We start from the raw sequence: 72089 nt of genomic DNA on the forward strand, positions 1-72089 counted from the left end.
ACCACCACCCACAGATGGTCCTAGAAGACATTTGTGATCGTGACGTCATCAGGTGTCAGGTTACGTCACATTAAAGATGCATTTTTCCCCATATGTTTTGTACACGTTTTAAAACACTCCAGTTTGGCATCTTCGTCAATCCGATCGACTTTAAACTTTATTCTTACTTAGACCACCATCCACAGATGGTCCTAGACGAAATTCGTGATCGTGACGTCATCAAGAGTCAGCTTACGTCACATTAAAGATGCATTTTTCCCCATAGGGTTTGTACATGTTTTAAAACGCTCCATTTCGGCACTTTCGTAACTCTGATCGACGTTACACTTGGTACACAGTTAGACGATCACCCACAAATTGTCCTTGAAGAAATTCGTGATCGTGACGTCATCAGGTGTCACGTTACATCACATTAAAGATGCACATTTTCCCATAGGTTTTGTACACGTTTAAAAACATTCCACTTTGGGTACTTTCGTAAATCTCATCAACTTCAGACTTGGTACATACTTAGATCACCACCCACAGATGGTCCTATGAGAAATTCGTGATCGTGACGTCATCAGATCAAGTTTCATTAGTCACATTAAATATGCATATTTTCCCATAGGATTTGTAAACGTTTTTTTCAAACCACACACTTAGACACCTTCATACGCTTGATTGACTTAAGACTTGGCACATACTTAGACCAGCTGTCAAAGATGGTTACCGATGATTTTCGTAACGTTGATTTCATCAGGTGTCAAGTTACGTAATATGATGGTCACATTTCAAAGCTGCTTATATTGATCTTTTGATCTTTTGATCGAAGCACAAGATCGATTTGGTTGAAAATGGCGAGTACATTGAGACTGGGACGTATACATGAAAATTGAATTTACGTCATGATGACATCATCACATTACTCACAAGTCATGTGACGTCACATTAAAGAGGCACTTTTCTAAGCTCAATATGTGGTCCGATTTGGTCTTAACTTGATATGTAGCTAATATGTTTAGTACATGTAGTTTAATTTTGAACCACTATAATTGTGGACAGAGATAGTGTTTTGTTTATGTTGAGATTTGAAAAGATTTCAAATAAATTCCAATATTCTTGGAAGTCTTGACATAAATCCTGCTACTAAAGTTGTTTGCTGCCCTAGTGTTGCAAGTGATTCACCAGTCACGAAAACCCGGCCCAATAAAGTGTTCGTGAAACATTGCTCTGGTCAAGGGCGTTGCCAGGATTAGCCGAGGGGCTACATTCACAGGCAGATGAATTCAGAGGCAGGCAGGCAGGCATAATCACACGTCGTAGTAGAAATGTCATGACAGGCCATAGTCCGTGCTGGAGGTTAACCATGCAAGAATAACCCATTTGAAATTAATGTGGAATAAAATCTGGAATGCTGAATACTTAATCCAGTGCAGTGCTTTGCACGTTTTAATCCTTTTGTTTTTTAGCTCCATGTTTAACTTCCCCATTCTCCTGACCAAAGAGACCGTTACTATATCACGTGATTCGGGACAAGCCTTATATGCTAGCATGTGATCCCCAGCTCCGAAATGGTCTGGCGTCTTTGTGCCATTCTCACCCATTGTGAACAATGTATTGATGCCAAGCGTTTCTACGTTATATGCAAGAGCTAGCCCGAGTCATGTGATTAGCAACTGCATCTTTCGTGTGGAGAAATTGAAATGTGCTAAGTACATATACATTTTGTATTCTGAGCAAGTCAGAGTACCAGATGTTTTTACATTCCAAAGGGTATACATGTAGGTCACTTGCAAATGGCGGCTTATTGGATATCAACTGAGGATTATTAAAAGTGTGCAGCTAACACTGAGAGGATGCCCTAGACAACGAGCGAGGAAGAAAGATTGGATATGACAATTAGGGAAAAGATATGAAGAGAAAGGCAAAGCTAGATACCAATTAAGCATTTGGGCTGTCGTAATAGTAATGTACATGTATATGCATAGACAACGGAAGTGCAACTCATTTCAATTGATTAAAATTTATTTCCCTTTCACTTTCACAGAAAAATACAAACGAAATGTATATACTAAATAGATAAACATTAACAAATAAAACAATATTCCAATGTTGGATGTACACAGCTTTGGTTGAACAAATTTCTGACAGTGAAGTAAGCAAAATGGATTGTAACATGACACTTTGACCTATATTTGTTTGTACAATGTACTTTAAGGTGTACAACACTACAACTGTTATCAATTAAATAACATTAACCTATACCTTTTTTATGAAAAGTTTTGATTAAACTTAGTTGCATTTACAAAACATGAATACAAGGTATAAGCTGCTTCTTTTCCCGAATATTTCCCTCAAAGGAAATGTACTGCTTAGTTTACAAATTAATGTCCTTATTCAAAGAGACTTTCAATTTGTATTAACCTAGAAGCTTTCATCCAACAGTATCTGTATGATGATAAATGAACACAGCACAAATATGTCACTTTGCAGTGTAACCGACAGATTCCACGGATAAGCCTCACAGTCTTAAGGTTAAACTCTACAAGTGTAAAATGATTTTCAACACATACATAATTTGGACTAAATGTAAGGACATACTCCAAACTGGATTACAAATTAATAGCCTTTAACATCACGCCGATACAAGAGGTGGCTGACAGAAATTAGGCCTGTTAGACAAATGATAAAAGCCTTTATCATCACATGTTTATACAAGAGTTTGACGACAGGACAAAGGCTCACACAACAAATATAGTCTTGAGATCACAGAACGAACACTTGTTTGACAGGTCATCCAGGTCTTCATCAGAAACTTTGAGGCTTTGTCATTTCCCAGGTGACATACAGGAGTCTGGCTTGCACGACAGGTGATAAGTAGCCTTTGACATCACGGTGATGAACGAGGTGACTCACAGCAGTTGGACTTGGATGGGGGGTAATAACAGCCTTTGACATCACAGTGATGCACAAGGTAACTCATAGAACTCTGCCTTCAATGGCGGGTGATGCAAGAGATGGCTCACAATATTCATAAAGGGGTAAAAGGTGATAAGCAGGCATTAAATAAATACAGTGATGCAAGAGGTGGCTGACAGAACTCGGGCATGGTTGACAGGTGATTAATAGCCTCAGACATAGTGGTACAAGAGATGACTCACGGTACTTGGGCTTGGATGACAGACTGTGATTAGTAGCTGTGACATCAGAGTGATGCAAGAGGTGGCTGACAGAACTCGGGCATGGTTGACAGGTGATTAGTAGCCTCATACATAGTGGTACAAGAGATGACTCACGGTACTTGGACTTGGATGACAGACTGTGATTAGTAGCCTGTGACGTCACAGTGATGCAAGAGGTGGCTGACAGAACTCGGGCATGGATGACAGGTGATTAGTTGTCCTTCACATCATAGTAATGCTATAGGTGGGCTGAAAAACAAAATAAATTGAATTAAATATATTTAACTAGTTGAATGAAAACCTCCATAGATATTAATTTCCTACTAACATTATGCCTAAGACAGTCTATGCATTCATATTGGTTGAGAGGCAATTACCAGTCCATGGGTGAACTGAACTGGCAAATTAAGCATCAGTCGTTTATGATAAAGAGTTGTCTTTAAACTGCACTCTGTGGCACATGCGGACAATCCAACCATATGAACCATGTGCCACAGTATGTTTGAGAACAACTGAAGTAATCTATATGAGGTAGAATACTGAACACACCGAGGACATAATGCACACGCACACCCTATCATGTGGTCTGAACTGAAGACGCAGTAAACACATCACTGATAGTACTGTGTGCAAAATGCATAGAGGTGTGTATTGCGCGTATTGTTTCCACCACCTATCTTTTGGAGTTTGCAAGAATGATATACCCGTGTCAAGAAGAAGACCTTCCGGAAATCGGCCTATGAGTGCTTGCTAGATGATACTTCTTTCATAAAATATTATGTGGATAATACTGTCACAAATTTGCAGTTATGAATTTGGTGTTTGCTTTGAGTAAGCACCCGGTTGCTGTTAGAGGGTCTCCTTCTGATGACGTCATTATCAACAACCACGCTCTACCTAATTTTAACCATATTATTTAGAATTGCTTTATCACACTTTCACCAATTTGACACAGAAGATCATTGCTGAAAAAAAACGGAGAATATCAGTTGCTACAAGTTGCATTCGCTGTTTACTACATGGTCAATAAAACTATGTAGACAGATTTAATTTACACAGCTACAGCTAATTGTATCTTACCTTGAAAAATATAAACTGTGCAAATATTTTCAATAGTCAGTTTCCAACAAAGGGGTAGCCTTCTCTTCAATGACGTCCACGTCACACATGCACAAATTCTGCACACAGAACACACGAAACAAAAACTGAAATCAGTTTTGAGACTTCATATTTTCCATACAAAATTGTTGTCAGTAAAATAAAACAATGAAGTGAACAAACATACCAGTTGATTCTTCTGGAAGTAAGGACTCTGTTTACAAAGAGTGACAAAGACAGAGCTGCACAAGTTTATAACAAGGTCCCTCGGTCTATACGAATTATCTTGTTATACATGTAACAGGTACCTTGTATTAACAGTAATGGAAAACACAGGAACACACAGAACAATAAACGAGTGCCAACCTGCAAGGCAGGAGTTGTGAATGTGAGTGTGGCATCAGTGCGCCACAGTTATTGTCATCATCCATAAACAGAAGGATTGGTAAAATGCTACACTGAGCTGTGAAATGTGACAACGATGCTCCACAGTCACGAGTAATCGTCAACAACCACCGATGAACAGGACGGACTAGTGAAATGCCACACTCAGCTGTGGATGTGACAACAATGCTCTTCAGTCATAGTGAGTAATCCTCAACATCCATCGATGAATAGAAGGACTGGTGAAATGCCACACTCGGCTGTGAATGTGACAACGATGCTCCACAGTCACGAGTAATCGTCAACAACCAACAATGAACAGAAGGACTGGTAAAATGCCACAATCAGCTGTGAATGTGACAACAATGCTCCACAGTCATAGTGAGTAATCCTCATCATTCACCGATGAACAGATGGACTCCGTCAGATGCCACACTCAGCTGTGAATGTGACAACAATGCTCCACAGTCATAGTGAGTGATCCTCATCATCCACTGATCAGCAGACGGACTCCATGAGATGCCACACTCAGCTGTGAATGTGACAACAATGCTCCACAGTCATAGTGAGTAATCCTCATCACCACCGATGAACAGACGGACTCGGTGAGATGCCACACTCAGCTGTGAATGTGACAACGATGCTCCACAGTCATAGTGAGTAATATTATCACCACCGATGAACAGACGGACTCTGTCAGATGCCACACTCAGCTGTGAATGTGACAACAATGCTCCACAGTCATAGTGAGTAATCTTCATCACCACCGATGAACAGACGGACTCTGTCAGATGCCACACTCAGCTGTGAATGTGACAACAATGCTCCACAGTCATAGTGAGTAATATTATCACCACCGATGAACAGACGGACTCTGTCAGATGCCACACTCAGCTGTGAATGTGACAACAATGCTCCACAGTCATAGTGAGTAATCCTCATCACCACCGATGAACAGACGGACTCGGTGAGATGCCACACTCAGCTGTGACAACGATGAATAACAAAGTCATAGTGAGTAATCATCATCATCCACCGATAAACAAAATGATTGGTGAAATGCCACACTCAGCTGTGAATTTGACAACGATGCTCTACAGTTATAGCGAGTAATCATCATCATCCACCGATGAACAAAATGATTGGTGAAATGCCACACTCAGCTATATGTAGATGCGACAACGATGCTCCACAATTATTGCTAGTGATTGTCATCATCCATTGATCAACAGAAGGACTGGTTTACACTACATTGTATTATTCTGGTTTACACGACAATTGATTTGTCTGCTTTACACGACTATCTGACTGGTTTACACAACTATTGATCTAACTGGTTTAAACGACTATTGATCTAACTGGTTTACACGACTATTGATCTTACTGGTTTACACGACTATTGATCTGTCTGGTTTACACAACTATTGATCCGTCTGGTTTACACGACTATTGATCCGTCTGGTTTACACGACTATTGATCTGTCTGGTTTACACGACTATTGATCTCTCTAGTTTACATGACTATTGATCCGTCTGGTTTACACGACTATTTGCAAATTGTATTTTCCTCTTACAATTTCATTTCAATTCACAGCTGAAAATATTTATTTTCTTGTCTGTTTGCAAATTCACAATGTTCAATATTACTGAAAACACTCAAAATACAACCAAACCATGTTTGAAACTTGAGCAATACAAACCAATTCATTTATGAAGTCACAACCGAATAATAACTGCTTCGTGGTAGCTGTAGTAAGTTGGACTAATTTGAACATCAATACAATCTATATTTCTCACATAAACATGGTCAAGTAAAGTGCCTTTTTCAGTTGTTGCATCACTTACACACTGATTATATCCATGATCTTGCATCGATTTCTTTACACAAGATTCTTTGTTCATGATATCTTCATTAAAATCGCCCATCACAATGCACTCGTTTGAAATCTTGTGTATCTCATTCAACAACATATCCAGCACCTCTACAAATTCCTTTAATGTATATGACGGTGGTCGGTAAAGTATAACAACAACTATTGGTAATGACTCGTTTGAAATTAGATGTAAGTCAAATGCAATGTATTCAAGATTGTTGACTGGCAAATGTATCCTACTGAACAGTCTGTCCTTTTTGCCACACACAGCTACACCGCCATGACACTGTTCTTTCAACATACATGCCACATGACTGGAGTTATCATAAGACATACTTCTTGGCTGATGATACCATTTATAGTTACTCATATCCATATCACAATCAAAGTTTCTGTCAGTCCATGTTTCTGTAAGGCAAATGAAATCACACGACAACATTTCATTGTTAGTTTTTAAATCCATTACGTGTGCCTGAAGTCCTTGAATATTATGCATAGCAATGCTTGTGCTAAAACATACATCAACCTTGATTTCATTTTCATCACCTACATGTACATTAGTGCTTCCCTTTTCATCAGACTCCTCAATGTACGATGCCATTTTAGTCATTGCTTCAGCTACTGCCTCATTACAATAAATGTACTTCTCATCAAACCCTTCTATCACAAGACCATTCAGTGAAACAACTCTACTCAAACTAACATAAGCTTGTCCTGCTGAAAATGTATGGTTCAAACTTACAACTGCCTTTTCCAAACTCATACCTTGAACCTTATGAGCTGTACATGCCCAAGCTAACTTCAGTGGAAACTGATGTCGGACACACTGTTTGTTCAAGTTTTCTTCTACCATTTCAATACCGACAACATCTCTATCATTATTACAGGAAGTTTGTTTCAATTTTGATCCAATATTCTCATTGTCAAATTTTACTTTAATCAACTTAGGTGACTGCTCCCGATCATTAGCTAATACAACAATTTCATTTACAATTCCAAATACTCCATTAACAAGTCCATCAGATACATCAAGGTTTCTTGTAAGCATGACTCTAGCACCGACACCAAGCCACAAAGAATCAGGTAAATTAGTCATTGAGGATTTCTTGAGTGATTTCACTACTGATATCATTTTCCCACTTTTTGCATCTTTCTGGAAATCTTTAGCAAGAACACATACACAATCTGAACATTTAGCAAAGAGGGTGTGTGTATTGTACTCATCCACTTGTTTATTGCAAGGATAGATATGCACAGCATCAGTCCAATCTTCTCCAGTCTCACGTAATTGTAACAGTCTCTTATCATCAGCTCCTAAGCTTTCCTTTCTCTTTCTGATTCGTAACCTATTCAATACTTCAGCAAACTGTGCATCATCCTTTTGTCTCATTATCTCATTCAGTTCTACTTTGACAAAATTATCATTCCACAAGTCAGATGTAACATCAGTCTGGTACAAAGATTTTGCTTTTACTGGGGGTAACTGATAAAAATCACCAACAGCTAATACACTGACATTTCCAAAAGAACTATGATTCCTTGACTGTTTTATCTGTCGCAGACGACCATGAACATAGCACAAGAGTTTATGACCCACCATCGAAATCTCATCAACAATCAGAATTTGTAGTTGCCTCAATTTGTGTCGTAGTGTACTGATTTTTTCCTCACTCAGTGGTTGATATGGCAATCTGACATTTGTTGTTATTGACAAAGCACTGTGAATTGTGGCACCATGTATATTATATGCAGCAACACCTGTAGGCGCTGTAAGCAAAACTGAGATGTCGTCTGGATTTTCTACCATTCTTCCAAAAAGTCTTGTTGCCTCGTAATAAATACATTTAATCAAATGGCTTTTCCCTGTGCCTGCTCCGCCAGTGACAAATACATGAAACGGTTCAGGATTTTTACCATTCACCTTGTCCAAACACCATTGTCTGACTTTGTAAAACACCTGTTTTTGTTTAGCATTGAGACACCTCAACAAATTCATTGCTTCTTGTTTAGATACATTTAATCTGTGTGGTTCTATAGTATATTTCATATCATCATCTTTCTTGGATTTCAAATCGGGAATATCTGACTCATTGTCACTCTCTTCCACTTGTCCTTGTTGCTGCCCTTCACATTCAAGTCTGTCCTTTTCAGTTTCTGGAGCTATCAATGCCCAAGCATCTTCTTGTGGACCAAACTTCTCCAGCATTTCCTCAGCTTCATCTACTGCCTTAGCATTAGCTTCATACAATGACTGGTTACTTTCAACAATAATTCTCACAGGTTTCAACATTCCACCGAACTTAATACTGCCATTTCTATAAAATTCCTCGTATGATTCAAACTGTTGCGGTTTAAACTGGGCATCAACACGATATGGAAGGTACAACTGCAGTATGCCCCTGTAGTACTTTTCAGGACATTTTGCTGATGAAAATCTAGGAAATCGTATAACAGCTGGATCAGTTCGACTTCGTTTCTGTATGTGGCCTAAACCATTCTTCAATTCATATACTGGTGAACGAGTTGTTTTAGCCATGTTTGTATATATAACTCTATAATCTGAGCAAAATGTTGCCAAGCACATTGTTTCAAATTTGTCAGTATTTGGTCTTGCTAGGTACCTATCAATTCTACTAGTCATCCAAATATTATCATCTTCATCACATGTACTTTGAATAACACTCAGAGGCTTACTCATTCTAATTGGATTTTCACCGACAGGTATAAATTCCACTTTCCTTGATCCTTCTTTCAATCTGAGATTACAGACACGGTAAACTGCTTCTTGTGCTGATACTTCACGGTTATGCAAATACACACAGCCAATTTCCCGCATGCTCTGTCTTGCATCTAAATTTCCTTTCTGAGCCTTTGCCTGAGCATGTGACAACAACATACCCATTTCACGTTCAGCTTTGGACATATACGATACCACGTAAGCAACACAAGCATAAGCATCACAAATGTACTGAATATCCATGTTTGCATTCCAACATCTTATCAAATCTGGATTGTACAAATTAACCCATACATCTTGTGGCTGTCTCTTATGAACTAAACTTGTTTTGTGACTTAATACATCATTAGCTTTTTCAAAATCACTTTGTGTCACATTTATACTTGCAAATAATTCATTGGTTGTCATGTGTTCATTCTCAGTTTTCTGTATTGCAGTCCATATTGATTGCAGCAATTCCTTGGCCTTATTTCTTTCACTGCTTTCACCATTGGCTTCATCGTCATTGTCTGTTGGCATGGGCTCAGTAATGAATGTTCGTTCAGATGGAGGTCTCGAGAAATTGAACCTACACTCAGTACCCTTCTTTTTACACGACTTGGAGTGTTTTCTGCTGTGCAACTGTACGTGACTAATAATTTCATGTAATGCTTCATCCTTGTCCTTTGATGGTAATTTACAACTTATATTTGTCAACAAACTGAACAACCTCTCTTTTACTGTCATCTCCCAACTTGGGTGCATTTTCAATCCAGAAAAGACAATGTGTATGTGGCGACCCTCTTTGTTGAAATTCTACTCTGTAAAAATAGTCTATGACTTTTCCTATTGGTTCAGCTCTGGACAGTATAACATCTCTCAGAAAGGTATGGAATCGCTGATCAAACATTCTCGCAGCAGTTACAGGATTACTTCGCAATATGGTACATTTCTCATTCCAGTCCAAATCTTCTACATCTCTAGAATCACCTTGCTGTCTTAAAATTGTATTGATTACCTCAGGCCACCGCATATCTGCTGCAGAAAACGAACAAAACCATGTTGGTATTCCTAACTGTCTGATCATAGCCAAAACATCATTCTGTGCTGCTTGCCAGTATGGGGGTGTACCACGAATGGGCTTGAGAAATTTGTATCCACTATCTGACTTCAACATATCTTGTAATTGGTCCCTGTCATTGATCATGGAGGCATTCACACTGTCACCATTGTACTTTTTATCAGATCCTTTTCGCAGTGCAATTGAAACACTAGACATAACTCTCTGAATCTCTGACAAATACTGAGCATAAAAGATATATTGAGTACACATTGCAAATCTATTATCAACATTCATCAATCGGTTATGCAAATATCGGCAAAGTGTCAATTTCACTACATGATCATCATCAAAAATAGGTTGACCTGATGGAAATAATGCTGGAAAGCATTTGGCTTCATTACCCTTTTCCATTAACACTCTAATTGGACTATTGCCTTCACAAGGAGCCACACACAGCACTTCCTCAAAATACTGATCAAGTATTTCCTGTCCTACGTTAGTTGGCTGAAGACAAGTGTTTAATGGCATGCCTCGTAAACGATCATCATCAGTTTCCTCATCACTGTTACCGCTTTCATCATTGGCTTCTTCTTTCACATCAGGTACAGACTGATCCATTTCATTATCATTTTCACACATTGGATTTTCCCAATCAGCATTTATTTCAATGTCACTGAACCATTTATTATTAAGTTGAAAATATCGTAATGCATTCTCCACATTTTCTTTACTCACAAACTGATATTGATAATATCCTTTATAAGTCAATTTCCTCTTCAACTTGACTCGGATCATCTGATCATCGTTTTGGGACCTTGGCAATGCTTTCACTGTATCCGTAATATTTGATGGCACACATACAACTGGACCTCGTACACCATGTTGTCCTCCTTTAGGCAATGCGATCATTTTCATGAACGGTACATTTATTGCAATTAGATGCTCTTCTAACGTATTCAAACAAGCTAATTCCTCAGGGATGTCCATCAGGTTTAAATTATTCACATTAGCTTCAGCAGGGACTTTATTAACAAGTAATTTTCTGTGACAGGTATAACATATCCATAAACATGATCTGCTTGATTCTGCAATCATACACTTGGATTCACAATGATCACTACAAGAATGAAGATGTCTGATCTTTGTATTTGTACAGGTTACACTGTATAACTTGCTTTTGAAACAGCAGTTTAGCACAGACATACTCAGGACCTTTAGCTATGCTTTCTTTGAATTTCTTTGTAACAAAACAAATTTTACGTCTTTTCTCTTTGTTAATCACAGCACGTCTGTAATTCATCTTTGCCATACTTTTACGATATTCACTATTTATTTTATACTTCCTTTTTCCATACTTTATTAACTTTGCCCTGTAAGATGTCACACATCGGTATTTCTTTTTGATACTTGCGATGAGCTTTCTTCTATATGAAGCATTGCCATGATATTTACATTTAGCACTATTAATTTTCTTCTGTCTATAAGCAAGATCTTTATGGTACTTTGCTTTACACTTGCTTTTTTCGTAATTTATTAGCTTATCTCTATATCCTGCATCATCACGGTACTTTCTTTTCCCCTTATTGATTTTATTTTCTCTGTATTCAGGATTATTGTAATACTTTGTTTTTCTCTCATTGATTACCTTGATTCTGTATTCAGCATCATCACAATATTTGGCGATCAACTTCTCTCTGTACTGAGGATTCTGGCTATACTTTGTTTTCCCCTTAGTGATCAACTTCTCTCTGTACTCAGGATTCTGGCAATACTTGGTTTTCCCCTTTGTGATCAACCTCTCTCTGTATTCAGGATTCTGGCAATACTTGGTTTTGCCCTTTGTGATCAACCTTTCTCTGTACTCAGGATTCTGGCAATACTTGGTTTTCCCCTTAGTGATTAGCTTCTCTCTGTACTCAGGATTCTGGCAATACTTGGCTTTCCCTTTGTTGATTTTCTTTTCTCTATATTCAGGATTATCATGGTCATTTCTTTTCCCACTGTTTTTTTTTCTTTTCTTTGCATTCTTGATTGTTACAATATTTCTTTTTTTTATGCTTTAAAATACTTTTTTTATGCGTTTCATCGTTATAATTTCTTTTTTCAGCCTTTAATCGCTCTGTTTTAAAGTCCATATCACTATTGTACTTTATTTGAAGCAATTCCTTCTTCTTGTCTGCATTCTTTTGGTAGTTCTTCTTGTTATACATCTTTTTACTTTGCTTTTGCTCATCACTCCTATTCTTTTCACCTTTCACCTTGTCTGCATACCTTTCCTTAGCTTTCTCTCTTTTCCTTTTTTGTTGTAATTTTCTATTTCCTCGCTTACGCCTTTTACACTTCAAATTCTTTTCTGATTTACTGGAGGTACGGTCTTTTCCACACTCTGCTTTTTTTATTAGTTGTTGCTTTTTGTTGTCTATTATCAGATTGCCTTCTTGATTGAGTTGATTCATGAACTGACAACACAACATCATAATGAATTCTATGCCTATGGTACAAATAAATTGCCTCATGTAATGTTACAGCCTCTCTCTCAAAGGTGCTTGCAGAGAAAACATACCACTTATTCACATCTTCAAAAGTATATATGTCTGTACCCAACATTTTGTGCCATCGCCATGATTTCAACCTCTGTAGACCACACTCCAGAGTCAAACATTCTTTGCCTTATGACATATTCTTCCACATTAACAAACCCTTGTCGCAGAAAACCATTGAATTTATCTCCATTTTTTAACAAGTGATTGACAGTAGCCATTCTTAACTGCACATGATTTTCTTCAGTTCCTGACACAGCAAATGATATCGCCCGGAAAAAGCAGTTTCCATCACCTTTAATTTTCTTCACTAAATCAGGTTTTCCCATCTCTTCACATTTATCTGACACCTCATTACAATCCAGAGATATTTGGCCTATTCCATGCTTTCTGCACAGTCCATTCTTGCTAGCATATGTCAGAGGAACAAACTTAAAACCTTGACCTTGTCTCACTTCCTTGATTTCAACATCACTACCATTATCAACTTTATTACAACTCATTTCATTGAAACTAGGTTTCTGACCTTCCTTCTTCTTATTTGGCAGATCACTACATGTACTTGGCAAACTGCTACAAGAACCAGGAACTTCTCTAGAACCACTACTTCCTTCATTGCCTTCTCCATTACTGTGATCACTACTTCCCAATAACAATTGCTCCGTCTCCTCTTTACAATCATCAGGATCTTGCCTTACCTCATCATCCAGCCATACAGATACACCTGTAATTTCAAACTGCTCATTATTAGACAAAGACATTGATCTTGCCAAATCAGTACAATACCTGTGTACATCTTGCCATGTAGCCACACGCTTCAACAAACTCCGTCCTTCACTGACCTGGCAACCTTGCTGATTTCTAGAGTGCGAATCAAAGACATGGAACATTCGATCTTGAGCAATTGCAACAAATGTATTTCCATGGAAGGTTATGAAACATGCAAAGTACTGCTGAAGAGTCTGTTCTAAGGCACGATTTATGGGCACCATGTGAAATTCAGCTAAATTACACTCCTCTCCTAATGTACCACATACAGGATCATAAAACCTCATACTGAAATGATGATTGAGCAAATCCAATTCATTTGGCAATTCATTTATCAACAAGTATTCATTATTCATTGTAGAACTCCGAGATAAATGTCTGTATAACTCATTTCCAGTATTCAGTGCAGTATCAACATCACTACGACACCAGTCTTTCAACTGCTTGACTTTATTGTACAAGACACAACACAGACTGTTCGGAATGCATTGTTTCCCTGAACTCCATCCAAATCTATGATGACCTTGATGAAAGCTTCCCTGTATAGTCTTTGTTGCCAATCTATTATGGTTCCCAACTCCTGCAATATCACTGCAACTCCTTTGTCTACTACCATCTGTACTTATACCCTCATGACTTATTTCTTTCTGTTTGCTACTCACTGACTTGCACATTGCATGTAGCATTTTACTTTTGACATCATGCTCCTCTAACATTTCATGTACCACCTTCTTTTCTTTACATTTCATTTCACAGCTTTCAGTGATAGGTGACAGCTGCCGTTTCCTGTTTCTAACTACATAGGATCTTTTCTGTCTGGTTTCAGATCTCATATCATCATCTCCTTGAATATTCTGCAATTTACAACCTTGCTTATCAGTATTACTGTCTAGGCCAACACCTTCTTCAAACTTTTCATTTCTTCTACATTTTCTACTTCCTCTTCCAACAGTTTTGGAGGTCTTTGTTTTATTTTCACCTGCATCATCTACTTTTGGAGACTGGCCTTTCTTGCTCCTTAGTGAGTAACCACCTGTCTGCTTTGGCAACATCACTTCTATCATACAACCTGTACTTTGTTCCTTTCGTTTTGTATCACTTACGATTTTTGTTTCATTGTCCTGGATGCTGTCCTTTGTGCACATTCCTCTCACAGGGCTCTCATTGACCACATCATCATTGGTGCATGTCTCCTGAACTGTCAAATCAAACATATTGTCATCTGTTGGAATACCAAGATCATACAAAAGAGACTGAGAGTAAGTGCTCTTACCACATTTTAGACACACCCATGTCACTGATTTGTTTGCCAACAACTGTTCCATCTTCAAGAAATTCATACACTTGACATGATACCAAAGGCTACAGCCATCACATTGCACTTTATTGTCAGCTGAATCAATCTTCTCATCACACAACCAGCACTGTTTATCATGATCAATGTGTGTAATCTGCATTGTCCTTCTTTTACATACCCTCTCCTTATTTCCATCATGTACTTCTGAGTTCATTACTTTTGCCTTCTTTGACATGCTTACATTCATTTCCTTTTGTCTGAAGGTATCACTGTGATTGACACACCCCTTTACATTTGTCATACAAATTCCACTTGTCTTCCTTTGCGTACTTTTTGTTTCTCCATTTCTCACAACCTGCATCTTCTTTATGATTAGCGAAACACTTCGTTTTGTTTTGCAGAATATTTTCTTCTGAACCTTTTCATGGACTTGCCTTTCTTCCTTGCTCAACCACAATTCAATCACTTTCCCATTTCTCCTTCTATTGTACGATTCTTTGCAGATTTCTCTTCTAACTTTCTTTCTACTGACTTTTACCTGCTTCTTTCTTGATCCCTTGCCAGACCCATCACATACATCTTTTCCAGTGTTACCTCTAGCACAGGGCTTCTTCTTTAGCAAACTACTCAGCCATTTCATAGCTCGCTGATTACACACCCTCTTCCTGGTCAGCTTGTGAATTCTTCTTCGTCTCAGTTCACATACCTTTGCTCTTGTACCACGGTTCAGGTTCTTCAAATGTCCAACTGGTATCACCAGACTCTGTTCATAGTCTCCAGCCAAGCTGTTAACAGGCACGCTGGCCATATAACTCATATATCTCTCAAGACACTGCTTGATTCCTTTAGACTGTTTTGCCATGCTCTGTTCATACTCTTTATCCTGACTGTTTTCTGACTGTTTATCCGCCTGTTTGCACCTTTTCTCAGAATCCACTCAATTGATGGGTACGCTGGCCCTTGTACCTGAACAGAGAGGACGCTGCCTCATCTGTTCTGATGACACTGCATCTAGTACAATCACGTCACTGTGAATCAACTGGTTTGCGCACTGTCCAGCAGTTATGGACAGACGACGTCCCCGAAGAGGTACCAACCTCGGAACTATTTGCGAAGAGGAGATGGAAATGGGAGATGGTGACAAGTGACGAATGGACCATGACTCGGGAGGGGAATGACAAACGTCCTGCAAACAAAACACAGACAATGATGGAAAAGGATCTCCATCTTGCAGACGGCATCGTGGCAGAGGGCTCTCGGCTTTCGTGAACTTCACCATTTTCTGAAGAAAAAAGAAAGCATATAATAACCTAACTAAGTTGTTGTTTTTTCAATGAGAAATACTCTTTTGTTTCAAACATGTCTTTCTCTATATTTGCAAGTCCCGTTCCCCACCCTTAAATTAGAACTTTAAACATCAATGACCAAGCAAGACTCCATACTGTGTATTATGTACATGTACATGTATGTAACCATTTACACCATCGGGGGCGTAAATGGGGGATCCCCCCCCCCCCTTTTTTTTACCAGGGGGCTGGGCCATTGAATCATCTGCTCTCCCCCCCCCCCCAACACACTTTTCCATTATGATAAAAAAGCGCACTTCAAAGTACAGTGACATCCCCATAAGTCAAACTCCGATAACTCAAAACGACTGTTTACTCAAACAAATTTGAGTCCATTGCCCCCGGGAGTATAATAATGATACGCAACCCTGCTTAACTCTAAGTTCTAACTCAAAATTCTGCTTCTGTCAAATTTTGAGCCTGTTCCCTTGAGGTTTGACTGTGAAGGTGTACACCTACTTACACGTAAATGCATTTACATGTACATGTACATGTACTGACCATGTACATGTATGTGTACATAATACACATTATACATGATACACATGATTGACCCCATCAACATGACAAGCCGTAGAAGTACAATATTTCAGGCCGGGCAAAGGGACTTTATTTTCCCAATTTTCCAACACTACTATGTAAATTAACAAGAATTGACTGTTTATAATTAAAGCTTTATCATGTCATTGTGCCTCAAGTTTATTATTTTCTCCATGCATAGGCATAACTAGAGTTAAACTGCTGAGGAGTACATTTTTTTAAATGGGAGAGGGTACACTGGAAGGCACTTAACATGTTCTTTTATTTAATACAAGATGTTCAATGGGATGGCGGATACGCCCACAGGGCATAGTAATCAAATAGAACTTAAAAGGCATTCCCCCTCCCACCACCCCTTAGTTATTCCTTTGACTCTGTCTTCCATTAACTAGTCAACCCTCACTCCAAAGTATTACTATTAGTAAACAATATATCAAACAATTTCTGCGTAATTGCAATAAAAGGCGTTTTTTCCCCAGTTCTTTAAAACACAGTATTATTTCCAAGCTGCACATCTTGGGGAAGGGAAATTCTCTTGCTTTATATTACATGCAAGTACGCAACATTTCCCAGTTTCCATGTTCACTCAAACAAAATATCATTTAATGCACTTTGTACTATTTGGGGGTAGCACCACTTTTTTTTTTTAAATTAATCCAGAACAAAATACAATTGTACCCAAATACAATATTTATCCAAGTGTAGTGTGCATTTTACACTCGATCTCTTTACCGTTGCACACTCATTCGTTCACACACGGTTGGGCTGGAATATGGCTTTTCCAAGTAATCTAGTCCCAACTATGTCAGTTTTCTAAACACAGAAAGATTCCCATATCTGCCCATCACTAATTCTTGGTAAAGGCCTATCCCAAATTCTTCCCTTCAATGACCTATCAGCCATCAGAAAGTGATAATATGTCCTAAAAACTAAAAAGTCAAATTTGGAACTAGAACTTAGAAGTACATGTACAAGCTGGTAAAATATTGAACTTTACTGAGAAAACACAAATTTACCAATTTTAAGACCGGTCTCACACAACTGGTTTGTGCACAGACAAGCATGACAAGTGACGTCCAGACATGGGAATCTTTCCCTAAATACTGCTAAACATATAGAAGTAGGCCTATGTCTATTCACAGTAGAGCGCTAGAGTACAGAGGGTACCGCAGTTGCAGTGCTCCACTGCACTCAGCATGCTCACACTCAGTACACCATGTGATGATGTACATGTACATGTACATTGGCCTAATCAGTAGCCACACTAGCCAGCCATGCTAGCCGGCAGTAGCACGTCTCGCGACTCGAGCTCCCCCCACTTCGGTTCACCCATTCATCGAAATTCGCCACCATATCACACCTGATATGTTGACTTATAAAATCACCCTTATCAATTCCAAATATTAAAAAACAAACCTACGCGCAAATGTACATATTCGAATAAAAATACACAAAAAGTTGTCTCTATTCTATTAAGTACCGTGCAGCATTCTTACCGTGTAGCTAATAGTCTGGAGCACCTTCTTGATACAGCACGGCCAAACGCTTTCTAGAGCCGCGATACCATTCCATCCAACAGGCTCCATTCTGAGATCGGGGTCAATGCACCTTCTGTCTTGATAGAGGGCGCCAGCCATACTACGGGCTAGGAATTCAGACAAAATAAACACCAAGGCAGTCATCAGCGCCCAGCTCCCCTCGTTACGGTCATGCTCGTGCCTGACGCTTTTTGAGGGAAATAAAATATTTTCCCGAAAAATATGCCTACTGGCACTTTCATATGTCTGATTGACTTTAGACTCGTCAGACACTAATTACTAGACCACTATAGCGCAACCGCATGCAGATGATGACGTCGAACGCATATGGGGAGGGGCACTGCCGCTGGAACAAACTTGTCAGGGGGTGCTGGAATTTATAAAGGACGGACAGAATAAATACGGAAGCGGACCGCAAAGCCCTTACGTTTTGGGTCAATTTGGAATATGGATGATTTAATTCTGGACAAAATTGTTTATATGTATGATTACGAATGACATCGCATGTAAATTTTATTGTTGCAAGACTGCTTTCTTACATTTAGTGAATGCCGTCATGAATGTTTTGTTTTATTTTCTGAGCCCTTACGGCGTGAGGCCACAGGGCCAGGAGCCCGCTTTAAGGCCCCGGAAAAAGTTGGATTCTGGATGCACTGTGATGAAATATACTGGTAGTATACTGAAACATATAAAACCCGAAAGTTGGTTTTTTTTGGTTTAAGTAAAAACAAATAGTTCCCCTGGAAGCGGACGAATTTCTGGAAGCGGACAAATATTCATATAGTTTTAACTCACCAAACGATGTGGCTCTCGATTTGCAGTGTATTTTGTTAGTTACAAGGAATGGCAAATATAAAACACTAAAAGACCAAATGTTTCTTTATGGTTATGATCGGATGGCAAGTTTGGGGCAATAATAGGCAATAATTTATCGGTCTACAAAGTTTTTATCAGGAAAATCATGCACAGCCGGTGTAAAGCATGAATAGTTTTTCTTTTCAATTAACACGAAACTACACCGGAATTGGCGTAAAGCATGACTGGTTTGCTAATTGTTAATATTGAGTACAGAATGCTTGCAACGTCAATGCAACTTTTAAAAGTAAAGACAAACCTTCAGGGGACTGTGAGAAAGGTTTGAACATTTTTCCCCTATTGAAAGATCAAATGAAAAAAAATCCTGGCAAGCATAATCAACTTTGCCACCATCGTCATGGCGGAGGTTATTGCTTTCGGGTCAAAGCGTCCGTCATGGCGGAAATATCACTTCTGAAGTACAAGTCCGATTGGGTGGATAATGCACATATACAGGGATGTATTACAGATGAAAGTTGAAGTGACGTCACCACATGTCATGTGACGCCCATTAAAGGGGCATATTTTTTTCTATTAAAGGTCTATATGTTCGATTTTGCTGTACGTAACTTGATATGTACGTATAATGTGCTGTGTTATAGATAACATTTAAAGTGACGTCATCAAGTGTTTATCATATGCACAGAATATTTCAAATATCCGAAACAGCTTGTGTTTGTCCACAAACACATTTCTAGTTATTAGGTGTTGGGCCTGAGCCCAACACCTATTGTTAGGTGTTGGGCCTGAGCCCAACACCTATTGTTATTGTAAGAATTTACTATTTTTTTTTTTTTTTTTTTTTGATTTCTCCAAGACACATTCGTTTCCAGAACCGTTTGTCAAAATGAAAACACATATGAACTTCAATTGTCAATACATGAATGCACAACCCACTGAAGATGTGCTTTTTTGCAATTACGTCATTATGACGTCATCATGGGTCACGTGACGTCACTTCAAAAAATAATACATTTAATCTTTGAAATTCAATATAAAATCAACCGTGAGAGACCGGAACTTGAATTTTGCGGGAATCGACATGATTATACATGCTCTTCAATTTATCTTGTGCGCGTAAAATCACATGACCCTTCCTTCCGGTCGAAACCGGAAGTGCCTAATAATTCAAAAGTGGAAAAAGATATGAACTTGCTTTCAACGATGTTAGCCTGTGGGTGGATTGATCTTTCCAAAATAATGATCGGTGACGCCATCAAGTGTTCGAGCGCCCTCTAGCGGCAGGTTAAAAAATGTCCAAAACGCATTTTCAGTTGATGTCTGTGGCCAACTTTGCTGTAATCGCTTCAAAATTAATACACATGATCATCTTAATGCTGACAAGACCTGTGCGCGAAAAAAAAATTGATTACGTAATCAGACCGGAAGGTACAAAGAAAAGACCTCTTTTCCTTTGAAAATTGCTGAAAAATCAACCTTCAGAGATATAATCAAGTTTTGTGCTTTAAATGGCACTTTAGTAATGGGTCTAAAACTTCCCAAGGTTTCGTTACAATACGTTAACTAAAAGATGCCCTGCAGCCCCCTTGAAATTTGAAGTTGAACACGCCTACGTCTTGAAACGCTCAATTAATGCCACGTACATTGTGTGTACAGCAAACTGGGGATCATTGCGTACAAAAGGGAAAGTCCCGAAAAACAGTGCGCTATGATTGCGTACAAAAGGGAATATCCCGTGCTCGCTTCTTGAGTGTCTGGTTTTACGACTGTTGTATGTTAAGTATTGAGCTACATGTAACGGCTATTTGATGCACCAATGTATTTTAAGTGTTTATCAGTGTTTTGTACACGTTTATATGACAACTTCTTAACGCAAGCACATTTTTGACTCCTGATGACGTCATATGATACTAAAAAATTGGGCTGGCAAAAGCGCCGAATTGGGCGCTTTTTTTCAATTGGGCACTTTTTTTCTAAAAACATGCGCATTGGGGTAAAGAGGGTATTGACAGCAATATTTTGTATTGCGCCAATGGTGTGCGACCTTTACTTTTAGAGATATGAGCTATTTCATGGGTTTTTATAACGATTGTAAGTTTACAGTACAGCAGCATACGCGCGTGCAGATCCTCACCTGACTCTTTTTAACTATCCTCTTTATATTAACCACACGCGCTATTTTTCAACCCTCAACATCAACATCAACATCAACATCAACAATCAACAATAAACAATCAACATTAACATCAACAATCAACATTAACATCAACAATCAACATCAACAATCAACATCAACAACCAACAATCAACATCAACAATCAACATTAACATCAACAATCAACAGCAACATCAACAATCAACATCAACAATCAACAATCAACATTAACATCAACAATCAACATCAACAATCAACATCAACAACCAACAATCAACATCAACAATCAACATCAACAATCAACATTAACATCAACAATCAACAGCAACATCAAGAATCAACATCAACAATCAACAATCAACATCAACAATCAACATTAACATCAACAATTATCATCAACAATCTGACATTCAACATCAATAACCAACATCAGAAATCAACAGCAACAATCATCATCAACAATCAACAATTAACATCAACAATCATTAACAAAAAACATTAACATCAACAATCAACAATCAACATCAACAATCATCAACAATCTACATCAATAATTGTTAATCAGTATCAACAATCAATTATCAACAACGAACAATCGACATCAACATGAACAACTACCATCAACTATAATCAACAATCAACATCAACATCAACAATTAACATCAACAATCAACAACCAACATCAACAATCAACAACAATAATCAACAATGCGAACAAGCCAAACCTCTAGCCCAACACCGTGTGTTTGTCCTCAAACTCTAGTTATTGTAAGAATTTACTATTTTTTTTTTTTTTTATTTCTCCAAGACACATTCGTTTCCAGAACCGTTTATCAAAATGAAAACATATATGAACTTCAATTGTCAATACATGAATGCACAACCCACTGAAGATGTGCTTTTTTGCAATTACGTCATTATGACGTCATGATGGGTCACGTGACGTCACTTCAAAAAATAATACATTTAATCTTTGAAAATCAATATAAAATCAACCGTGAGAGACCGGAACTTGAATTTTGCGGGAATCGACATGATAATACATGCTCTTCAATTAATCTTGTGTGCGTAAAATCACATGACCCTTCCTTCCGGTCGAAACCGGAAGTGCCTAGTAATTCAAAAGTGGAAAAAGATATGAACTTGCTTTCAACGATGTTAGCCTGTGGGTGGGTTGATCTTTCCAAAAAAATGATCGGTGACGCCATCAAGTGTTCGAGCGCCCTCTAGCGGCAGGTTAAAAAATGTCCGAAACGCATTTTCAGTTGATGTCTGTGGCGAAATTTGCGGTAATCGCTTCAAAATTAATAAACATAATGACCTTAATGCAGACAAGACCTGTGCGCGAAAAAAAAATGATTACGTCATCAGACCGGAAGTTACAATGAAAAGACCTCTTTTCCTTTGAAAATTGCTAAAAAATCAACCGTCACAGATATAATCCAGTTTTGTGCTTCAAATGGCACTTAAATGATAGGTCTAAAACTTTCCAAGGTTTCGTTACAATAAATTTACTAGAAGATGCCCTGCAGCCCCCTTGAAGTTTGAAGTTAAACACGCCTACGCATTGAAACGCTCATTTAATGCCACGTACATTGTGTGTACAGCAAATGGGGATAATTGCGTACAAAGGGAAAATCCCGAACAACAGTGTGCTGCGATTGCGTAAAAGGGAACTTCCCCTCATATGATACTCAACCATTGGGCTGGCAAAAGCGCCCAATTGGGCGCTTTTTTAAATTGGGCGCTTTTTTCTACAAACATGCGCATTGGGGTTAAGAGGGTATGGCGAGCAATATCTTGAATAGCGCCAATGGTGTGCCACCTTTACTTTAAGAGATATGAGCAATTTGGTGGGTTTTTGTTACAATTGTACTAGATAAGTTTACAGTACAGCACCATACGTGCGTGCAGATCCTCTGTATAATTACTCCACGCGCTATTTTTTAACCCTCAACCCTCAACATCAACATCAACAATCAACATCAACATCAACAATCAACAGCAACATCAACAATCAACATCAACAATCAACAATCAACATTAACATCAACAATCAACATCAACAATCAACATCATCAATCACCAATCAACATTAACATCAACAATCAACATCAACAATCAACAGCAACAATCAACAGCAACATCAACATCAACAATCAACATGAGCATCAACAATCAACAATCAACGATCAACACCAACAATCAACAACAAAAATCAACATCGACAACCCACATCAACAATCATCAACAATCAACTTCAATAATCGTTAATCAACAACACCTATCAACTGTCAACAATCAACAATCGACATGAACAACCACCGTCAAATTCAATCAACAATCAACATCAACATCATCAATCAACAATCAACATAAACAACCAACAATCAACATATCATCAATCAACAATCAACATAAACAACCAACAATCAACATCAACAATCAACATTAACAATCAACAACAACAATCAACATCAAACAATGTGAAAAAGCCAAACCTCTAGCCCAACACCGTGTGTTTGTCCTCAAACTCTAGTTAGGTGTTGGGCCTGAGCCCAATACCTATTGTTATTGTAAGAGTTTACTATTATTGTTTTTTTTTTTTTAGTTCTTCTCAGCAAAATTCTTCTCCAGAACTGTTTGTCAACATGAAAAGTGATATGAACTTCAATTGTCAATACATGAAAACACAACCCACTGAAGATGTATTTTTTTGCATTTACGTCATCATGACGTCATCATGGGTCACGTGACGTCACTTCAAAAAACAATAAATTTAATCTTTGAAATTCAATATAAAATCAACCTTGAGAGACCGGAACTTGAATTTTGCGGGAATCGACATGATAATACATGATCTTCAATTTATCTTGTGCGTGCAAAATCACGTGACCCTTCCTTCCGGTCGAAACCGGAAGTGCCTTATAATTTGAAAGTGGAAAAAGATATGAACTTGCTTTCAAGGATGTTAGTTTGTGGGTGGGTTGACCTTTCCAAAAAAATGATCGATGACGCCATGAATAGTTGGAGCGCCCTCTAGCGGCAGGAAAAAAATGTCCAAAACGCATTTTCAGTTGATGTCTGTGGCCAACTTTGCTGTAATCGCTTCAAAATTAATACACATATCATCTTAATGCTGACAAGACCTGTGCGCGAAAAAAAATTGATTACGTAATCAGACCGGAAGTTACAAAGAAAAGACCTCTTTTCCTTTGAAAATTGCTGAAAAATCAACCTTCAGAGATATAATCAAGTTTTGTGCTTTAAATGGCACTTTAGTAATGGGTCTAAAACTTCCCAAGGTTTCGTTACAATACGTTAACTAAAAGATGCCCTGCAGCCCCCTTGAAATTTGAAGTTGAACACGCCTACGTCTTGAAACGCTCAATTAATGCCACGTACATTGTGTGTACAGCAAACTGGGGATCATTGCGTACAAAAGGGAAAGTCCCGAAAAACAGTGCGCTATGATTGCGTACAAAAGGGAATATCCCGTGCTCGCTTCTTGCGTGTCTGGTTTTACGACTGTTGTATGTTAAGTATTGAGCTACATGTAACGGCTGTTTGATGCACCAATGTATTTTAAGTGTTTATCAGTGTTTTGTACAGGTTTATATGACAACTTCTTAACGCAAGCACATTTTTGACTCCTGATGACGTCATATGATGCTAAAAAATTGGGCTGGCAAAAGCGCCCAATTGGGCGCTTTTTTTCAATTGGGCGCTTTTTTCTAAAAACATGCGCATTGGGGTAAAGAGGGTATTGACAGCAATATTTTGTATTGCGCCAATGGTGTGCGATCTTTACTTTTAGAGATATGAGCTATTTCATGGGTTTTTGTAACGATTGTAAGTTTACAGTACAGTAGCATACGCGCGTGCAGATCCTCACCTGACTCTTTTTAACTATCCTCTTTATAATAACTACACGCGCTATTTTTCAACCCTCAACATCAACATCAACATCAACATCAACAATCAACAATCAACAATCAACATCAACATCAACAATTAACAGCAACATCAACAATCAACATCAACAATCAACAATCAAAATTAACATCAACAATCAACATCAACAATCAACATCAACAACCAACAATCAACATCAACAATCAACATCAACAATCAACATTAACATCAACAATCAACAGCAACATCAAGAATCAACATCAACAATCAACAATTAACATCAACAATCAACATTAACATCAACAATTATCATCCACAATCTGACATTCAACATCAATAACCAACATCAGTAATCAACAGCAACAATCATCATCAACAATCAACAATTAACATCAACAATCATAAACACAAAAACATTAACATCAACAATCAACAATCAACATCAACAATCATCAACAATCTACATCAATAATTGTTAATCAGTATCAACAATCAATTATCAACAATGAACAATCGACATCAACATGAACAACTATCATCAACTATAATCAACAATCAACATCAACATCAACAATTAACATCAACAATCAACAACCAACATCAACAATCAACAACAATAATCAACAATGCGAACAAGCCAAACCTCTAGCCCAACACCGTGTGTTTGTCCTCAAACTCTAGTGTATTTTTGTGTTTGTTGACTATTCTCCTTTGCAAAAATTTGCAAATTCTTCTCCGGAACTGTTTGTCAGAATGGAAACATATATGAACTTCAATTGTCAATAGATAAATGCACAAGACACTGAAGATGTGCTTTTTTGCAATTACGTTATCATGACGTCATCATTGGTCACGTGACGTCACTTCGAAAGATAATAAATTCAATCTTTGAAATTCCATATAAAATCAACCGTCAGAGACCGAAACTTGAATTTTGCGGGAATCTACATGATAATACATGATCTTCAATTTATCTTGTGCGTGCAAAATAACGTGACCCTTCCTTCCGGTCGAAAGCGGAAGTGCCTAATAATGTGAAAGTGGAAAAAGATATGAACTTGCTTTTAGCGATGTAAGTCTGTGGGTGGGTTGAACTTTTCAAAAAAATGATCGGTGACGTCATGAAGAGTTAGAGCGCCCTCTAGCGGCAGGTTAAAAAATGTCCAAAACGCATTTTCAGTTGAAGTCTGTGGCGAAATTTGCGATAATCGCTTTAAAATTATTATACATGATGACCTTAATGCAGACAAGGCCCGTGCGCGAAAAAAAATTGATTGCGTCATCAGACCGGAAGTTACAAAGAAAAAAACTATTTTCCTTTGAAAAGTGCTAAAAAATCAACCGTCAAAGATATAATCAAGTTTTGTGCTTTAATAATAGGTCTAAAACTTTCCAAAGATTCTTTTCAATACATTAACTAAATAATGCCCTGCAGCCCCCTTGAAATTTGAAGTTGAACACGCCTATGTCTTGAAACGCTCATTTCATGCCACGTACATTGTGTTTACAGCAGATTACGTACAAAAGGGAAATCCCCGTGCTAGCTTCGTGAGTGTCTGGTTTTACAACTGTTGTATGTTAACTATTGAGCTACATGTAACGGCTGTTTGATGAACCGATTTATTTTAAGTGTTTACCAGTGTTTTGTACACGTTTATTATGACAAGTTCTTAACGAAGCACATTTTTGAATTCTGATGACGTCATATAATACTCAAAAATTGGGCTGGCAAAAGCGCCCAATTGGGCGCTTTTTTTTAAATTGGGCTCTAAAAACATGCGCATTGGGGTGAAGAGAGTATGGCGAGCAATATTTTGTATTGCGCTAATGGTGTGCAACCTTTACTTTTAGAGATATGAGCTATTTAATGGGTTTTTGTAACAATTGTACTTGATCAGTTTACAGTACAGCAGCATGTGCGCGTGCAGATCCTCACCCGACTCTTAAATTATTCTCTGTATAATAACTACACGCGCTATTTTTAAGCCCTCAATTGAACCTCAACCCTCAACAATCAACATCAACAATCATCAATCAACAATCAACATCGATATCAACATCAACAATCAACAATTTACATCAACATGAACATCAACAATCAACATCAACAATCAACTTTCGACAATCAACTTTCGACAATCAACAATCAACATCAGCAATCAACTATCAACAATTTACATCAACAATCATGACAATCAACAATCAACAGTCAACATCAACAATCAACAACCAACATCAACATCAACATCAACAATCAAAATCAACATCAACAATCAACATCGACATCAACATTAACAAATATCGACAATCAACATCAATAATCGTTATCCAACAACACCAATCAACTTTTAACTATCAACAATCAACAATCGACATCAACATAAACAACCACCGTCAAATTCAATCAACAATCAACATCAACATCAACTATCAACAATCAACATCAACATAAACAACCAACAATCAACAATCAACATTAATAATGAAAAACAACAATCAACAGTCAACAATGTGAAAAAGCCAAACCTCTAGCCCAACACCGTGTGTTTGTCCTCAAACTCTAGTTAGGTGTTGGGCCTGAGCCCAACACCTATTGTTATTGTAAGAATTTACTATTTTTTTTTTTTTTTTTTTTTATTTCTCCAAGACACATTCGTTTCCGGAACTGTTTGTCAACATGAAAAGTAATATGAACTTTAATTGTCAATACATGAATGCACAACCCACTGAAGATGTGTTTTTTTGCAATTACGTCATTATGACGTCATCATGGGTCACGTGACGTCACTTCAAAAAATAATAAATTTAATCTTTGAAATTCAATATAAAATCAACCGTGAGAGACCGGAACTTGAATTTTGCGGGAATCGACATGATAATACATGCTCTTCAATTAATCTTGTGTGCGTAAAATCACATGACCCTTCCTTCCGGTCGAAACCGGAAGTGCCTAATAATTCAAAAGTGGAAACAGATATGAACTTGCTTTCAACGATGTTAGCCTGTGGGTGGGTTGATCTTTCAAAAAAAATGATCGGTGACGCCATCAAGTGGTCGAGCGCCCTCTAGCGGCAGGTTAAAAAATGTCCAAAACGCATTTTCAGTTGATGTCTGTGGCGAAATTTGCGGTAATCGCTTCAAAATTAATATACATAATGACCTTAATGCAGACAAGACCTGTGCGCAAAAAAATAATGATTACGTCATCAGACCGGAAGTTACAATGAAAAGACCTCTTTTCCTTTGAGAATTGCTAAAAAAATCAACCGTCAGAGATATAATCCAGTTTTGTGCTTTAAATGGCACTTCAATAATAGGTCTAAAACTTCCTAAGGTTTCGTTACAATAAATTTACTAGAAGTTGCCCTGCAGCCCCCTTGAAGTTTGAAAGTGAACACGCCTATGCCTTGAAACGCTCATTTAATGCCACGTACATTGTGTGTACAGCAAATGGGCATAATTGCGTACAGAGGGAAAATTCCGAAAAACAGTGCGCTGCGATTGCGTAAAAGGGAACTTCCCGTCATATGATACTCAAAAATTGGGCTGGCAAAAGCGCCCAACTGAGCGCTTTTTTAAATTGGGCGCTTTTTTCTAAAAACGAGCAATATCTTGTATTGCGCCAATGGTGTGCGACCTTTACTTTTAGAGATATGAGCTATTATATGGGTTTTTGTAACAATTGTACTAGATAAGTTTACAGTACAGCAGCATACGCGCGTGCAGATCCTCACCTGACTCTTTTTAACTATCCTTTGTATAATTACTCCACGCGCTCTTTTTCAACCCTCAACCCTCAACATCAACATCAACATCAACAATCAACATCAACAATCAACAGCAACATCAACAATCAACATTAACATCAACAATCAACATCAACAATCAACATCAACAATCAACATCAACAATCAACAATCAACATTAACATCAACAATCAACATCAAAAATCTACAATAAACATCAACAAACAACATCAACAATCAACATCAACATTAACATCAACATCAACAATCAACATCAACAATCAACATCAACAATTAACATCAACAATCTGACATTCAACATCAATAACCAACATCAACAATCACAATCAACAATTAACATCAACAATCATTAACAAAATCATCAACATCAACAATCAACATCAACAATCATCAACAATCTACATCAATAATTGTTAATCAATATCAACAATCAATTATCAACAATCGACATCAACATGAACAACTACCATCAACTATAATCAACAATCAACATCAACAATCAACAATCAACATCAACATGAACAACCAACATCAACAATCAACAACAATAATCAACAATGCGAAAAAGCAAAACCTCTAGCCCAACACCGTGTGTTTGTCCTCAAACTCTAGTGTATTTTTGTGATTGTTGACTATTCTCCTTTGTAAAAATTTGCAAATTCTTCTCCGGAACTGTTTGTCAAAATGAAAACATATATGAACTTCAATTGTCAATAGATGAATGCACAAGCCACTGAAGATGTGCTTTTTTGCAATTACGTCATCATGACGTCATCATTGGTCACGTGACGTCACTTCCAAAAATAATAAATTTAATCTTTGAAATTCAATATAAAATCAACCGTGAGAGACCGAAATTTGAATTTTGCGGGAATCTACATGATAATACACTATCTTCAATTTATCTTGTGCGTGTAAAATCACGTGACCCTTCCTTCCGGTCGAAACCGGAAGTGCCTAATAATTTGAAAGTGGAAAAAGATATGAACTTGCTTTTAACGATGTAAGTATGTGGGTGGGTTGAACTTTTCAAAAAAATGATCGTACCGCTAGAGACCATATAAACGACGTTGGAGTCAGAATAAATAAATGTAACAAAAAGAGGGCGCTCTTTCACCAAACCGACTTTTTGGGGGGAAAAAACGGTTATTTCCATAATGCATTGCGAAATATAGGCATTGCGAAACAGGAAATAACTTGCATTACTTTTGTGGACTTAACAACTCTCTTGAAAATTGTAATTAAAAGTTACAATATTGAAGGTGCAGTTCGGTCGGCAAGACAGAAGTTCGGAGGACTGTTTTTCAGCAAATTATAGTGAGTATAGAAGCTGACATATAATTTTTTCGCTACACAATTTTCGTTTACTTTTAGTCATGTTTGCGCACGTTTAGATTTTGAATGATGACAAATATAGTATAGGCCTACACGTTGCATCGTGGCTGTGTATAACAAACCAGGCAATTTGTGCACAAACCTATGGGACTGTGCACCAGTTGAAACTTTTATACGATTCCTCTCATTGCATAACGAATTTGAGCGATCGTCTTTTCTGCATGATCGTACATTATTGCATGTGTATAACTTAACACTAAACATAGTTGTTAGTGTTACGCCCCAACTTAATTGACCATGCTCCCAGCTTTGGCTGGGATCGTCCGAACCGTGTGTTTCAGTTCAGTTGAGACACTTTTGATAGGATGAAACATGCAAAACTGTAGTTAGGCCAGCTTGACGCTCTATGATAGCTGACAAAATTCTCCAAACATTTCACGAGGCAAATGCAAGGTTCTCAGTACTTCATCATTCAAGTTAAAGTCTCAATTCAATTTTTAAATGTAACTTTTCTTCAAAATTTTGCACCTGAAAAGCAACATTATTAGATTTGAATCCTAAGACTAGACTGGTACATGTCCAACTGCCTGATGGAGAAAATATGCCACAGAGATTAGGAACTACATGTTTCTTTTGACACAGTTGATTGATGCAGTATTAAAACATGGCTGAAGCAAGCAGATGCTACAAAACTAGAACACATAAAGCAGATGATCCTTTTTTCTCGGAAAGTGTGCTTCATTTATTAACCTTTTATTTTTCAAACTAACAACAAAACACAATATATTCTCATGCCAGATTAAATTCACAACGTTAACTACAACTTCATGAACAATTTGTGCGTTCTTGATGCAGTAATTAGTGTTACATTAGCTGCTGAATGGAAAACCTCACTTTTTGCGCTATTTTGCAATGCTCTTTATGTTGACGTAGGAATGTGACATTCATTGTACACACATGGAGTAAAAACTCGCAATTTTATTTCATAATCTGAGAGATCATTCGTGTAGGCACACCAAATTTTTGTAGACGTTTCAGTCGAACACTAATTAGTCGCTATTATTAGCCCATTATATAACCTTGTTTTCACTGCACTATATAATGTGTTTTTCTCGGCTGTGTGTGCCAATGCACCTTTAAAAGCACGTGTACTACACAGATCAGAAACTCATGATTTTATTTCTTTTAAGGAATTAACTACCATCTGCAAGACAATAATTACCATCATTTGTAGGATTTATTCTTTCCTTTTCCTTTGAGTATCCGAATCTAAACTTGGAGTGATTTTCAAACAACGGTGTCTCGTCCCCTTCATGCATTCAGAAGCCACAATTAATGACTAAAACGCCTTCCCCCATCCGATTTCTGGCTCCGCCCCGGCTGTAGCACATTGTAACTAAAAAGTAATTACCAACGTCATTGCAATGTATCAAAATGTATTTTATTTTACAAAATGACTTTCATGCAGTGAATGGAACGGCCGCAGGTATCACAGGTACTGTGTATACACACCGTACTTAAACATCCGCCATTGAACTCCATGTATTTACATGTATAACCCTGCTACACACTCCTAGCCTCTTTGTAGCAGACACGTCGTTCGCCAAACTTGTTTTTGCTTTGCTAAAATTCAACACTCGACACCAGCTTTAGGCGCATTATGCTTGTGCAGCAACCTATGGCAAGCTTGTGATGTTGATCTTTTCTTATGGTCATTTGCATAATAAGTGCGTTGGAATTTCATAACGGTGCGTTATCAAAGCCTCAAATTCAAGGCAACAGGCAGAGCTCTAGTTCATAGCTATACAGCAGTGGCTTGCAAGGACCTGTTTAAACCCTATGGACCAATATTTTGTGTTTTTCTTGATCAATTTCGTTACTTCCCTGTCATAAAGTCTGAATCAAAGTCTGAGTATACCAAGTGCAAGTCTGTGTGCCCTATATCTGAGTCTCAGTCTGAGTAGGAGGTTGAGTTTTGATGGAGAGAAAAATATAAATAGATGTCATGTGATTTGGCTTGTATTATGAACTCATGTACAGACCCGAATGTGGTATCCTGATGTTATCATCTCAAAATCCATTAATTTACATCGTTAGCCCAAGAGAAAATGTTGCAGCCTTTTTTGACTAAATGTTCCATACAATTTGGGAAATCGGTTATATTTTGGTATGTCAATAGTAAACCAGGCAATTTGTGCACAAACCTTTGGGACTGTGAAAAAGTTAAACTTTTCATGTGATTCCTCCTCATTGCATAAAGAATTGATCGAGCGATCATCTTGTCTTCATGTTCGTAGATTATTGCATGTGTATAAATAGCCGTTAATGTTACGCCCAAACTTGACCATGCATGCTCCCAACATTGTCTGGGACCGTCCAAACCATGTGTTCCAGTCCAGTTGAGACACTTGTTGGGCCCATATGGCCGTGAGTGCCGAAAACATAAAAAAACTAAAGTTAGCCCAGCTTGACTCACTCTTAATAGCTGACAAAATTCTCCAAACATTTTACGAGGCAAATGCAAGGTCCTCAGTGTTTCACCATTCAAGTTTGAGGTCTCAATTTAATGTATTAAATGACACTTTTCTTCAAAAGTTTGCACCTGAAAAGCAAAATGATTAGATTTGAAACCTAAGACTAGACTGGTACACGTCCTACTGTTTGAAAAGACTGACCCCATCAGTGGTCTGGTGGCATGACTGATGGAGGAAATGTGCCACAGAGATTAGGAACTACACGTTCATGTTTATTTTGACACAGTTTATTGATGCCAAATTAAAACCTGTCCGAAGTAAGAAGAATTGACAAATCTAGAACATTTACGGCAAAAGACGATCTTTTATTTTCTCTCGGAAAGTATGCTTCATTTATTTAACCGTATTTTTCAAGTTTAACAACAGAACACAATACTTTTTCCATGCCAGATTAAAACTCACAACGGTAGCCACAGCTTTATAAACAATTATTGTGTTGTTGATGCAGTAATTAGTGCTACCATAGAAAGAATTCCATACAAGGCCACCACAAATCTGGTAAAGACACACTATTTTAGGAGTGCAAAAATTCTTTAATAATACTATAACCTTTTCTCTCATGGCCCATAGACTTTGTGCAGGAGGTCTGAATGCCGGCCTTGTATGGAATTCTTTCCGCTACCATAAGCTGCTGAATGGAAATCCTCACTTTTCGCACTATTTTGCAACACATTTAGAGATATTGACATGGGAATGTGACATTCAGTGTACACACACATGGAGTCAAAACTCACAAGTTTAGTGCACTCTTTCAAAAAATGTAGACGCCACAATTAATGACTAAAACGTCTGCCCTAACCCGATTTCTGGCTCCGCCCCTGCTGTAGCACATTGTAACTAAAAAGTAATTAACAGCGTCATTGCAATGTATCAAAATGTATTTTATTTTACAAAATGGCGTCCATGCAGTGAATGGAACGGACGCAGGTATCACAGGTTCTGTGTATACCACCGTACTTAAACATCCGCCATTGAACTCCATGTATGTACATGTTTAACCCTGCTACCCACTCCTAGTGCCTTTGTTGCAGACACGTCGTTCGCCAAACTTGTTTTGCTTTGCTAAAATACAATATCCGACACCGGCTATAGGCGCATGCTTGTGCAGCAACCTATGGCAAGCTTGTGACGTTGATCTTTTCTTAAGGCAATTTGCATAATAACATAATAACATAATACATTTGCATAAATACGTTTGTATTCCATAAAGGTGCTTTATCAAAGCCCCAAACCGAAGGCCACAGGCAGAGTTCTAGTTCATAGCTTTACAGCAGGTGGCTTGCAAGGATCCCATTTAAACCGTATGAACCAATATTTCCTTCTGTTTTCTTGATTAATTAAAATCAACTTCGTTGAGTCCCAGTCCTAATGTCTTTGTCGAAGTCCAAGCATACCAAGGACGAGTCTGTGTGTCCTATATCCGAGTCTCAATCTAAATAGGAGGTTGAATTTTGATTGAGAAAAAAAAAGTATATTGATGTGATGTGATTTGCCATGCGCATGCCTGTATCGAGACGTTATATACAGACCCGAATGTTGTATCCAGAATCCAGATGCTATCATCTCAGACTCCATTGACTAATATCGAGAGCCCCATGGAAAATGTTGGAGCCATGTTTATCGAGAAATTGCTCCATTTAGTGGGAAATCTTTTTTCTTCTTTTTTAGGTGTTGGGCCTTGAGCCCAACACCTATTGTTATTGTAAGAATTTACTATTTTTGTTCTCCTCAGCAAATTCTCAGCAAATTCTTCTCCAGAACTGTTTTTCAAAATGAAAACATATATGCACTTCAATTGTCAATACATGAATTCACAACCCACTGAAGATGTGCTTTTTTGCAATTACGTCATCAGGACGTCATCATGGGTCACGTGACGTCACTTCAAAAATTAATAAATTTAATCTCTGAAATTCAATATAAAATCAACCGTGAGAGACCGGAACTTGAATTTTTCGGGAATTGACATGATAATATATGATCTTCATTTTATCTTGTGCGCGTCAAATCACGTGACCCTTCCTTCCGGTCGAAACCGGAAGTGCCTTATAATTTAAAAGTGGAAAAAGATGTGAACTTGCTTTCAACGATGTTAGTCTGTGGGTGGGTTGACCTTTCAAAAAATATGATCGGTGACGCCATGAAGTTTTCGAGCGCCCTCTAGCGGCAGGTTAAAAAACGTCAAAAACGCATTTTCACCTGATTTATGTGGATAGGTTTGCGGTAATCGCTTCAAAATTAATGTACATGATGACCTTAATGCAGACAAGACCTATGCGCGAAAAATTGATTACGTCATCGGATCCGAAGTTACAATAAAAAGACCTTGAAACCTTAAATAATTGCTAAAAAAATCAACTGTGATAGATATAACCAAGATTTGGCTATATATAGCACAGTTGAAATAGCTCTTGAACTTTCTGGTAATAACGTCACAATGACGTGATCAAGTATCATATTACAAGCAATCAAAGATTTCTAGATTTAATCTTTGAAAATCAATATAAAATCAACTGCTACAGATTTAATTGTGTTTTTTTTTATGGCAATCGATACAATATTGCAGGGTCTTCATTTTTGGTATTAAGTGCAAAATCACTTGACCCTTCCTTCCGGTCGAAACCGGAAGTGCCTTATTATTTGAAATTGGCAGAAGATGCGAACTTGCTTTCAACGATGTGAGTGTCTGCCTATAGGCAGTACTGTAAAAAAAAAAGTGACGTCATCAAATGTTAGAGCACCCTCTGGCGGCATGTTGAAAAATCAAACATGGATTTAAACATGCATATACATGTATTGAGTTGATGTGTGTGGCATGACGTGAACACTCCTCCGAGTAAGACCAACCCGAACAACTATGTAAGCAACTTGGGTAGGGAGACATCATTTGGGGGAGCCTGCCCTAGGGGATTAAGATATTTATAAGCACTTATTCTATAATTGGTTCCTGAAAGGAGCGAAGGTCACTCTGCCTGAGAGATTTCAAGCATAATATTTGGTTGCTAAATTTAATCTGTCGGCCAACAAATTGCATTATCATAATGACGTACCTAAAATGTTAACTTGTTTTATATGTTGAAATGTGAAAAATCGTGAATAAATGGCTGAGAACGATCTGTTACTGTTATGCTAGCATAAAACCGCAATTCACCAGATAGTATAGTTCCAGAAATCAGTGTGGCTAACAGGTGATATTTCATTTAACCACAAGTCATTATCTCGCCGGGACTGTGGAGCAGGGAGGGGAGTTTGGTTTACTTAAGGGCTCCCCAGGGGCTTTCAACAGTGTGAAACTAGCCACTTTCTTAAGAGAGCCGGTTTCGTCATGCAAGGTTTGCGGTAATCCATGGCCCAACACCGTGTGGTTGTTCCTACAACCTCTAGTGTATTTTTGTGTTTGTTGACTATTCTCCTTTGCAAAAATTTGCAAATTCTTCTCCGGAACAGTTTGTCAAAATGAAAACATATATGAACTTCAATTGTCAAAACATGAATGTACAACCCACTGAAGATGTGCTTTTTTGCAATTACGTCATCATGACGTCATCGTGGGTCACGTGACGTCACTTCGAAAAATAATAAATTCAACCTTTGAAATTCAATATAAAATCAACTGTCAGAGACCGAAACTTGAATTTTGCGGTAATCTACATGATAATACATGATCTTCAATTTATCTTGTGCGTGCAAAATAACGTGACCCTTCCTTCCGGTCGAAACCGGAAGTGCCTAATAATTTGAAAGTGGAAAAAGATATGAACTTACTTTTAACGATGTAAGTCTGTGAGTGGGCTGAACTTTTCAAAAAAATGATCGGTGACGTCATGAAGAGTTAGAACGCCCTCTAGCGGCTGGTAAAAAAATGTCCAAAACGCATTTTCAGTTTAAGTCTGTGGCGAAATTTGCGATAATCGCTTTAAAATTATTATACATGATGACCTTAATGCAGACAAGGCCTGTGCGCGAAAAAAAATTGATTGCGTCATCAGACCGGAAGTTACAAAGAAAAAAACTATTTTCCTTTGAAAATTGCTAAAACAATCAACCGTCAAAGATATAATCAAGTTTTGTGCTTAAAATGGCACTTTAATAAAAGGTCTAAAACTTCCCAAAGATTCTTTTCAATACATTAACTAAAACATGCCCTGCAGCCCCCTTGAAATTTGAAGTTGAACACGCCTATGTCTTGAAACGCTTATCTCATGCCACGTACATTGTGTTTACAACGGATTACGTACAAAAGGGAAATCCCCGTGCTAGCTTCGTGAGTGTCTGGTTTTACAACTGTTGTATGTTAAATATTGAGCTACATGTAACGGCTGTTTGATGAACCGATGTATTTTAAGTGTTTACCAGTGTTTTGTACACGTTTATTATGACAACTTCTGAACGCAAGCACATTTTTGACTTCTGATGACGTCATATGATACTCAAAAATTGGGCTGGCAAAAGCGCCCAATTGGGCGCTTTTTTGAAATTGGGCGCTAAAAACATGCGCATTTGGGTGAAGAGAGTATGACGAGCAATATTTTGTATTGCGCTAATGGTGTGCGACATTTACTTTTAGAGATATGAGCTATTTAATGGGTTTTTGTAACAATTGTACTTGATAAGTTTACAGTACAGCAGCATGTGTGCGTGCAGATCCTCACCTGACTTTTTTAAACTATCCTCTGTATAATAACTACACGCGCTATTTTTCAACCCTCAATTGAACCTCACCCTTAACATCAACTTCAACAATCAACAATCAATATTAACATCAACATCAACAATCAACATCATTAATCATCAATCAACAATCAACATCAACAATCAACATCAACAATCAACGTTTGACAATCAACGATCAACAATCAACATCAATATCAACATCAACAATGAACATCAACATGAACATCAACAATCAACATCAACAATCAACTTTCGACAATCAACTTTCGACAATCAACAATCAACATCAGCAATCAACTATCAACAATTTACATCAACAATCATGACAATCAACAATCAACAGTCAACATCAACAATCAACTATCAACAACCAACATCAACATCAACATCAACAATCAAAATCAACATCGACATCAACATCAACAAATATCGACAATCAACATCAATAATCGTTATCCAACAACACCAATCAACTATCAACAATCAACAATCGACATCAACATGAACAACCACCGTCAAATTCAATCAACAATCAACATCAACATCAACCATCAACAATCAACATCAACATAAACAACCAACAATCAACAATCAACATTAATAATCAACAACAACAATCAACAGTCAACAATGCGAAAAAGCCAAACCTCTAGCCCAACACCGTGTGTTTGTCCTCAAACTCTAGTGTATTTTTGTGTTTGTTGACTATTCTCCTATGCAAAAATTTGCAAATTCTTCTCCGGAACTGTTTGTCAAAATGAAAACATACATGAACTTCAATTGTCAATACATGAAGGCACAACCCACTGAAGATGTGCTTTTTTGCAATTACGTCATTATGACATCATCACGGGTCACGTGACGTCACTTCAAAAAAATAATCAATTTAATCTTTGAAATTCAATATAAAATCAACCGTCGGAGATCGCAACTTGAATTTTGCGGTAATCGACATGATTAGACAGGACCTTCAATTTATCTTGTGCGTGCAAAATAACGTGACCCTTCCTTCCGGTCGAAACCGGAAGTTCCTAATAATTTGAAAGTGGAAAAAGATATGAACTTGCCTTTAGCGATGTAAGTCTGTGGGTGGGTTGAACTTTTTTCAAAAAAATTATCGGTGACGTCATGAAGAGTTAGAGCGCCCTCTAGCGGCAGGTTAAAAAATGTCCAAAACGCATTTTCAGTTGAAGTCTGTGGCGAAATTTGCGATAATCGCTTTAAAATTATTATACATGATGACCTTAATGCAGACAAGGCCCGTGCGCGAAAAAAAATTGATTGCGTCATCAGACCGGAAGTTACAAAGAAAAAAACTATTTTCCTTTAAAAATTGCTAAAAAATCAACCGTCAAAGATATAATCAATTTTTGTGCTTTAATAATAGGTCTAAAACTTCCCAAAGATTCTTTTCAATACATTGACTAAATAATGCCCTGCAGCCCCTTGAAATTTGAAGTTGAACACGCCTATGTCTTGAAACGCTCATTTCATGCCACGTACATTGTGTTTACAGCAGATTACGTACAAAAGGGAAATCCCCGTGCTAGCTTCGTGAGTGTCTGGTTTTACAACTGTTGTATGTTAACTATTGAGCTACATGTAACGGCTGTTTGATGAACCGATTTATTTTAAGTGTTTACCAGTGTTTTGTACACGTTTATTATGACAAGTTCTTAACGAAGCACATTTTTGAATTCTGATGACGTCATATGATGCTCAAAAATTGGGCTGGCAAAAGCGCCCAATTGGGCGCTTTTTTTAAATTGGGCGCTAAAAACATGCGCATTGGGGTGAAGAGAGTATGGCGAGCAATATTTTGTATTGCGCTAATGGTGTGCAACCTTTACTTTTAGAGATATGAGCTATTTATTGGGTTTTTGTAACAATTGTACTTGATCAGTTTACAGTACAGCAGCATGTGCGCGTGCAGATCCTCACCTGACTCTTTTAAACTATCCTCTGTATAATAACTACAAGCGCTATTTTTAAGCCCTCAATTGAACCTCAACCCTCAACATCAACTTCAACAATCAACAATCAACATTAACATCAACAATCAACATCAACAATCATCAGTCAACAATCAACATCGATATCAAAATCAACAATCAACAATTAACATCAACATGAACATCAACAATCAACATCAACAATCAACTTTCGACAATCAACTTTCGACAATCAACAATCAACATCAGCAATCAACTATCAACAATTTACATCAACAATCATGACAATCAACAATCAACAGTCAACATCAACAATCAACAATCAACAACCAACAACCAACATCAACATCAACAATCAAAATCAACATCAACAATCAACATCGACATCAACATTAACAAATATCGACAATCAACATCAATAATCGTTATCCAACAACACCAATCAACTATCAACTATCAACAATCAACAATCGACGTCAACATAAACAACCACCGTCAAATTCAATCAACAATCAACTTCAACATCAACTATCAACAATCAACATCAACATAAACAACCAACAATCAACAATCAACAATCAACATTAATAATCAAAAACAACAATCAACAGTCAACAATGCGAAAAAGCCAAACCTCTAGCCCAACACCGTGTGTTTGTCCTCAAACTCTAGTTATTAGGTGTTGGGCCTGAGCCCAATACCTATTGTTATTGTAAGAGTTTACTATTATTGTTTTTATTTTTTTAGTTCTTCTCAGCAAAATTCTTCTCCAGAACTGTTTGTCAACATGAAAAGTGATATGAACTTCAATTGTCAATACATGAAAACACAACCCACTGAAGATGTATTTTTTTGCATTTACGTCATCATGACGTCATCATGGGTCACGTGACGTCACTTCAAAAAACAATAAATTTAATCTTTGAAATTCAATATAAAATCAACCTTGAGAGACCGGAACTTGAATTTTGCGGGAATCGACATGATAATACATGATCTTCAATTTATCTTGTGCGTGCAAAATCACGTGACCCTTCCTTCCGGTCGAAACCGGAAGTGCCTTATAATTTGAAAGTGGAAAAAGATATGAACTTGCTTTCAAGGATGTTAGTTTGTGGGTGGGTTGACCTTTCCAAAAAAATGATCGATGACGCCATGAATAGTTGGAGCGCCCTCTAGCGGCAGGAAAAAAATGTCCAAAACGCATTTTCAGTTGATGTCTGTGGCCAACTTTGCTGTAATCGCTTCAAAATTGATACACATGATCATCTTAATGCTGACAAGACCTGTGCGCGAAAAAAAATTGATTACGTAATCAGACCGGAAGTTACAAAGAAAAGACCTCTTTTCCTTTGAAAATTGCTGAAAAATCAACCTTCAGAGATATAATCAAGTTTTGTGCTTTAAATGGCACTTTAGTAATGGGTCTAAAACTTCCCAAGGTTTCGTTACAATACGTTAACTAAAAGATGCCCTGCAGCCCCTTGAAATTTGAAGTTGAACACGCCTACGTCTTGAAACGCTCAATTAATGCCACGTACATTGTGTGTACAGCAAACTGGGGATCATTGCGTACAAAAGGGAAAGTCCCGAAAAACAGTGCGCTATGATTGCGTACAAAAGGGAATATCCCGTGCTCGCTTCTTGAGTGTCTGGTTTTACGACTGTTGTATGTTAAGTATTGAGCTACATGTAACGGCTGTTTGATGCACCAATGTATTTTAAGTGTTTATCAGTGTTTTGTACACGTTTATATGACAACTTCTTAACGCAAGCACATTTTTGACTCCTGATGACGTCATATGATGCTAAAAAATTGGGCTGGCAAAAGCGCCCAATTGGGCGCTTTTTTTCAATTGGGCGCTTTTTTCTAAAAACATGCGCATTGGGGTAAAGAGGGTATTGACAGCAATATTTTGTATTGCGCCAATGGTGTGCGACCTTTACTTTTAGAGATATGAGCTATTTCATGGGTTTTTGTAACGATTTTAAGTTTACAGTACAGCAGCATACGCGCGTGCAGATCCTCACCTGACTCTTTTTAACTATCCTCTTTATAATAACTACACGCGCTATTATTCAACCCTCAACATCAACATCAACATCAACAATCAACAATCAACAATCAACAATCAACATTAACATCAACAATTAACAGCAACATCAACAATCAACAATCAAAATTAACATCAACAATCAACACCAACAATCAACATCAACAACCAACAATCAACATCAACAATCAACATCAACAATCAACATTAACATCAACAATCAACAGCAACATCAAGAATCAACATCAACAATGAACAATTAACATCAACAATCAACATTAACATCAACAATTATCATCAACAATCTGACATTCAACATCAATAACCAACATCAGTAATCAACAGCAACAATCATCATCAACAATCAACAATTAACATCAACAATCATAAACACAAAAACATTAACATCAACAATCAACAATCAACATCAACAATCATCAACAATCTACATCAATAATTGTTAATCAGTATCAACAATCAATTATCAACAATGAACAATCGACATCAACATGAACAACTACCATCAACTATAATCAACAATCAACATCAACATCAACAATTAACATCAACAATCAACAACCAACATCAACAATCAACAACAACAATCAACAACAATAATCAACAATGCGAACAAGCCAAACCTCTAGCCCAACACGGTGTGTTTGTCCTCAAACTCTAGTTATTATTATTATTTTTTTTTTTTTATTCTTCAAGACACATTTCTTCTCCGGAACTGTTTGTCAACATGAAAAGTAATATGAACTTTAATTGTCAATACATGAATGCACAACCCACTGAAGATGTGCTTTTTTGCAATTACGTCATTATGACGTCATCATGGGTCACGGTGACGTCACTTCAAAAAATAATAAATTTAATCTTTGAAATGCAATATAAAATCAACCGTGAGAGACCGGAACTTGAATTTTGCGGGAATCGACATGATAATACATGCTCTTTAATTAACCTTGTGTGCGTAAAATCACACGACCCTTCCTTCCGGTCGAAACCGGAAGTGCCTAATAATTCAAAAGTGGAAAAAGATATGAACTTGCTTTCAACGATGTTATCCTGTGGGTGGGTTGATCTTTCCAAAAAAATGATCGGTGACGCCATCAAGTGTTCGAGCGCCCTCTAGCGGCAGGTTAAAAAATGTCCAAAACGCATTTTCAGTTGATGTCTGTGGCGAAATTTGCGGTAATCGCTTCAAAATTAATATTCATAATGACCTTAATGCAGACAAGACCTGTGCGCGAAAAAAAAATGATTACGTCATCAGACCGGAAGTTACAATGAAAATCCCTCTTTTCCTTTGAAAATTGCTAAAAAATCAACCATCAGAGATATAATCCAGTTCTGTGCTTTAAATGGCACTTCATTAATAGGTCTAAAACTTCCTAAGGTTTCGTTACAATAAATTTACTAGAAGATGCCCTGCAGCCCCCTTGAAGTTTGAAGTTAAACACGCCTACGCACTGAAACGCTCATTTAATGTCACGTACATTGTGTGTACAGCAAATGGGGATAATTGCGTACAAAGGGAAAACCCCGAAAAACAGTGCGCTGCGATTGCGTAAAAGGGAACTTCCCGTCGTATGATGCTCAAAAATTGGGCTGGCAAAAGCGCCTAACTGGGTGTTTTTTTTTAAATTGGGCGCTTTTTTCTAAAACATGCACATTGGGGTAAAGAGGGTATGGTGAGCAATATCTTGTATTGCGCCAATGGTGTGCGACCTTTACTTTTAGAGATATGCGCTATTTAATGGGTTTTTGTAACAGTTGTACTAGATACGTTTAGAGTACAGCAGCATACGCGCGTGCAGATCCTCACCTGACTCTTTTTAACTATCCTTTGTTTAATTACTCCACGCGATATTTTTCAACCGTCAACCCTCAACCCTCAACATCAACATCAACAACCAACATCAACAATCAACATCAACAATCAGCAGCAACATCAACAATAAACATCAACAATCAACATTAACATCAACATCAACAATCAACATCAACATCAACAATCAACATCAAAAATCAACAATTAACATCAACAATAAACATCAACAATCAACATCAACATTAACATCAACATCAACAATCAACAATCAACATCAACAATCAACATCAACAATTAACATCAACAATCTGACATTCAACATCAATAACCAACATCAGTAATTAACATCAACAATCACCATCAACAATCAACAATTAACATCAACAATCATTAACAAAAACATCAACATCAACAATCAACATCAACAATCATCAACAATCTACATCAATAATTGTTAATCAATATCAGCAATCAATACAATCAACAATCGACATCAACATGAACAACTACCATCAACTATAATCAACAATCAACAATCAACAATCAACATGAACAACCAACATCAACAATCAACAACAATAATCAACAATGCGAAAAAGCAAAACCTCTAGCCCAACACCGTGTGTTTGTCCTCAAACTCTAGTGTATTTTTGTGTTTGTTGACTATTCTCCTTTGCAAAAATTTGCAAATTCTTCTCCGGAACTGTTTGTCAAAATGAAAACATATATGAACTTCAATTGTCAATAGATAAATGCACAAGACACTGAAGATGTGCTTATTTTGCAATTACGTTATCATGACGTCATCATGGGTCACGTGACGTAACTTCGAAAAATAATAAATTCAATTTTTGAAATTCAATATAAAATCAACCGTCAGAGACCGAAACTTGAATTTTGCGGGAATCTACATGATAATACATGATCTTCAATTTATCTTGTGCGTGCAAAATAACGTGACCCTTCCTTTCGGTCGAAACCGGAAGTGCCTAATAATTTGAAAGTGGAAAAAGATATGAACTTGCTTTTAGCGATGTAAGTCTGTGGGTGGGTTGAACCTTTTCAAAAAAATGATCGGTGACGTCATGAAGAGTTAGAGCGCCCTCTAGCGGCAGGTTAAAAAATGTCCAAAACGCATTTTCAGTTGAAGTCTGTGGCAAAATTTGCGATAATCGCTTTAAAATTATTATACATAATGACCTTAATGCAGACAAGGCCCGTGCGCGAAAAAAAAATTGATTGCGTCATCAGACCGGAAGTTACAAAGAAAAAAACTATTTTCCTTTGAAAATTGCAAAAAAATCAACCGTCAAAGATATAATCAAGTTTTGTGCTTAAAATGGCACTTTAATAATAGGTCTAAAACTTCCCAAAGATTCTTTTCAATACATTAACTAAAAAATGCCCTGCAGCCCCCTTGAAATTTGAAGTTGAACACGCCTATGTCTTGAAACGCTCATTTCATGCCACGTACATTGTGTTTACAGCAGATTACGTACAAAAGGGAAATCCCCGTGCTAGCTTCGTGAGTGTCTGGTTTTACAACTGTTGTATGTTAACTCTTGAGCTACATGTAACGGCTGTTTGATGAACCGATTTATTTTAAGTGTTTACCAGTGTTTAAAAGCGCCCAATTGGGCGCTTTTTTGACATTTGGTGCTAAAAACATGCGCATTGGGGTGAAGAGAGTATGGCGAGCAATATTTTGTATTGCGCTAATGGTGTGCGACATTTACTTTTAGAGATATGAGCTATTTAATGGGTTTTTGTAACAATTGTACTTGATCAGTTTACAGTACAGCAGCATGTGCGCGTGCAGATCCTCACCTGACTCTTTTAATTAGGTGTTTGGCTTTAGCCCTAAGCCTATTGTTTTTGTAAAAGTTCACTTTTTTTTTTTTTATTCTCCAAGACACAATTCTTCTCCGGAACTGTTTGGAAAAATGGAACATATATGAACTTCATTTGTCAATACATGAATGCACAATCTACTGAAGATGTGCTTTTTTGTAATTACGTCATTGTGACGTCATCACGGGTCACGTGACATCACTTTAAAGTTTAATAAATTTAATCTTTGAAATTCCAAATAAAATCAACCGTGACAGACCGGAACTTGAATTTTGCGGGAATCGACATGTTAATACATGCTTTTCATTTTATCTCGTGCGCGTAAAATCACGTGACCCTTCCTTCCGGTCGAAACCGGAAGTGCCTAATAATTTGAAAGTGGAAAAAGATATGAACTTGCTTTCAACGATGAACGGGTCTGCCTGGATTGACCTTTCAAAAAAAATAATGGGTGACGCCATGAAGAGTTAGAGCGCCCTCAAGCGGCAGGTTAAAAAACGTCAAAAACGCATTTTCAGTTGATGTCTGTGGCGAACTTTGCGGTATTTGCTTCAAAATTAATGTACATGATGACCTTAATGCAGGATAGGCCTATGCGCGAAAAAAATTGATTACGTTATCAGATCGGAAGTTACAATAAAAAGACCTTTAAACCTTCGAAAATTGCTAAAAAATCAACTGTGATAGATATCATCAAGATTTGGCTATATATTGCGGAGTTAAAATAGCTCTTGAACTTTCTGGTTATAACGTCACAATGACGTCATCACGTATCATATTACAAGCAATCAAAGATTTCTAGTTTTAATCTTTGAAAATCAATATAAAATCAACTGCTACAGATTTGATTTTGTTTTTTATGGCAATCGATAAAATATTGCAGGGTCTTCATTTTTGGTATTAAGTGCAAAATCACGTGACCCTTCCTTCCGGTCGAAACCGGAAGTGCCTCTATTTTTTGAAATTGGCAGAAGATGCGAACTTGCTTTCAAAGATGTGAGTGTCTGCCTAGGCAGTATTGTACAAAAAAATTACAGGTGACGTCATCAAATGTTAGAGCGCCCTCTGGCTGCATGTTGAAAAAGTAAAACATGGATTTAACATGCATATTTTGCGTTGATGTGTGTGGCAAAGTTTGCGGTAATCCATGGCCCAACACCGTGTGGTTGTTCCTACAACCTCTAGTTTTTTTTGTTTTTTTTTGGCTGTTTCGGCACTTTTGCCGAAACAGCCTTTGTTTTTGTTAAGATTTTTTTTTGTTGGCTGTTTCGGCACTTTTGCCGAAACAGCCTTTGTTTTCGTTAAGAATTTTTTTTAGCTGTTCCCAATTTCAATTGGGAACGGCTGTTGTTTTCGTTAAAGTTTTTTTTTTGGCTTTTCCGCAAAATGCGGAAAAGTCTTTCCTTTTGTTCTCATTTTTTTTTTTTTTTTGCTTCTTCTTTTTGTCGCCTAAACCCCATAGACTTTGTGCACGTTTTTTCTCAACGCCACTTTTGGCATTAATCTTTGTCATACATCATTCAAAGTTAGCATAAGCATAGTCCCTATAGCAAAGATGTGTCCCGAAGATTGACGTCATGGTGACGTCATCGACTAATTTATTATAGATTTTTGAATATTTAATTTTTCCCATAGACTTTGTACACAGAAATTTAAAAAAAATTGTCGATTTGCAAAAGGCATTTTTGACTCTTTGCCAGTAATTCATTTACACCAATCTTTGTCCAAGCAAAGACCCTATTTTAAACAACATTGTGTAATGATGACGTCATGATGACGTCATCAGGTGTGTATTTATAGGCAATTAAATTGTGACACTTTTAATATTCAAAAATGCATCAGAAATCAACCGTACGCGTCCGCAGCATTTTGTTGCCGGCAAGTGGTAGAATAGGTTGAGGTCTTTATTTCATTCAGTGTGCGTGAAGTCACGTGACCCTTGCTTCCGGTCGAAAAAGGCCAAAACCGGAAGTGGCTTATCATTTGAAAGTGGTAATAAACTGGCTTCTACCGATGACGTCATGCAATCTTCGAGCGCCCTCTAGCGACAGGTTGAAAATTAGCAAAAATGTATTTTGAATAGATGTCTGTTGCGAAGTTTGTCGTAATCACCTAAATATTGGTGTATATGATGACCTTGACCCACTTAAGACGTGTGCGAAGTTTTAGGCAAATGACGTCATCAGACCGGAAGTTACAATAAAAAGACCCCTTTTTCATTTGAAAATTCCTGAAAAATCAACCATGGCAGTTTTTATATTTGTTTTTACTTTAATTGTCGATTGAAGGATAGGTCTAAAACATTTCAAAGTTTTGAGGCGATAAGTAAACTCGAACATACCCTGCGCACGCTTAAAACTTCACGTTGACAATACCTCTGCTTCAAAACATGCACAGGACAGGACGTCCACAATGTACATATACATGTATGCACGTACGTTGTACATAGGCACATACATCGTATGTCAGTCAGCCTGCAGCGCACGTGTTGCCGAGGTCAAATCCTGTCCACATTGACCGTTTTAGCCGATTTTCGGCTAACTTTGACAGATTTTATGTTCATGCATGCGCATAGACAGGGACGTATTATAGCACTTTTGGCATTTATCTTTGTCAGATATCATTGAAAGTTGGCATAAGCATAGTCCCTATAGCCAAGATGTGTCCCGAAGAGTGACGTCATGGTGACGTCATCAAGTGATTTATTATGGATTTATGAATAATTAATTTTTCTCTTAGACTTTGTACACAGCTTTCTCAACAAGTCTTTCCCTATACAACACTGATATATCTTACTGAGTAGTTCTGAACTTGGCTGAGAATTGCTATGAGAAGGAAAAAGAAATTGTATTTTTTTACGCCTGTCACTTGATTGAAAATATTCCCAAAAGTTAGAATAGCAAGTAATATTTTATAAAAATATTTCAGTTTAAAGGAAAATCACGCATTTAAAGGTGCAGTTTTTCTGCTGTGGGAGTTTTAACCTATTGACTTTTCCCCTTTTTTAATGCCACCATTTTCATAACTTGGCGATCTGGAATCGTCATCAAAGTTACAGCCAAGGAAGACCCTCATACAAAAAGAATGCCAAGACTATGACGTCACGATGACGTCATCACCTAATTTTTTCATTGATTTTTGAAAATTTACGTACATATTGTGAAGTCTTATATCTACATATTGTGAAGTCTTATATCTGAATAGATGTATGTGGCGAAGTTTGTCGTAATCGCCTAAATATTGGTGTATATGATGACCTTGACCCACTTAAGACGTGTGCGAAGTTTTAGGCGTATGACGTCATCAGACCGGAAGTTATAATGAAAAGACCCTTTTTCCTTAGAAAATTCCTGAAAAATCAACCATGGCAGTTTTTATATTAGTTTTTACTTTAAATGTCGATTTAAGGGTAGGTCTAAAACATTTAAAAGCTTCGAGATATGAACTTGCTTTTAACGGTGTTGGTCTCTTGGCTGATAGTATTCTTCAAATCATCAACTGATGACGTCATGCAATCTTCGAGCGCCCTCTAGCGACAGGTTGAAAATTTTTAAAAATGTATTTTGAATAGATGTCTGTGGCGAAGTTTGTCGGAATCGCCTAAATATTGGTGTATATGATGACCTTGACCCACTTAAGACGTGTGCGAAGTTTCAGGCGTATGACGTCATCAGACCGGAAGTTATAATGAAAAGACCCTTTTTCCTTAGAAAATTCCTGAAAAATCAACCATGGCAGTTTTTATATTAGTTTTTACTTTAATTGTCGATTTAAGGGTAGGTCTAAAACATTTAAAAGCTTCGAGATATGAACTTGCTTTTAACGGTGTTAGTCTCTTGGCTGATAGTATTCTTCAAATCATCAACCGATGACGTCATGCAATCTTCGAGCGCCCTCTAGCGACAGGTTGAAAATGTTTAAATATGTATTTTGAATAGATGTCTGTGGCGAAAAATCAACCATGGCAGTTTTTATATTAGTTTTTACTTTAATTGTCGATTTAAGGGTAGGTCTAAAACATTTAAAAGCTTCGAGGCAGTAAACAAACTCGGACATGCCCTACGCACACTTAAAATCAGGTTGACAATATACCTCTGCTTTAAAACATGCGCAGGACGTCCACAATGTACATGTACATGCACGTACGTTGTACATATCGTATGTCAGCCCGCGCACAGCGCACGTGTTGCTGAGGATGATGATGTCAAGATAAGGACAGCTGTGCGTCACCAAAAAAAATATAACAGCACACCGTATAAAGTGAATGGCGCCCCCATTCGCCAATCAGTAGACTTGTCTCAGTGATTTTTGTTCTGCCTTAGGGGAAATTGGACACTGATGCAATTTCGATAAAAATATCACACGTTTTTATTCTACAAGCCACTTTGAGAACTATTTTAAATCCGATCAACCTTAAACTCAGCATAGTCATTAAACATGATCTGAAGATGTATGCCGAAACTTTTTGTCATCGTGACGCCATCAAGAGGGACGTGTTATACATAAAAATTGATATGTCAACGTCATGTGACCTTCACTTCCAGTTTTACCGGAAGTGGTAATTTTAGACCCCTAAATCATATTTCATGAATTATTAATCTGATCAGGTTGAAACTTCACTTTAATACAAAGTATATTTACAGATAATTATGTAGAATTATTATTACTGTGCACATAATTATTGTTAGGCTATGACGTCATGAATATTTAAAAGGTTGTATCGGAAGTGGAATCTTTAAAAGTAATAATTTCAATTTATTAATTTAATTTTTTGTTAATCATTAAATCATTTTGTTTACGGTCCAATAGAGAATCAAAACTGGGAACAGCTCTGTGGTTGTTCACAACCACAACCTCTAGTTTCTTTTTTTTTTCTTTTTTTTTTCTTTCTTTTTCAGCCATTTTGCCCATAGCATTTGTACACGTTTTTTTGTCACCAGCTTTGGGCACTAAAATCAATCCGATTAACTTTAAACTTGGCACACACTTAGACCAGCATCTGAAGTTGTGTGCCGAACATTGACATCATCGTGACGTCATCATGAGTCACGTGACGTCACATTATATGCGATTTTTCTGTTGTGAATAACAACCCGGCCCCTTTAGGGTTAAGGGTAGGTCTAAAATATTTCAAAGCTTCGAGGCATTAAGTGAACTCGGACATGCCCTGCGCACGCTTAAAACTTCAGCTTATCAATACCTCTGCTCTAAAACATGCACAGAACGTCTATATGTACTGTACATACACGTAAGTTACGCACATACATCGTATGTCAGTCAGCCTGCAGAGCACGTGTTGCCGAGGTCAAATCCTGTGCACATCACAGTGACCGTTTTAGCTGTTTTTTGACTAACTTTGACAGATTTTATGTTCATGCATGCGCATAGTCAGGAACGTATAATAAAATAATCATAATGCCGAATAGCCCTATGTTACGTATTTAAAGGTGCAGTTTTTCTGCAGTGGGATTTTCCACAAGTCTTTTCCTATACAACACTGAGAAGGAAAGAGAAATCGTATTTTTTTGCGCTGTCATTCGATTGAACATATTCCAAAGGGTCAGAATATCAAGTAATTTTTCATAAAAATGTTTCAGTTCAAAGGCAAATTACAAATTTAAAGGTGCAATTTTTCTGCAGTGGGATTTTCTTTAGCCCGTTAACTTTGTACACGTGTTAGCCCATTGACTTTGTACACGTTTTGAAGCCACCATTTCTATAACTTGGCGATCTGGAATCGTCATCAATGTTACAGCCAAGGAAGATCCTTATACAACAATTATGCCAAGACTATGACGTCATGATGACGTCATCACCTAATTTTTTTTATTGATTTTTGAAAATTTACGTGCATATTATGAAGTCCTATATCTACAGAACTGTAAGTCTGATTGGGTTGAAACTTGGTATGTGGCTAGACCGGAATGTGTTATAGGTAAAAAAAAAATTAGGTGACGCCATGATGGCGTCAACCGGAGATTTTATATGAATATTTTAAGTTTTTTACCCTTTAGCCATATCTCATGAACGTAACATGCAAAATTCAAAATTCTTTGTGCATTTGGTCTGTTAGGTAAACGGTATTTGCACAAAATTTTGAAAAAATATCTGACATCATTATGACTTCATAAAAATGCGATTTTTCAAAATACATATAAGGAAAGGTCTGACGGTCATGAAACTTAGTGGGTAGGTAAATAGTGGTACTAGTATACAAAGTTTAAATTGACGTCACGATGACGTCATTGTTTGGTTTTTATACATTTTAGATATTTATTATTTTATTCTGCTTTCACAAATTACACACTTTCTTTCATCGGATTGACATTAAACTTGGTTCAAACCAAAACCACAATGACAAAATGTGCATTGAGAAGGGTCTTAAGGATGACGTAATTGCAGGGCAAGTGACATCATTTCATACAATTATACTTTAGGAATTATTCTAAGCGTTTTGAACAACCTTTAACTGCATGAAGCACTCTGAAAAGTGACCGCAAAAGGACAAACGAAACAAATATTTGTAAAATGCGAAAAAGCCCTGTGTTCTGTTTGCAAACAGACATACAGCTCTAGTTTTTTTTCTTTTTCAGCCATTTTGCCCATAGCATTTGTACACGTTTTTTTGTCACCGGCACTTTTGGTACTAAAATCAATCCGATTGACTTTATTCTTGGCACACACTTAGACCAGCATCTGAAGTTGTGTGCCGAACATTGACATCATCGTGACGTCATCATGAGTCACGTGACGTCACATTATATGCGATTTTTCTGTTGTGACCATTTTCTAGCAGAATTCGGCTTGATCTGACAGATTGGGCTGTATCTCCAGAACTACAGGTCCGATTAGGTTGAAAATTGGTATGGACCTAAAGCGGAATGCGTTATAGATGAAAATTTAAGTGACGTCACGATGACGTGATCACGTGACATGTGACGTCACAATATAGGTGCATACTTTGAAGGCCTATATCTCCATGACTACAGGTCCGATTGGGTTGAAACTTGGTATGTACCTAAACCGGGATGTGTTATAGATGAAAATTTAAGTGACGTCACGATGACGTCATCACGTGACATGTGACGTCGTCACGTGGCATGTGACGTCATATTGAAAATTGCATATTTTGAAGGCCAATATCTACATAACTACAGGTCTGATTGGGTTGGAACTTGGTGTGCACCTAAACTGGGATGTGTTTTAGATGGAAATTTAAGTGACGTCATGATGACGTCATCATATGACATGTGACGTAATATCAAATGTGCATATTTTCAAGGCCAATATCTACAGAACTACAGGTCTGATTGGGTTGAAACTTGGTATGTACTTAAACCGGAATGTGTTATAGATGAAAATTGAAGTGACGTCACGATGACATCATCACGTGACATGTGACGTCATACTAAACGTGCATGTTTCGAAGGCCAATATCTACAGAACCACTGGTCCGATTGGATTGAAAGTTGGTATGTACCTAGACCGGGATGTGTTATAGATGAAAATTGAAGTGACGTCATGATGACGTCATCATGGGTAACGTGACGTCTCGTTAAAGATTAATACATTTCACCTTTAAAAATCAGTATAAAATCAACCGTGAGAGACCTGAACATGATTTTTGCGGGAATTGATAGAATTATGGAGGGTCTTCATTTCTTAAATATGTGCAAATAAATCACGTGATCCTTTCTTCTGGTTGAAACCGGAAGTGCTTTGTAATTTAAATTGGTAAAAGACGTGAACTTGCTTTCAATGATGTTTGCTCTGGCTTAGTTGTTCTTTACCATAATATAATAGATGAAACTTTATGTGACGTCATCATGACGTAATCACTTGACATGTAACGTCATAATTCAAAGCCTTATGAGAATGGAATCACATATTATATGCCACCATTTATTATAAACAAAACTACACATCCTTCGTTGATGGAACACATGTCACATGTCACAAAAGGCTACCGAAACAGCCCTGTGTTTGTCCACAAACATATGTCTAGTTTTCTTTTTTTTGGCTGTTTCGGCACTTTTGCCGAAACAGCCTTTGTTTTCGTTAAGATTTTTTTTTTTTTTTTTGGCTTTTTCGCAATTTTGCGAAAAAGCCTTTGTTTTTATTCTCATTTTTTTTTTTTTTTGGCTTTTCCGCCTTGTTGCGGAAAAGCCTTTCTTTTTGTTCTGATTTTTGGCTTTTTCGCAATTCTTGCGAAAAAGCCTTTCTTTTTGTTCTAATTTTTTTTCTTTCTTCCTCTTCCTCTTCCTCTTCCTTTTCTTCTTCTTCCACTTCTTTTTGCACAAAATCCCATAGACTTTGTACACGTTTTTTCTACACGCCACTTTTGGCCTTAAAACAATTCCGATTTCCTTCAAACCTGGCACATACTTAGAACATCACCTGCAGATGTGTGCGGAATCATTACGTCATGCTGACGTCATCACGCGATTTATTATAGAATTTTGAATATTTAATTTTTCCCATAGACTTTGTACACAGAAATTTAAAAAAAAATGTCGATTTTCAAAATGCATTTTCGACTCTTTGCCAGTAATTCATTTACACCACTCTTTGTCCAAGCAAAGACCCTAATTCAAACAACATTGTGTAATGATGACGTCATGATGACGTCATCCGGTATTTATTTATAGGCAATTCAATTTTGACACTTTTAATATTTAAAAATGCATAAGAAATCAACCGTACGCGTCCGCAGCATTCTGTTGCCGGCAAGTGGTAGATTAGGTTGAGGTCTTTATTTCATTCAGTGTGCGTGAAATCACATGACCCTTGCTTCCGGTCGAAAAAGGCCAAAACCGGAAGTGGCTTATTATTTGAAAATGGTAATAGATATGAACTTGCTTTTAACGGTGTTAGTCTCTTGGCTGATAGTGTTCTTCAAATTATTTACCGATGACGTCATGCAATCTTCGAGCGCCCTCTCGCGACAGGTTAAAAATTAGCAAAAATGTATTTTGAATAGATGTCTGTGACGAAGTTTGTCGGAACCGCCTAAATATTGGTGTATATGATGACCTTGACCCACTTAAGACGTGTGCGAAGTTTTAGGCGAATGACGTCATCAGACCGGAAGTTATAATAAAAAGACCCCTTTTCATTTGAAAATTCCTGAAAAATCAACCATGGCAGTTTTTTATATTTGTTTTTACTTTAATTGTCGATTAAAGGGTAGGTCTAAAATATTTCAAAGCTTCGAGGCAATAAGTGAACTCGGACATGCCCTGCGCACGCTTAAAACTTCAGCTTATCAATACCTCTGCTCTAAAACATGCACAGAACGTATATATGTACTGTACATACACGTAAGTTACGCACATACATCGTATGTCAGTCAGCCTGCAGAGCACGTGTTGCCGAGGTCAAATCATGTGCACATCACAGTGACCGTTTTAGCCGTTTTTTGACTAACTTTGACAGATTTTATGTTCATGCATGCGCATAGTCAGGAACGTATAATAAAAAAATCATAATGCCGAAGAGCCCTATGTTACGGTGCAGTTTTTCTGCAGTGGGATTTTCCACAAGTCTTTTCCTATACAACACTGGGAAGGAAAGAGAAATCGTATTTTTTTGCGCTGTCATTCGATTGAACATATTCCAAAGGGTCAGAATATCAAGTAATTTTTCATAAAAATGTTTCAGTCCAAAGGCAAATTACAAATTTAAAGGTGCAATTTTTCTGCAGTGGGATTTTCTTTAGCCCGTTAACTTTGTACACGTGTTAGCCCATTGACTTTGTACACGTTTTGAAGCCACCATTTCTATAACTTGGCGATCTGGAATCGTCATCAATGTTACAGCCAAGGAAGACCCTTATACAACAATTATGCCAAGACTATGACGTCATGATGACGTCATCACCTAATTTGTTTTATTGATTTTTGAAAATTTACGTGCATATTATGAAGTCCTATATCTACAGAACTGTAAGTCTGATTGGGTTGAAACTTGGTATGTGGCTGGACCGGGATGTGTTATAGGTAAATAAAAAAATAGGTGGTCGAGACCTGAACATGATTTTTGCGGGAATTGATAGAATTATCGAGGGTCTTCATTTTTTAAATATGTGCAAATAATTCACGTGACCCTTTCTTCTGGTTGAAACCGGAAGTGCTTTGTAATTTAAAATTGGTGAAAGACGCGAACTTGCTTTCAACGATGTTTGCTCTGGCTAAGTTGTTCTTTACCATAATATTATAGTAATAGATGAAACTTTATGTGACGTCATCATGACGTCATCACGTGACATGTGACGTCATAATTCAAAGCCCTATGCGAATGGAATCACATATTATATGCCACCATTTATTATAAACAGAACTACACATCCTTCGTTGATGGAACACATGTCACATGTCACAAAAGCCACCGAAACAGCCCTATGTTTGTCCACAAACATATGTCTAGTTACTTATAAGTTGCGCATTGACATTTTTTCATACGCAGTCGTACGCACAATACGCACCTCATATTCATCTCTATCGTTTTGTGTAAGTCTTGTGTAAGTTGCATACTGACCTATTCGCAGCCCGAAAAATAATGTTGTGCACTGCATACGCAACTCATACGAATCCCATTTGCAATGGATGCGCTGAATTCGTTACATGTACGCTAGATGTGCGTCGCACATAAGTCAAAGTATTCAAAAAATGTGCGGTACCCCGCAAGTCGGTGGGCATTCCTTGTGGGGTACATCCATTGTTCCGGTACCCCACAAGGCAGTGGTTGTACACGCACATAAGTGTGTATTTTCGTACAATCGGGGACCCCATTGTCCCTCTTTTGTTTGTAACCTAACTTTTTAGGAAGACCTCCCATAGGTTTTGTAGACGATCGTAAATTGGGGACCTTCGGGAACTGGGGACCCTATTGTCCTCTATTGTTTAACGGTCCCTATTGAATGCAGAATCAAATTCACCCACCCATCTGGTTCCTGGATAGTATTTTGTTTGTTTGAGAGCCATGAGGTGGGAGTCTGTGACATGTACTTTGTGAGCACAAAAAACTGCAATGATGGAAAGGAGCCATTTTGAAGTGTTGACTTTTTTTTTACTTTGTAGGAATAACATATGCGTTAGTAACCTTGTATGAAAAAAATTAAGTTAATCGCATTTACCGTTGCTCTTTTGTGAACCTTTTTACTGCGGTAGCCCATTTACGGTTTTGTCCACGAGGTGTCTAAAAATTGCATAAAAACACGGAATGTGTCCAGAGACCGTTCTTTCCATGAGATCTGGACCTAGGGGAGACATGCATTGCCTCGCGAGGTTGACAAGGACACAGTAACTATAGTTTAGCCCGGAGAAACCTTGCATAAACATACAGAAGTGAAACAAAAACGTAAAGCTTGAGCTTTGGTTCAGTCAGTTTTAAATCTGTGTTGTCTATAGTTTATTGTTTTGTTTCCGCTTTAATGCAAAATTCTGATGCCTCATGGACAAAAACGTATACTGGGTACCGCAGTGAAAAGGTTTACAGAAGGAAAACAAAACATGCAATTAATTTCACGTTTTTATCCAAGGTTAATGACGAATATGTCATTCTTACAACGTTTAAAAAGGTCAAAACTTCAACTTGGTTTTATAAAAAGGTAGCCCATTAAGACTCGAATTTGATTAGCTTTCGTTTGAGTTGAGTCGAGTCTTCTGATAAGGGACTCGAGAGGAGTCGAGTCATTTGCTTGCAATGACTCGAGTCAGCATTAAACCTATGGACACTAGTTTGCTAAATCAGCAGTTTGGTTTACGACGAAGCGGAGGTCTTCCAAAATGGGAATTTCCAATATTTGCCGCACATTAAATTTAGGAAGACTAAAAAATGTAGTTTTTTAGGGCATTTTTTAACGGTGTGCCAGATGTAATGCTTTCATCATCAATTGTACAATGTTTACATCAATCTACCTGACTAGTTTACCCTTAGGGTCTCGAGTCGAGGCACAAAAAAGTGACTCAACTCGAGTAATTAACTCGAGACATAACAACTCTGGTATAAGTAGCTCATACCTTGGTTTCGTTTCCAGTGTCTGTTTTTTCATATTCATTACAATTAGTTGAAAGAAATATCCATCGAATAAATGAAATAACTTTTACGGTATATGGAGTGTTTCAGGGTTGATGAAAATGTGCTGTTATTTTTTTCAGTTACACAAAAAATGCAAACTGTTGGTGTTTGTTATCATTTTGGCAAGCTTGGCTGAGGCGGTTTACACCATATGCTACCTGATTTTTGTGAGTATGACTCCATACTTTATAACTATCTTTTATTCCAAGTCATCTTATCATTGTATCTAAATAAATATTTGAGCCTGAATGCTTATAAAATGTGATTCGATCGGGGCTTTTTTTTACCTACGGACTATAGACATTTTCAGCCGAGAATGATGTATGAAAACAAGGGCCGTGGGGCGGAAGCTTAACCCTAAAGGGGCTGGGTTATTTTGACCATCTCTCAGCCGGGGGGGGGGCGGATTCCGCCCCCCCCCTAAGATCTCGGCCATCGAGTGACAAACAATTTTGAAACTCAGCACATGCATAGAGCAACTCTTCCTAAACATGCCCAAGAAATTTCATGACTATAGGTCAAAGGGTTTTGGAATTATGGCTAATTAATTATTCATATGTATGAATGGCAATTCTGCTCGGTGTACACGACGTATATGCGAAAATTCAGTTTTCACGGCGCGTAGCGCCGGAAAATTTTTCGCTACGGGCCAACCCGTGGTCCGATTTTTATGTTTTTGGTATCAAAAGATGCGCAAAGCTCGAGGCTAAAAAGTGATAACAGCTCGGGTCGCGAAACATTTTTTTTTAGAAGCTATCGCGGAAAATGTTGAGGGGGGTGCGGATTCCGCCCCCCCGGCCCCTTTAGGGTTAAGCGGTTCCATTGAATATGTAAAGGGTCCAAACATTCAGGTCATTTTCAGTCATGAGATCTCGCTTTTTTGAGAGAGAAGCCTTTAAAAACGTCGTAAGTGATATTATCCATTGTTTTTTTATGCGCAAAATTCAAAACTTTTAAAAGTGTTTTCGTCCGGCACGCACAATGTCATTGGAAAGAAGCAGGTCTCCTTTCCCCAACGGTGGAAAAAAAAAACTGGTAGAGTTGGGGAACCATCATCAATCAAATGTTAGGCCGATCGCGGGCCAAAACCACGGGCTAGCTGCGCCAACACAAGCACGGACACCCATTTTGACTGGGCACTGGGCGCCTGGCATACCGGCAGTGTCCGGTCAACGTGGCCGTCCGTGTACCACGTGACATCGCTTGTGTCGGCGCAGCTAGCCCTTATTCAGCCCTCGAATCTGCCCAGCATTTGTTGGATAGTACCCCGAATCGCACGGGTATTTCTTTCACTCATGCGGAAAGGAGCGCTTCTATTTTCCCTAATGTTTTTAGTTTATATTTTGTGCATTAAGAAACAATTATGTTGGAAAATATTACTTATGACGAATTTAGAGGCTTCTCTATAGAAAAAAAGAAAACAATCCTGGACACAATTATAGAAAATTACCGAATTGTTTGGAACCCTGAAAGTTTTCAATGGCGGCTTACGCTTCCACATCACGGCCTTAATTTGCATGAATAAACATTTTCACGTGAAAAGGTCTATGCAGAGGTCGCGGATGTGGATCGGATTGATCTGACCAGGTCACATGCCTATTAGGCAGAAATATTTTTCACTGGGAAATCCCCCTATTACGTGATGCACTGATTATAACACACACTACACACACGAACACCGTTGTGGTGTTGTAGGAAAGGTTACGTCTAGATAGACCGACGCCCCATATTGGTCCGACGTCCCATTGGTCTGATGAAACATCATACTGTGTAGTTCCACTGGTTCAGGTTTACTGACTATAGCCCTAACCCTTACTCTAAGCGTATATCAGACCAGTGGGAAGTCGGACCAATGGGAGGTCGGACCAAAATATGTTCACGACCATTACGTCCGTTTGGTCGATTACGTCAGACAACATATTTTGACGAGCGACGGCCGATTATGTCCGACCCATTATGTCCGATAGCTGATTATGTCCGACCCATTATGTCCGACAGCGATTATGTCCGACCCATTATGTCTGACTTCCGATTATGTCCGACCAGTTGTGTCCGACGGCCGATTATGTCCAACCCATTATGTCCGACGTACGATTATGTCCAACCCATTGTGTCCCACGTCCGATTATGTCCCTCCAATTATAACCGACGGCGATTATGTCCGACCCATTGTGTCCGAAGGCCGATTATGTCCGACCCATAATGTCCGACGGCGATTATGTTCAACCCATTGTGTCCGACGGCCGATTATGTCCGACCTATTGTGTCCGACGTCCGATCATGTCCGATCCATTGTCCGACGACCGATTATGCCCGACCCATTATGTCCGACGGCCGTTTATTGTCGAGGATTTTGCTTAATTTTCATGTAGGTCTAAATAGCTGATAATGTAGAAGACAAATCTTATCTTCCCCCCGTAATGTGAATATGCGGCCGTATTTTAATAGAAGCACTCCCTCATAAAAAGAAAGATTAGATTTGAACAGAAAATGATACTAGGAATCCGATTTTCCCTGACCCATATTTGTCCGGTAAACTCTGAAGATTGTTGTCATAAAATTTTGGCGTCCTATGAAATCTGATTTATTTCATCCTCTATTTTGGGCTCGAATTACTCTCACCAGTGACTTTTCAATGTCATTATGGTTTGCACTCTATAAAGGAATCTCTTCAGAGAGTGCAATTGCCAAACTGAGTACAATTGCAGCACTTATCAGAATCAGGACGGACACAATGGGTCGGACATAATCGGCAGACGGAAATAATGGGTCGGACATAATCGGCCGTCGGACACAATGGGTCGGACATAATCGTAGGTCGGACACAATGGGTAGGACATAATCGGCCGTCGGACACAATGGGTGGGACATAATCGCCGTCGAACATAATGGGTCGGACATAATCGGCCGTCGGACATAATGGGTCGGACATAATCGGCCGTCGGACACAATGGGTCGGACATAAACGGACGTCGGACACAATGGGTCGGACCTAATCAGCTGTCGCTCGTCAAAATCTGTTGTCGGACGTAATCGACCAAATGGACATAATGGTCGTGAACAGACGTCGGACTATACAGAGACGTCACGTTGAAAAACTGAGCCCCCAAACTAACATTGCAATTTGTTTGTGTGATTTTGTTGTCTTTTTTTGTTACAGTTGAGGAGAGTTTTCTTTTCATTTTTTTTTTATTCCTGTCTGGATAGGGCTAATTGCTTGATAAACCCACAAAACAACCCTATAACGAATTTCCTTTCAACAGGCTTTACAGACCTGGACGGTTTTTTCTGAAGTCATCCATCTGTTTACCATTGCTGTCGCTATTGCTAGTTGGGCAGTGACGTTCTTTGTACTCGTCCTCCTGATAGATATATACTACGGCAATAATCCTTTCCCGCAATGTCGTAGATGCCTGTCGTTGGGAAAATATACATCCCCGTCCACAGGTAAGTTAACGGAACGAGTCAGTTTACAATGCAATAAAAGTGACTGTAACAGTAGTGACCAGGTTCAACACATTAATTAAGGTAAAACTACACAAAACCGATATATACTACTCTAAACAACCTTCTTAGGAAATGGCCCCGCAGAGTGTGCTTCTGTCCCAATTTGATTTGAGTCCGTAATGAACACTATGCAGCGAACCCAAACCACGCATTAAATTAAATGTACACGCCGACCCACTGTTTACCGCTGGATAGGCCGATAGTACGATAGTCCGAAAGTTCATTTGTCCGAAGGCTAAATATTCCGAATGTTCATTAATCTGAAAACGGCTCGTTGTGAATCCTGCCGCCCCGTGGTTCGCATTCTGCTGACGTGTAACACACACTGGACGTGTAATTATGCTTATGCCACAAAATGTTCGCCGCCGTTTTTGTTTTGTTTTTAGTTTCCTTTCAACCACTCCTTTGAAATATGATGAGAATCAATAAAAAACGACATTTTGGGGATTTCAGGCCGTAATACCCCTTTAAGAGGGCACGGATCTGGCAGCGGTCGAGCGGGAAGTCTATATGGCGTTCGTTACACATGATTATCTTGAATCAACCAAAGTGTCAAGTTGAAGGTTAAAAACATTGCATTTTCTGGACACACACCAACAGTGTTTTGATTATCTTAGTGAACTGTAAACGGATACAATGTGTGGCGTATTACATATACACATTTATTAAAATTGTTTTCGTTAAAATATTCCTTTGTTTCATTGCCACGATATCGACGTTCAATTGTGTTGGTGCAATACAGCAGTCCTCTAGGTCTTCAGTGATATTTTTTCTTTCAAAGGCAATGTTCAAAGGCGGCTTCCGTAAAATTGAAGCCGCCTTTGAAACGCCAGGTTTCCGTTTGCTATATTATCAGTTGTAATACGCCTTCCGTAAGGTTGAAAGCCGCCTTTGATACGCCAGTTGTAATTTTTTTTTACATTTTGCACCTTATTGCTTTTAAAGATAACGAGACAACCACACTTCTGAGCCCGCAGCTGGAAGAACGAAGGCCGTCATGTTGAAAATCTATAAAGGTCGACGGGGCGTGTCCTAACCAACGTTCGTATACAGGAATATAGAGTTTTGTTTCTTTGCTTCGTCTTCAATGTACGTTAATCAGGTTACAACAGCAAATCGCCTCAATTTCACACTGCGAGATCGTGGCCTTAATGGCTGCGATATTGCTTTAGCCAGTGGCGTATCCAGAGGGAGGCAGGGGGCCCCCGGCGGATTTGGTTGACAAATGTTTTTTTGTCAGCAATTATTTCAACAAATGATTATATATGATTATATATTTCCAAAAAAGAAATCCTGCGCAAAAACCATGACAATGGGCATATAATTTGCAGTATGCATGGGGCCAAATCAAGAGTCCGACGCCTCATAGGTCCGACGCCTCATAAGTCCGACGCCTCATAAGTCCGACAACGTAAAAACGAGGCGTCGGAGCTATGAGGCGTCGGATTTATGAGGCGTCGGACTTATGAGCGGACCCCAGAATAAGAATGGTCAGTTTTGAAGAGCGCCCCCATTTGGAAGATGGGTACCAGCCCTTTGAAAGTTCATTACTATTTAGGGAATTGCAAATCAATCTGTAACAGCGATTAGTACAAATGGAATAAATTGTAATTTGGTAGACCCACAGAGATACACAATAAGATTAAAATTGTATGTTTGTCTTTGTGTTAACAGTAAACCAAACCGACGACCAAAAACATTATTTGTATGTTTAGTATTCGGTAAATTAATTTGCCAGACAAGTAAAAATGGACAAACCACCTGCAGCATTCTTTGAGTTTGTGAGTGACCATTCATCTTTAGTGTTCAAAAAGATGTATAACCAAAACAAAATGATTAGAAAGTATCAATCCAATGAAACGTATTGCCCGGCCGCGTAAAATGGCTACATCAGTGACCCAGTTGGTTCTTACTTCTAGCCACTCATCTAATTAATTAAAATCATCCCCTCGATATCCGTGCGATTACTTCAGTTGAACTTTGTCAAGGCCTACTCTTCAGTTGGCCTTGACAATGTTCAAATAAAATGATCGCATGGCTATCACGGGAATTTCCAAGTAATACGTTTGGCGAAGAAACTTTGCTTCTTTTGAAAGTCAACGGTCCGAATTATTTTGAACATTAATAACATATACTATGTTAGATTCTGATTCTGTATTATCCAACCATCTGACATGATTATGACCTATTATATGGTAACAAATATTCCTGCTAAATCGTTCGAACAACGACAACAAAAAATAGAAACTACAATGTACGCAAAATCTGCCCTGCGGAGTTCCCAAGCAGACCAAAATAATTATCCTGAATTGAAAGACTCCGTATTTCGTCTTTATAAATTGCCTTCAAGTCATGGAAATGCACCGAGTGTCGGGTTGGTTGTGTTAATGAGGAGGAACCTTTGAAGTGGGCTTCCTAGGCAACATCATAGATAGCATTGTAAACGAACATGTTATCAGGGGAAAAACACTTCAGGGTCGCATCGGCCTTATCATGGTTGATACTGTATAGTGTGTGACAATGTATACACTTGCTTTTATCTGTAGTCACCTGCGATCCTGAAGTTGAATTATTGTCGATTTCGTTTTGTATACAGTTGTCACAAAACGAGAGAGAAATTAGTCCACCTATTATCACTGGTGGACTAGAGATGTTTCGCCGAAGATGGTTAAGGTTTTATTTTATATTTTACCTAGACCACCAGATGTAACTACCCCCCTCTTTGGGCAACTCAGTTTAGTACAGAAGTCAATGACCAACTATAGCTGGTCAAAAACGCATAAGGCAGTAAAAAAATCATATAAACTTAACATAGTCTTGTAAACAGACATGTAAAAAAAAAAAACACCAAATGACAAATTTGATCCTGTATATGTCTGGTTTTTGTTTTTAATAACCATGTCGACTAATATAAACTACAAATTGTTTACTTGCAGTAGTTATAGTCTGATGCTAACTTCCTCATAATTCAAATCGTTTACCTGCAGTAGTTATAGTCCCATGCTAACTTTCTCATAGTTCAAAATTGTTTACATGCAGTAGTTATAGTCTCATGCTAACTTTCTCATAATTAGCTGTTTCGGTGTACACACCGAAACAGCTTCTTGTTTCTCCATAGGTTTAACACACGTTTCTTCTACCAGTCCACTTTGCCACTTTTTAAAATCTGATCGATTTCAGACTTGGTATATACTTAGACAACCAACCACAGATGGTCCTAGAAGAAATTTGTGACCGTGACGTCATCAGGTGTCGGGTTACGTCACATTAAAGATGCATTTTTCCCCATATGTTTTGTACACGATTTAAAACACTCCACTTTGTCCTCTTCGTAAATCCGATCGACCTCAGACTTGATACATACTTAGATCACCACCCACATATGGTCCTAGAAGAAATTCGTGACTGTGACGTCATCAGGTGTCGGGTTACGTCACATTAAAGATGCATTTTTCCCCATATGTTTTATACACGTTTTAAAACACTCCACTTTGGCCTCTTCGTAAATCCGATCGACCTCAGACTTGATACGTACTTAAACCACCACCCACAGATGGTCCTAGAAGAAATTCGTGACCGTGACGTCATCAGGTGTCGGGTTACGTCACCTTAAAGATGCATTTTTCCCCATAGGGTTTGTACACGTTTAAAAATATTCTACTTTGGCACTGTCGTAAATCCGATCGACGTTAGACTTCGTACACACTTAGACTACCCCCCACAGATGGTCCTAGAAGAAATTTGTGATCTTGACATCATCAGGTGTAAGGTTACTTCACATTAAAGATGCATTTTTCCCCATAGGTTTTGTACACGCTTTTTTTTTAATTCATACTGGCACAATATATATGTCTTATTGACGTTTCTCTCGGCAGATGACATTCGAAGTGACTTCATCAAGTGTTCATTACGTGCACAGAGTATGTCAAATATTCGAAACAGCTTGTGTTTGTCCACAAACACATTTCTAGTTCAACTTGTTTACATGCAGTAGTTCTAGTCTGATGCTAACTTTCTCATAATTCAAATTGTTTACATGCAGTAGTTATAGTCTCATGCTAACTTTCTCATAATTCAAATTGTTTACATGCAGTAGTTCTAGTCTGAGGCTAACTTTCTCATAATTCAAATTGTTTACATGCAGTAGTTATAGTCTCATGCTAACTTTCTCATAATTCAAATTGTGTACATGCAGTAGTTATAGTCCCGTGCTAACTTTCTCATAGTTCAAAATTGTTTACATGCAGTAGTTATAGTCTCATGCCAACTTTCTCATAATTCAAATTGTTTACATGCAGTAGTTCTAGTCTGATGCTAACTTTCTCATAATTCAAATTGTGTACATGCAGTAGTTATAGTCTCAAGCGAACTTTCTCATAATTCAAATTGTTTACATGCAGTAGTTATAGTCTCATGCCAACTTTATCATAATTGTCCGATTAATTTATACACTTGTCATGATAAATACATGTAATCTAATGAAACTCTTGTCGAAAACTATCCACATGTAATGGTAATAGTATACAAATATTGAATGCTTCGAGTGGTTTAGTAAAACTAGCCTCCAGTGGACATTCTATTTTAGAAATAGAATGGTCCATGGATCACAGAGGGAGGCTAGTTTTACTTTACCACGACATAAAACATTCAATATTTGTTTTATAACACTTAACCCACAGATTCTGCTTGATTATAATATTTTAAATTATTAAATCTGAACACAGTTGAAATAAACTTCAATTGCAGTACAAAATTGGTGGAAAATGTATTTCTCTGTTCCAAACTGCGGCGCGCTCTTTTTGGAACAATACGCGCTACGCGTAACGCGCACACCAGCATGCATTTGCACACAAATACCGCGCCTTGGAAAAAGTACTTTGGTTGCTAATAGTATAGTACTTTGGTTGCAACGGGTATAGTACTTTTGACCGTGCACAGAAAGATAGCAAAATTAGAAAGTAACATGTGACTTGCTCTCGGCCAATCAAGACACAGAATCTGTGGGTGAGGTGTTATGAATCATAACAATTAACACTTATTGTTTTTTGATTTTCCAGTTGGATTTATTATTAAATAAAGCGTCATTTCTTGAATAACATAGGTACTTCGAAACGGCGACAAATTACATTGGACTTTTAGTTGGAATTTTATGTGAAAACCTAGCCTTCCAGCGGTTTTGTTTTTCCATGTAATATCTGCACCAAACCTGACTTTTGATGTCAGGGATCATTGGAAAAAAATCCAAAGTCATGTTTAAATTTTTTTTTTTTTATTCTCCAAATTTGTGGGATTCATTTAAATTGGATTTACATGTTAATCCGAATCGTATGAATTCATTAACCCTAACAGTCCTGAATCCTCCAATTTCAATATGATTTTGCACACCCCCTAGGGAGTTAGGGTTGCGTTCCCCATGCTTTTTTCGAGTTTTAAGAAAAAAAAACCTCTAAAAAAACATTCGTTAATTCGTTAATTGTTTATTTTCCTAGCAATACAAAAGTGTTTATTTTTCAATGAGACATCGACTGAAAAGGCCGGTCCATGTTTAGTTATTTTAATTATTACTTTACAGTTTGGAATTATTGGCTGGCAGACAATAATTCTGTTCTCGCGTCTGTATAGACCGGCTCCTGTCCTACAATCAGGATCGATGATGTATGAACTGGGAGCCATTTTATTCACAGAGTGGCTCTGTTTGCGCCGAAACAAGTGCATTTTCAGAGGGTTGCAGACAACATTAAAGGTAGAGTCCATCATTTGCAGCCATCCGAAAAGTAACTGGCGTAATTATTGTTGAAAAACTAACTTGGTTGAAAGATAGTAAGGAGACTAAACTCCCTGTGAAATTATTCTTTCTGGGAAGCTGTCATTTTGAAGTAATCAACGAAAGAAGGCATTTCCAACGGTGATTCTTAAGAAGCACCGTAGGAAAATTTAAATTAGTTGTTCGTTTTGTTATTCAGCGCAGCGCGCACAAGTATTCGAACGACGCACACGCGCGCGCGGTTGTTATAATTCGTCGGATCAGTGCGCGACGTCGCGTATAGTTGCAATTCAAAACAATTCAAAACATGATTCAGCAACTTTTGATTTGAAAATGAGATCTTAGAATGCTGTTTTTCTCGGAATGTACAGCTGAAGCTTAGCTGAAACTTCATCAGGTTAGTTGCTCAGTATCCTTCATTAGATTTTGAACTCTTTTGTTGCTTCAAACGAACAAAATGCACAAATTACAAATGATGGACTCTACCTTTAAAGGATAAGGGGAAGGAATGTTTGTGGGATAAACCATACAAGTAGGAAATGTTTGAAAGCCAAAACAAGTGATGAAGAGCACGTGGAATGCAACTTTAAAAACATTACTAATATATTTCAAAATGAGTTTATAGTTATAAACGTTTACCACCTAATAAATGTTGCTTTCTTGATTTTCTGCTTACAAATGTGTCACTATCGTTTTACTTGTCTGATTATTAAGTGCAATTATTTGTTTAAATACATTTTTTTTTACTCCCCGAGCTCCTTTTACACAAATTATAACACTCCGAAAACCACTTCTGAACACCTTGTTTCGATACCGCAATTAGCAAAAATTATATCGAGTACTTGGTGTTGTGATTTTCAACGTGTATTACGTGTTTTCACGTTCATTGTAATCATCTCCACACCTTCTTAAAGATAATACTTTTTTTCTCTTATTTGCTCATATTAATATGAAATGTGTGATATTGCATATTGGCTGGATAAGATTGTAACATTTTAAATGTTTTCGTAACTCACGCCGAGACGAATTGATTCTGTATTTACCCAAGACACCACATGATCCAATACCAAGGTGAGAGAGCAGGAAGTGGTGGGAGCGTACTGTTTGACACACTTGGGACGTGGTTGGGACATTTCGTCCTGGAATGCGCCCAATTCCGTTTTATGTTAATTGCAAAAACAGCATTAGAAAAAAGATATAATAGTCCAAAAAACATCCTTTAAAAACTGGGCATTTTGTGTTATTCTTGCGAAAGCGCTCTAGAACGAATTATGAGCGGTTCTGGTGATAGTCATGATCCAGTCGCACACATGTTCCTCTGACAACATATGTCAGAAACGCGTGCGTGTTGATCTATTTAAGGATTATTCTGACTTATTTGAATGAAAAAAAAAAACCCACCGCTCTTGTCAAAGATTCATCAAATTACCGCAGCTTTTGGTGGCACTAAAGCTGTCACCGTGCTGAGATACAGTTTATAATGCCATGTTCGAGTTCAAGTGATGCGCTGTGTACGGGATGCGCTTTTGCGGATTATGAGGATGGGAAGATTTAATTATACGTACACTATCTGGAAAATGGCCGGTTGTTGTCGTTGCATTATAGTACAGCTCATAACCTCATTATTTAAGATGTATTGTGCACTTTGTGGTAAAAGCATGAAATTTTCAACACAGACTGTACATACCATAAACTTTTTTTTAAGATGTGGAGCCATCTTGGATTTGACCCCTGATGACCTTTAGAGGTCAATGACCTCAGAAAACGAGAATTTGCTACTTTTGGCATCATATATGACAATAAAATCATCATATATCTCCTAATTACACTGTACACAGACTGTACATACAATAAACTTTATTTTAAGATGTAGAGCCATCTTGGATTTGACCTCTGATGACCTTTAGAGGTCAATGACCTCAGAAAACGAGAATTTGCTACTTTTGGCATCATATATGACAATAAAATCATCATATATCTCCTAATTACACTGTACACAGACTGTACATACCATAAACTTTATTTTAAGATGTAGAGCCATCTTGGATTTGACCTCTGATGACCTTTAGAGGTCAATGACCTCAGAAAACGAGAATTTGCTACTTTTGGCATCATATATGACAATAAAATCATCATATATCTCCTAATTACACTGTACACAGACTGTACATACCATAAACTTTATTTTAAGATGTGGAGCCATCTCGGATTTGACCTCTGATGACCTTTAGAGGTCAATGACCTCAGAAAACGAGAATTTGCTACTTTTGCGTCATTTTTTACAGATACATCATCATAAATCAATGTGTTTAGTAGGAAGGGGCGGAATCATACATGTCGCCACTACATTTTAAGTTAAATGGAATGTAGTTTGGCCGCCACCATGCATTTAAGTTTTTATCAGACTTGTGTTTTCTTAAAAAGAAGTGGTTTTCTGGCTAGGAAAATAGCAAGGAAGAACCGGTTTTGTGCAAGCAAAATTCAGGGAATAATCTGTTGATACTAATAACTTGTTGGAAAGTTCCAAGGTCATTCCAAGAAAGTTGCCGCCGTGAATTAGGGTTTAAAACATGGGAGGGGGATGGGATTTGCTATCAGCATCAGCAGGGCCGTTCCTCATTCCTTTCTTTTTATGGGATGTATGATAACATTGGAGTACGAGGGGCTCTGCGAGCTGATGAATCTTTTTTTGAAAACATTGTGTTTGCAACCAGCTAGGGAAGATTTTCGTTTATGTAAGACTTGCAAGCACTGGTATGGATACCTGTGTAGTTATATGACTAAACTGCCTAGAGCGTATTTGTTAAGTTTTTTTTTCCTTTTTTGGAAATTCAATACGCATATAGGGAGTAAAATCAGTTCCACTGCTGGGTTGCGGTGATGGGTGGGTTATAGCTTGTCAACACATAGGCCTACCTTGCCAGCGGGCCCATTAGATTGGTGATAACCGGAGAGCGGGAGTTTCAAAAAAACTTATCCGGTGTTTAGGCGACGCAGGGACTGGTTTGTGTACATGTGGTTTTTGTTTCTTGTTCACTTAATGTTTTGATTTATACCGGTGATAATATGCCGTCCCACCTGTTTTTCTTTTTTGTGTGTCGGGGGAAACAGTGCATATTTTATGTGCCCTTTTTACGCACTTCATCAGTCACCCTTTGTTTAATTCTTTTGTACGTATTTTCTTTATTGCTAATGATGGTAAAGAATATTTTACGCGTTAGCATTTCTTGTAATGATCAGACTAAGTGGATTCCTTATTTTTTTTTTTTATTTCGAAATCCATGCCTAAATGACCATTCTGTTAGTTCTGTTCTTCAAGAAGTTCCAAAAGGATTTGAACGTTCTCCTCATCCAAGTTTTTTTCTTGGTTGGATGGTGGAGATGGGTTAATCCTTGATCGGACCAGGCCATCTTTTATGTTTTTTTGTCGTTTGTATGCCAGGATGGGTTGGGTCGCAAAGAGTGCACTGAGAAAATCATTATCGCTGATCAGATTCCAGTATTTCAGAAGGGCCTGCTTAAGAGCTGGGTGTTTAATTTGTGGGTTGTAGGGTAAAACAAAGACCAGCGGGATATTCTTTTCGGTTTTTGCACGCTTTTTAGAGTTCACGCGAGTTTCGCCTTTTTGGGGAAGAAGGGCTAAATCTTCTTGGTTGTATCCGCGTTTTTGTAGTTTGTCTTTGAAGAATTCAATCTTCTCCTCAAATTCTTTTGAGCGTGTGCATATACGGTCATATCTCATTATTTCTCCCTTAATCAAACCGCCAAACACTGACTTAGGGTTGGCTGAATCTCGAGCAAGATACTGAAAGGTATCAGTTTTTTTGGTTGCTACTCGAGTATCCAGTTTCCCTTCTTTTTTTAACCGTTCGCCTTTGTAGATGACGAGGTCGAGGAAGCTGACTTGACTGTTTGAAATCTCTGACGTGAACTTGAGCGTGGGATGAATTTGGTTTAGAGTTTGGACGAGGTCACCGGCTTGGTCTTCGTTACCGTTAAATATTATTAAGATGTCGTCCCTGTATCTCATGTAACTCACAATTGAAGGATTGTGTGGGAGAATAATTTCTTGTTCATATTTGAACAGGGTTATATCGCATATTTCTGGACTGCATTCGCTTCCCATAGCCACGCCAATTTTCTGTCTGAAGAACTTTCCATTGAATTCAAATATGTTTCGATGCATGATAAGTTCCAGGAGACAGCGAGTGTGTTCTCTTGTAGGTTTGGGTATTGCGTACATATTGCTATCGGCAACTTCAAGTGCATCACAGACTGATTCACTTGCCTCATCTTCTGGGCAATTCGTAAACATGGACACAATATCCAATGTGATCAATAGGCTATCCTGCTTCAATGTCAGGTTGTTTAGTTTTTCAAGCACATGCCCGGAATCGCGTGTATATGTGCTTTGTTGTTTGACAATCGGAAGCAGAAAATAGTCTATGTATTTTGAAATTGATTGAGTCGGACCTCCGCAACCACTAATAATAGGCCTCCCCACAAACCGCGTTTCTTTGGGTGCTTCTTTGTGAACTTTCGGTAAGAGGTAGAGGCAAGGAGTTTTGATGTCGTGGTTGTCATGGTTGAGAAACTCATATGTTTTTTTGGATATTACTCCATCAATGTGAAGTCTGCGTATGGCTTGAGCGACCTGTTGCGCGGTTTCCCCAGTCAGATCCCTATCAATCTCTTCATAGTGTGGGCCTAATAATTGTCGTAGCCCCTCATGTATATAGTCTTGTCTGTTTAGAACACATACACCGCGGCCTTTATCGAATGGTCAATTTGTGTCAGATATTCCCTTTCAAAATACTGTAGTCTAGATTACGGGGCACAGAAATACAAAATACAGTGTAATTTGGAGATTTATGATGATTTTACTGTCATATATGCCAAAAGTAGCAAATTCTCGTTTTCTGAGGTAATTGACCTCTAAAGGTCATCAGAGGTCAATTCCAAGATGGCTCTACATCTTAAAATAAAGTTTATGGTATGTACAGTCTGTGTACAGTGTAATTAGGAGATATATGATGATTTTATTGTCAAATATGATGCCAAAAGTAGCAAATTCTCGTTTTCTGAGGTAATTGACCTCTAAAGGTCATCAGAGGTCAATTCCAAGATGGCTCTACATCTTAAAATAAAGTTTATGGTATGTACAGTCTGTGTACAGTGTAATTTGGAGATTCATGATGATTTTATCGTCATATATGATGCCAAAAGTAGCAAATTCTCGTTTTCTGAGGTCATTGACCTCTAAAGGTCATCAGAGGTCAAATCCAAGATGGCTCCACATCTGAAAAAAAAAATCATGGTATGTAAAGTCTGTGTAGAAAATTTCATGCTTTTACCACAAAGTGCACAAAAAAATTGCTTATGAGCTGTACTATTAACGTTACTTTCGGAAAAATTGTTTGACCTTTGTTCTAAACGTTTTTTTTTTCTTTCCCGTAAATCAAACATACGTGACTCGCGAGCCACTTGTCATTTGCATCACTTCGGAGTCATGATGGTCAAGT

General features: G+C 37.9%; 2 protein-coding genes across 2 annotated transcripts; both read right to left on the bottom strand.

Moving 5' to 3' along the window:
• Positions 1–12277: 12277 nt before the first annotated feature.
• On the bottom strand, positions 12278–14775 carry LOC119723495. Its single transcript, XM_038194180.1, has 2 exons — positions 14711–14775; positions 12278–13700 (listed from the first exon to the last, which is right to left on the bottom strand). The coding sequence occupies exons 1-2, from the start codon at positions 14722–14724 to the stop codon at positions 12878–12880; spliced, it is 837 nt and encodes a 278-aa protein (XP_038050108.1). The 5' UTR covers positions 14725–14775; the 3' UTR covers positions 12278–12877.
• LOC119723504 lies at positions 14772–15821 on the bottom strand. The gene is made up of 2 exons (XM_038194193.1): positions 15443–15821; positions 14772–14829 (listed from the first exon to the last, which is right to left on the bottom strand). The coding sequence occupies exons 1-2, from the start codon at positions 15764–15766 to the stop codon at positions 14809–14811; spliced, it is 345 nt and encodes a 114-aa protein (XP_038050121.1). The 5' UTR covers positions 15767–15821; the 3' UTR covers positions 14772–14808.
• Positions 15822–72089: the final 56268 nt, after the last annotated feature.

The sequence above is a fragment of the Patiria miniata genome, unplaced genomic scaffold (assembly GCF_015706575.1).
Source record: "Patiria miniata isolate m_02_andy unplaced genomic scaffold, ASM1570657v1 HiC_scaffold_1, whole genome shotgun sequence".
In the NCBI taxonomy this organism is placed as follows: domain Eukaryota; kingdom Metazoa; phylum Echinodermata; class Asteroidea; order Valvatida; family Asterinidae; genus Patiria; species Patiria miniata.

Bases quoted from the DNA above. Each gene is read 5' to 3' on its own strand.
- LOC119723504 (XM_038194193.1), bottom strand. From the start codon at position 15,766: ATGGCAAAACAGTCTAAAGGAATCAAGCAGTGTCTTGAGAGATATATG. The intron at 14,830-15,442 runs GTAAAAGTCAGT...GTATTCCAACAG, and splicing joins AGGGATCAAGAAAGAAGCAG to ATGACAATATGTTTGATTTG.